We start from the raw sequence: 72,089 nt of genomic DNA, 5'->3' as shown, positions 1-72,089 counted from the left end.
AGGGATCATCTTACAGCTAAGAGGCTCATAATTACTGATGGAGAACCTACGGGGGATGTTCATGATTCTTCCTTCTTAAGAAGTTTAAAGAGCAAATGGAAGAAGTCAAATGAGATACTTGTCCCAGATATGACTTGTGAGAATATTAGAAGTTGATATATATATATATAATTTATAAAACTAGAACAGTACCAGGAACATAGTAAAAACTACAAATGATAGTGATGATATCTATTCCATTTCTATTCTTTTTTATTCTCCTTGACTAGTAATTTTGTCCTCAATGAAAATGGACTCTGCCAGTGTCTTCTTTCCCATCCAAAAATCACACTGTGAATACCCACGGATGGTTTTCACAGCCCTGGAGTAAGGGGCCATATGTATTATAAGTCCTGCTGTTTTTAGGAAGCAAAAGAAAGATATTTGACTTGATTATTGTCTTGAATTGTCTTCTTCATCATTTAGATAGCCTTAATTAACAGCTGTTTCTTGTGGGAATTGCATGTGTACATATTCTCATGTCTACAGCAGCAGTCTGATGAAAATAATTAATAAAAGAAAAAACAAGAAAAGAAAACAAAACCAAGCAAGAAAACAGAAAAACAATCTTCCCCTATCTCTGACCACAGGAGAGTTGGCTTTTTTCAGTATTTCCCTGTTCAGTGGTCAAGTCACATGTTACTAGAATGTACTTATATGTGGTTACTGTGGATTCTGTAGAATTGATTAGTTGTCATTGGACGGAACTATCCATACTGTGGATAGTTCGCCAAAATGCACGGATTGGGAATCTCTGTTTCCAATGACTTGTCTGCTTTGGAAGGTAATTCTGGAAGAAATCCTCTGAAATCCCAATATTGGTTGAGATACTCAGTAACTAAATATTATAATAACACATATTTTCCCTTGGAACTGTCCCAGAGTCACTTTTTTCTATTCCGTAATTAATCAAAAAGAAAAGAAACCATTAGGAACTGAAAGGAATCCCTAATGAACATTGTAGCAGCATGTACCATGGGCGTTGTGCCCAGAGTCCATGATGAGATGCGGGGGGTGGGGGCAGCAGGGGGGAAAAGTTGGCACACGCCAGGGACTGACTACGTGAATCAAGGCTGTCCAAAGAGCAGGTCTGTCGTCATACCACTGAGGACCACTCTTTGCACGAGAAGGTGCAGCTCATTGGAAATGAGAGTTGGAACTGGATACTGGGAGAGATGAGGACAGGAATTGATCCTGGGATAATTTTTTTCTGCATTATTCCATATCTTGCCTCCCCGACAAAATGAAAATTCTTCAGAAGTGAGAGCTATATAGTCTCACTTTTCTCCAAGCCCCTATCTCAACTGATGATGCCCAGGAAAGAACTGTCAATTTATCAACTGGGGACGGGTGGGAATTAAGGTGATACAAGCCAATATGTCATGAATAACGAGCATGTGGCAAGCGCTCTGAAAGGTACTCCTTATACTTCACCTCAATGTACCCTCCCAACCACTTTCTGAGGCCAATAGTATCAATTCCAATTTACAAAAGAAAAACCAAAGCTCAGATGGGCTAAATAATTTTTCTGTAATCAAAACCCTATTTCTATTTTAGCTCTTTCTATCACAGCATGTTTCCTGGAAGAAACCAGGTTGAAGGTGCAAACTAATGACACTTTTAGCTAGTTTACTACTTCTTTCCTAGCTAATCACTAATATTAGAATGTAGGGATCTGATTAAAATTCTCATTCTGAAAATTACATCCAAGAGCGTCGGCTTTTTTCAATGTCTTCCCCCCCTCTGTGGTCAAGTCACATGTTACTAGAAATTCTCTCCTTGATTTTAAACCTGTTGGGTCTTAAGCTCTGCATCTTTTGCATATACTTATTCACTAGGAAACAGAATCCTCGAAGATTTATAAGAAAGAAAGAAGGACTCCAAGTTGACTTGGGAGTCAAAAGGCTAGGGAAATATCCAGAGACAAAGCATACCAGATGATTTAAAGTATTTTGCCAGCAAATAGCTTAACCAAACATAAATCCTCCTTTAGACCCAGATGCTGGGCATTCTAAATTACGTTAACTCCACTGATACCAACAAATGTCCAAGCCCTTAAGTTGTTCTTTTCAAAAGGTTTCATGTCCCCCAGGAAAGTTGGCAGATGGGGAAAAACGGGAATGGGTGCTGATTAAAAGCAGTCCTAACACTCTCAGGTGGTTGAAAGCAGAGTTGTTGAGAGAAAATGAGACCATAAGAGATAAATGCCATCTCCACTCCCAACCCCCCAAAAAGGGTTTTTATAGTGCAGGCTTATACATCTAAGGGGACTCCCCTAAGGCTCCAAAGAGAGGTTCATCTTTCTGAACCTCAGTTTCACAGCCTTTAAAATAGTGTCACCAACAGCTCCCCTCCCACTTAACAAAAGTAAATGTGTGTGGCAGCCACATGTTCTGCAGTGACAGGACACTTCCGTATTGTGTTTTCCTCATCCACAGCTGTGGGCTCAGAGCACCCAGTCCTCTTCCTGTCTCCCTCCTGACCTCAGTCCCGGCCCCTGGACAAGTGGCTGTTTGCAAGGCAATGCTGAATGTTTGAGAATGTTCTCTGTCAAACAAAGCCACAGCCTGAGACCAACAGAGAAGAGCCCCATTCCCTCTTTGTACTCCATGAAAGAGAGAAACAGGCCTTTTAAAACCACAACTCATACAACTCATACAAAAGGCAGCTTTCTAAATGGACAGAGGGAGTCTCTTTGCAAGGCCCCCGGACTTCAGGTGCAGGGAAGGCCCAATGAGCCAGAACTGTTCAGTAGAGCCCCTCGGGGGAGCTGGGAAGTTGTGATGCTTCGCCTAAAGGTTAGTAAGGAAGTCTAAATATCTGACAGTCCTGTCCGGGCTATGTCATGTGCACGCCACACAGCTTTGCAGGGGGACCATTATATCACACCAGTCAGTTGTTGAGGAGGAGAAAGTCAGTGAGGCAAAGGCCATTTTCCCGGCATGGGAGGGATTCAAATGCAAAGAAAATACCAGGCCGAAAGTTCAAAGTGGTACTTGTTCACTCTTCTGGCAGAGGTAGAATCACAAGGGAGGAGGAGTTGACTTTGCAGGAACTGAAAGGAGAAAGGATTTTGAAGACATATCAGCCAGTTCCAGTCAAAAGGCAGCTGCGCTAGACCAGAGTCCTCTGACTTCAGAAGTTTCAGGCGGATGGCATGTCTTCATTCTGATGGGAGAAATAAAAGTGTTTCCCCTAGTTCTGGCAGCCCAGCAAGGAAAAGAGGCAGGAGCAGAAGTCTGAGCCTTCAGGAGTCTGGCCCACATCCCAGCCGGATCCTAAGATAATGTCAGGACTTCCAAAAATTCTCGTGGCAGTGATCACCATTTCCTGTCCTTAACAGTTAGGCCATCTGGGATGTCGATTATGGAAGCAGGAAACTTATGGAACTGTCCTCACAGGCTCCCAAAACAACTTCAAGTACTCTACAGAACAAAAGTAAGTTGAATAAAAACAAACCATGCAGATCACCCACTCCCCCAGAGGAGGGGTGTAAATGTGGCCAAGTCACATGAGGCACCGATATATAAAAAACTAAGAACTCAGAAGCGACATTTCACCGAGAGATTTCAAAGTACTGAATGGAGAGCAAATCTGGTATCCAGGACAGAAGCTAAAGCTGTGGCATTTGGGTGTGGTTTTCTCCCGGGGTCCCTGCACAGGCCCCCCAGTTACATTAATGTTCTGCAAAGGGACTGGACAGGAAGCGCGGGGAGACGAGGGCCCTGCACAGCCACCCCACAAAGTACCCACGGATGCTTTAATGGTACAGCAGATGGCGCATCATCTGTCTACAGAGAAGACAGCAGCGCTCTTCTTAGATGTCATTGTCATTTTGGGATATATATGTAAGAAAACTGACAAGTGAAAATACATAATAGAAAATCTAGTCATAATGCAAACATGCCAAAACAGAGTATGTCAGTTTTCTAATGCGCTATAATAAATAACTGCAGGCTTCGTGACTGGAACAGCACCTATTCATCACCGTACATTTGTCTAGGTCTGAAGCCCGGAAGGACGCAGCGCTCCACAGGGTATCAGGAAGCCGGAATCACATGTCAACAGAGCCGCGTCCTGACCTGGAAGGTCTAGAGAAAAATCCACTCCCAGCTTCATTCTGTTTTTTGCCAAAACTCACGTCTCTGGAGCTGTTAGGATTGAGGTCCCAGTTTCCATGGTGTCAGCTGGTCCTCTGTCAGCTTTTCAAAGCCACGCGCCTTCATGCTCACGTGACGCACCCCTCCTTCTCCAAACCCATGACGCGCATCCAGTCCTGCCCCTTGGAACCTCCCCGCTCGGACTTCCCCGCCCGTCCCCAGTCTGAGAAGGTGCTGCTCCTGAGCTCCCGGGGCGACCTTAGCCCACGCTGACAAGCTCCTTTGCCATCCATGGCAACATATTTGCAGGAGGACACGAGGGGCTCAGATCACAGAGCGCGCGCATCTTCACAGCCTGTCTCTGGACCACGGCTCACTGTGGAGACAGAAAGAGCCGCTGGGTTTCCCGCCACAGGATGATTCTCTCTGGATGACCAGAGCTGCCAAGAGGAGGCAGCCGGCCCTGAGTGAAAAGCTCAGCCCAGGGAGGGTGATCTGTGGTGGCAGCTGTGGCTGTTGCATCCCATTTGGGCTGCCACTTTATATCCTTTATCGTGGCCCCACGCATGGAGTTCCGCTTCTGCCCACACAGCCTGTCCCTTCTTGATTTCCACCTTCCCACCTTCCTCCACCACAGAAGTCTCAGCTGTGAGGGTGGGGAGGCACCTCAGTTTCCTCTAGCAGTTCCACCATTCTGAATAGTTCACCTCAGTTGCTGACAGTCTGTCCCACAGCTCTCCCGGGATCGGCCTCTCCTTCCCCAGGTCACTTGCAGCTCCTCAAGGGCAGACCCATGTCTTCCCTGTGTCTCCCATGCTACATCCTGTTTGGCACCTGACCCAGAACGGGTGCTCAGGAAAGACTGTAAGACTAAGATAAGTAGTCCATATGCAAAGCGGCAAATTGTATATCCAACAGCTTTGCATGCTGTTATGTTAGCAAAAAAGATTAAGGTTTTAAGTCCCACAATAGCCAATCAATATATATTGCAACACAGAATCCATAGACTTCTAAATGAGTTTGTACAGTTCGGTTATCCTCTTTCCACATTCAGGGAACACAGTTCCCATCGTTAATCTTCCAGCAGACACGTGAGCTCTCGGAAGCCGGAGGATCACCTGCTCCGCCCCTGCAGATGGCATCAGAATGAGTACAGTGAACGTGTCAGGGGCATTTATGCTGCAGGCAACCAGGGGAATTGGGGAATAAGCAGCTACAGCTGATGGATTAGTGCTTCTCCACTCAGATTATTCCAATCCCGAGTCATCAGCCACACAAGTGTCCCAAATTCACGGGCCATCACGTGGAAAACAAGCAGCTCAGAGGCACCAAAAACAAATGTGATCGGGAAGCCAGGTACGTGCAGGCAGACCTGCGATGAGGACCAGGAGGGGAAGGCTCCAACAGAGCCTGGCACCAGGCAGCTCTCGGGTGGAGAGACACCTGCAGCCCAGAAAATGGTGCTAAGCAGCTGCCCCGAGGGCTTAAGAAGCTCCCTCGCAGACATACGGTCAGAGTAGGAGCGGGAGCTTCGCAGAAAAGCCCTACTAGAAAATACTGACTGTTCTCGTGACATGAGCTTGCATGTCATCCTGAGGCTAACACAGCCAAGGGCTTTTCCTGAAGAGTGATGCGGCTGGGAAGCAGCCAGGTGTGAGGCAGCTGCAGGGGGAAGAGCTGTTGTGTCTCCGTTTCCTAAATGAACTGTCCACGGGGGGTGGGGGGGGGGGTGGCCCAGGCAGGCACAGCAGCCCCTAAGATGACCCACGTATTAGCACTTCTAACAGATGAAATGCTGGGCAGATGTCCTCAGGAATCGGGAACAGAGGCCAGGTGTGACCACCAAGCAAATATCAAGCCTGCTCTCGCTGACCCTACGGGTGCCTCCCCAAGGCCGTGGAGAGCAGTGTTAATAATTTCACAGGCTCGTGCCCACTGCTCCACATGGACCATCGCTCTACCCTGGCTAAGCCTTAGAGTGAGCAGGGATACACATTAAAGACACGTAGATGAGCTGTATTAAAATGATGCTGGAAAGAGAAAAACTGGAAAACAACGAGTGTAAAGATGGTGTCTTTACAGCTTGCCATCTGCTCTATGATCTCCTAACAATGGTCTCCCCTGGTTTTACGCTTCAGGAAGGATAGGCTAAATCACTGATCTTCTGGGTGCTTCAGCACAAGCCCTTTCAGATAGGCTGGAGATGTGTCTAGAATGCATTGTTGGTGCATTTTGCAGTGAATAAGTACTTCATTGAGGTGGTCCCAAACAACCAAGCTTAACAGTATTTTGGCTGTGATTTTGTTTCTAGGGTGCCCTCTTGTGGGTGATGAACACGTTACCGAAACGAATTTTCGATGACTTGGTTGGAATTGGGCTGCCCAGAATGCTCCGAATTTCGTTCATGATGAGCCTGAATATGCATGTGTTTGGTAACTTGCTTGTTTTGTGTCCTTATGTTGTGGAAAATGCATTGTTTATTTGTCTTTTGTCCCCACGTCATTTTTCTACCTTTAAACTCCCCGAATTCAATTCCACCAATCTAGACTCCCAAACTTTCTGCTGTCAAGAAAGTTCATTTGGTCTGGTGGTTTCCAAACAGACTGATTATCACTATCATCCAGGCATTGTTTCAAAAGTACACATCCCTAGGGTGGGCCACTGTGGTTCAGCAGGTAGAGTTCTCACCTGTCATGCTGGAGACCTGGGTTCGATTCCGGTGCCTGCCCATCCAAAAAAAAAAGAAAAAAGTGCCCATCCTTGGAAAATGTTGGGGATCGAATTAGGTACCTTGGGAAAAAAACATGTTCTGAATTTTCACCCATTCCTATGAGCATGAACCCATTATATATTAGGACCTTTTGAAGATGTCATTTTTAGTTAAGATGTGGCCAAATGAATCAGTTCGGGCTTTGATCTGGATTACTAGAGTTCTCTACAAACAAAATAAAATTCAGATGTATAAGAAGCCACAGGGAACAGCTAGAGTTGGAAGTCAAAGAAACCAGGAAGAGAAAGGAGTGGGTGCCATGATGTGCATTGCCAGGTGATGGAAAAGCCAAGGAATCCTAAGGATAGCTGGCCAGCCAGAAGATACCATTTCTGGGAGAAAGCAAGTTTTCTAGCCTCTGAAACCATGAGCCAAGAAATTCTTGTTTTTAAAGCAACGCATTTCATGGTATTTGTTTTAGTAGCTAAGGAAGTAACACAGAAAACAAGCCTAGAGACTCTTGAGTCAGTAATTTTGTAGTGGGATCAGAAATCACTCTTTTTTTAAACCACCTCAGGTGATTCTAATTATAAATGTGCTATAGCACTGACTTTGTCCAAATTCCCTTTTGATTATAGTTGTTGCAACCCGAAGGATACTGCTCTTTTAGGATTATTCATTCTCTCTCTAACTCAACCATGAACTACTTGGCAGTAACTGGACCTGTTGGACTTCCCATCCCCCCAGCAGTGACTGGAACAGAGAAGGAACTCAATAAATGTTTATTAGATTGATTTAGGTAATTCCAATCTACTAATCTATATTGGTAATAGTATGCAAATTACAGTCCCAATGGATTTGCATTCTGGAAAATTTGAAAGAAAGAGATTTAAGTACAAAATCTCAGAACAGTCAATCAATACAAATGAGCTTAAGAAATCCAGTAGCATGCAAACGAGACCCGCGTGTATTTGTAATTCTTATGTTGCATAGGGGGAATAAATTTGATATTAGTTTTTCCCTCACTTGCATTTAAAAAAACATACGTGCTTTTATATTTCAGTTAGAGTAAATAAAGTTTTTCAGCCCCTCTCATTACACTCACTGTAATGTACTTGGTATGAGCACAGTAATGGAAAAATACAATTTTCAGGGAATTGCACAACATGGATACTCTCATTTTATGCACAGTTTTGAATTCCCAGAAAATAAGAAGCAAGTTACCATGATTTACCTTTACAAATGCTAGGATGAGACTAGATTGCATATAAGCAATCGGATCTGACGATAATATATTCCATTTGCAATTGTTAGAGATTTATGCAAGATAGCAGGTAACACCTTCCTTTTGAATTTCAAATGCTGTATAACCTTTTGAAGATAACAAAAGATACTCATCTGAAATAATGGTGGAAATTTGTAACAGAGACCACATAATTAGTTGTTATTTTTTGCAAGTATGACATACTCTGATACGAACATTGCTAGGAAAAATATCCCTCAGTAAGAAGTCGGTTTCTTTCTTTCTTTCTTTTTTTTTTGCAGTTCAATAGCTTGGTACATAGGGTACCAACTGTTTGCTTTCTCCTGAGAAAAAGTAACATATATATTGCTCATTTTTGTCAATGGCATCTTCTGTCTACTGAAGGGACCTGATGTAAACAGTGAAGTTATTGTTTGCAATCCATAGTTTTGACAATCTTCTTTTACCTTGATTTAGCACAAATTTAGGAAGAAGAAAGCCTGGTCCCTACCTCATGGTTGCTGCTTCTTTAAAACAGATGCCAAATTGCTTTAGGTGGCATCTTATGTCTGAACATCTCGAGTACTTTCACAGAACAGAATGTTAACTGTGGTTAAGCCAGTCTTCACTGAATATCTTTGCTATACTCAGACATAGCCAAGGCTTTTTTCCCATGTGTAGGAAAAATGCCTACTATATATCCTTCATTTCCCCAACAAAATCTGACCTGGGAAAATCTCACTGGAAACATTGCAAGGTAGAGCACATAAAATTACATGCCCCACCACCTAATCCAGCCACTCTAGAAGCTGAAGGTCAAAGGAGAGGAAAATCCATGTATCCTAGCAGCCTGGGAAGGTTTTGTAGAGACAAGCACTTGAGGTGGTCCAAAGCCATTGAGTAGAAATGACTCTATGCGTTTGGAGGCGGGGAGAACTTGGTGCTTGGAACTAGTCTCTGCCCCTCAGGAACGTGCCCTGACAGTTCTGCTCATCTAGGCTGATGTTTTAGCTGATGCTTTCAGAGATTACCATTAATTTCATATGAGTTGAAATGCCCATGTTGAATAACATATTGAATTCATTCACGACGGATATAGAGAAGGTTCTCCCAGGTGAAGCAGCTGCTCCTTGGTGACACGCAGGAAGTGCTGTATTGATCTCTGCCATCTCAGCCCTGGTTTGAGGGTCCAGGCAGAGAGCCATTCTGCCTCATTTTGCCAAGCTCTTAATCTGTCCCTTTGGCTCTCTAGAAGAATCTTTCAATTCCGAGTGCCATGCCAGTAGCTTTAAACATGCTATTTTTGCACTAGACTCTTGACATGATTCTGAAGGGAAGTTGCTTGACTGTTCCTGTATCACCAGTCCCTGACCTGTATATGACCAGAGCGGGCATTTTCCCAGTCACAGTGACTGTTAGAGTAGTACATTCACCTGGGGAAATTCATATCTAGATACTGTTTCAAGCTCTCCTCCGAGAACCATTAAATGAGAGCTGTCCTCCAAGCCACCTCCTCCCAGGCCCTCCCCCCCAAGAAAAAAATCCTTCCTTCTTAGAGGAAACTAAACTAAAATGCAACATGTTGATAATCATATTATTAACTCAGCAAATAACCTCATAAAATAACAACCACATGCAGAAAATAAAGTCCCTGGAAATTCCGCATATGAAATGGTTACCACAATCCAGAATAGCTGAGGAAAGGTCTGGGAAGAAGGGGAGAAATGAGGGGGAGCCAGAGGATGAGTAGATCTTGATACTAGGAAGGTGAGGGCACTCGTTTGTCCTGCGTCTGTGAAGAGAGTGGCCATCCTGAGCAGGATTGCTGGCTGAGTGCACTCGGTCTTATGTGTCCCCTAAATTAGAACTGCACACTAGGATGACACAGTATTAGTTGAAAATGATTGAGCACACACTACTGAATGCAAATTATGTACTGTTTGTCAAACACGTGACTTGAGAGCAAACAGACACTCTCAAATTATAAGTGACAACCAGAAATAATTGCATCATGGTGCTTGTATTAGCTATAATACAAATGCTCCGTAATGAAGCGGTTTAGATGGGGATTTTGCTCCTGTTGTTTCCCAAGCCTGATTCTGTAATTCTCCTTTTATCACTTTTACAAGAATTCTTTTTGGTTTTTTTTGTTGTTGTCGTTACAGAGCACATTCTATTACAAAACTCCATATTTAAAGTGCAGACACTTCTAGTTTCCATGAGAGACTTCATTGACTATATTTCTATTGTTCTGTTCATTTCTGATATTATTGGCTCCTGGGTATGAACCAGGAAATTCAGCCTGGCCTCTCTCTTCCCGTGCAAACATTCATTTAATGCCCTTTGCAAATTGCTTGTACATGGGTTTCGACAAAATGCCTTCCTCAGCAATAGTAGAAAAGGTATTGAAAGCTTTCCTGACTTTAGGTGGAACAAAATAATATCTTTTGGATTGTGTACCCAGGGCAGATTTGTTTTTCTCCTTGTAATAATTGGTCTGCTGAAGGTTACAAGGACAAAATAATCGCAAGTCCTATTGGTAAGGGGGATACTTGCATAGATACAAAAGAATATTTACTATCACCAGACTGTGAACGTCCTCAGTCAAAAAATCATTTTGGGTACCAATAAAAAATATTCTGAGTTACCTAATATACCTTCAAAGAGAGAGAAATTTTAGATCATTTTGTCGCTAACCATCTGAAGAGAATTTTTCACTAAGACAATTTTTGCATTGATTCAAAAACCTATTATATGCCACTGTGCCAGCTTGAAAATATTATGTACCCCTGATTCTTTAATCCTGATTCAATCTTGTGGAGGCAGCTTTTTTTTTTAATCCTAATTCAGTACTATAGGGCAGAAACTTTTGGTTAGATTATCTCCATGAAGATGTGGCATGTACACTTGTGGATGTGACCTTTTGATTAGATGGAGCTGTAACTCCACACATTCATTCCAGGTGGTCTGGAGTAGCTTACTGGACTCCTTTAAAAGAGAAAACATTTGGGAGAGAGCGCGAGAAATTAAAGAGCTGAAAGAAACTTCAGAGCAGAACTAAAAACAGATGTCAACTCTTGGAGAACAGAAACACAAATGTTTGGAGATGCTTGGAGCCCAGCAGACATCGCCATGAGATGTTAAGCAATCCCAAACCTGGAGAGAGCCAAGGGAAGCCAAGAGATGAAAGCCAGCCCTAGAGAAGCAAAGTGAGGAGCCCCCATAAGAACGGAGGCTGAAAGCACAGAACCCAGGAGCAAGGGACCAGCAGATGCCAGCCATGTGACTACCAGGCTGACAAAGGTTTTTCTGACCCATCAGCCTTCCTTGAATTAAGGTACCTACTCTGGGTGCCTTAGTTTGGACATCTTTATAGGCTCAGAACTGCAAACTTGTAACTTAATAAATTTCCCTTTTTAAAAGCTGTTCCAGTTCTGGTATATCACATTCTGGCAGCTCCCAAACTAGAAAAGCCACAAACTGCCCAAGGTCTGGGGTTACATTGCTTTTTTTTTGGGGGGGGGGGTGGCATGGGCAGGCTCAGGAATTGAAGAATTGAAGGCTCTGGTCTCTGGCATGGCAGGTGAGAATTCTGCTGCTGAGCCACCATCACACTGCCCTACGTTGCTTTTTGAACAAGACCCTACCTTCTGGGAGTTTCCTTTGTTGTGGTCCTTCATTTGAGAGAGATCTGTCCCTATTCACAGCCAGGCCAAGTATGAGTGACTTTGGCTCAGGCAGTGTCGGGAATGGTTTCACTTGAACCAAGTGGAAGGGGACCTGCAATATTACACAAAAAGGAACTCCCTTATTGGAGGGAATTTTAGCTTGATGAGCTCTCTGGATATTACTCCAGGAAACACTGTACTATGGAACTATTTTCTATGTGTTTTTTCCTTCCCTCCACCTCAACTGATCCCAGAGCAGTTGAGTGCAAGTCTAGTCCTTTGCCGAAAAATAGCTGTGTGGTTTCTGATATGCTTTATGCCCATTTTTTATTTGGCCACACATATAAGGTAACCTAGAAATATGGACGAGGGAAATAAAAATAAGCAATGATATTGTGATGAAAAGCATGAACAATATGATTTTACTGAAAAGAAAGTAATTATTCTGATACACAGACATATCTTTACAATTTAGAAATTAAATTTGCATGCATTCCATTTCACCCTTTAGCAGTCCTGTGATATTGGTTCTGGGGGCATCTCTGCTCCCATTTTCCAGATGAATAAACGAAGTCATATATCTTGAACATGGTAGAGACAGAATTTAAAGTCTTATTGCTTGGCTAAAAAGCCAGTTCTATTTTCATGTTGCATTCTACCTCCCCTAAAAGTGCCAATTTGATTCAATAAATATTTATTACATGCATGACTGAATTTTATTTCTCCCAGACTTGTAACCTGATTGACTAGTGGTCATAACTGACTGGCGTAGGTGGTAAAACCTACCGCACAGCCTGTAAAAAGGAAAGGGGCATTTCTGTTCATAATTGTAAGTCAAGATATCTAAGCATCAGCAGGCTTGCTAACTTATTCAAGACCCAGAAATAAGTACCCCTTAATGATTTTACACCCTGAATTCTTTGCAAATCATTTGACTAGTAGAGACTCAATTTCAATGCCCAACATAACTGGAAGTAACATAAAGGAAACATTCCAGGAGCCTGGGATTGATGCTAACGTAGGATGGCTCTAAAACCTATAATGGCCTCCTCTCCCCTTTCCTTTCAGATCCCCGAGCTCTGTTTTGGCACCATTCAGCTCACTGGAATTTCTGCCTATCAATAGCAGACACTATAAGTCACTCATCCGGAGGCTTCATCACATTGTCTTCTCTTTGACGATGAATGCCTGTTGTAGCTTATGCCCAGCATATGGGGTGGGGTGGATTTTAGACTTCTCAAAGCTCTCCCTTAGGTTTTAGCTGGTGCCCACTGCAATTTGGGGAACAAAATTAAAACATCACCAATTAGCAGAAATGCTCATTATGGAAGTAATATTAAAATGCCAAAATCCTAGTTCTCAATTCACTTCTTTGCCACTGGAGTCTATTAATTTGGCTGATTAGATTCTAAACATGTGCACCCATGTTTCTAAGGAAAAAAAAACATGGAAAGAATTTGTAGCCCTTTTAAAGAAAACATTCTACTTATTGATTCACTAAAATGCTCCTTTTCCCAGAACGCTTTTCCCATGTTTGTTCTAAGGGAGAAATGTGGTGCAAAGTCTTCAGGCAGAAATTAAAGCACAAAATATGCTTCCGCTGGGATACATTGACTATACATTTGAATAATTCTGCAAAGGGGAAAAATGCTCATTATTATCCTAATTCTCAAGTGTCATGTGTCTTCCCTTCAGGCTTGTAAAGAAGCTGAATCTCACGGGTCAGGAAGATTCAGGAATCTGAATCTTGTATGGGTCTAGGTCTCAGGAAAAGGCTTCCATGGCTTCCAGGTTGCATATCCTCCAGGTGGAAATAGAGAAGTTTGATACTTGGCATCCAAAGAAAATCTGGAAAAGCCAGTGGGGGTGAGCATTAAAGGGACAATATCTATTTTCTACATGCCAGGCATGTTTCTAATCACTGAGTAGCAATTATTTTGTATAACCTACAAAAAACTCTTTTTTTTTTTTGTAGCTCCATTTTACAAGTAAAGGGAAAAATGATTTGATGAGTAATTGGGGCGTGGGTATGGCAGTTCATTGTAAGTTGTACTGCTGCAAACTGTCTTAATTCAAACTTGCCTGTCTGCCTGACCCAAGGGAACCAGGTTCGCACATGCCTTAATCACAGTCTACTTATGTAGACTTAAGCTTGGCTGGAGTTTTCTTGCTTTACTGTGATGAACCATAGTCAGTAATATAGTGGATCTAATTTGTGTCATTTTTTATTTGCTACAATTTCAAACTTACAGAAAAGTTGGGGGACTAGCCTTTACTGAGATTGACCAATTATTTTTACTCTAACCCATTTGTTGTTTCATTCTCCTTCCCTCTCTCCAATATATTATGTGCATATATGCATATTATTTTATCTTGTTTATTTGAGAAAAGTTTAAGATAATATGCCCTGTTGCTCCCAAATGCTTCAGTGTTGATTTACTAGAAACAAAGGGCATGTTCTTCAATGACCAAAGAAGAGTAATCAAAATAAAAAAAATAACGAACATTGGTGCAATGTTATTATCTAATGTGCAGTCCATATTCAAATATCATAAATTTTGCATTTATCTCCTTTTAACTATTTTTCCTAGTTAAGAATCTAATCCAGAGTGATTTTTTAGTTATCATACCTATTTGTTCTCCTTCAATATGGCACAGTTATTCAGCTTTTTTTTACTTTTATTTTTTCTGTTTTTTAAAAAGTAATATTAATTTACAAATATTTCATGCCCATTGAGCAAATTCTCCCCCTTCCCTCCCTTTGAGTCTCCTCTGCAGATTTCCTCTTTCTATGCATCACATCTAAGTGACATTATACAATATTTGTCCTCATGTACTTTGCTTATTTCACTCAGTGTAATGCTATCAAGGTTCATTCAGCGTGCAGCGTGTTTCAGAACTTCATTCTGTCTTAAGGCTACTATTCCATTGCACGTCTGTACTGCATTTTACTTATCTATTCATTTTTTGATAGGGATTGTTGTCACTTTAGATGATTGTGGATGATGCTCTATGAACGCTGGAGTATAAGTATCTGTTTGATTCCCTGTTTCCACTTTCTTTGGGGATGCACCAAGAAGTAGAATTGATGGATCTTTTTTGACCTGGAAATGTTGACCAGTACATGCCCAGTATCTTCTAGGATTAGTTAGTTATGATTTGTCTTATATTTACTTGTGGTTAGGTTCAGCTTATGCATTTTTGACAAAGGCATTACGTTGGAATGTCACCTCTATTTAGTGCGAGCCACATGGTGTTCATTCATCCTAATGTGGCTGGTTTTAGCTTGAATCATTTGGTTAAGTTGGTGTCCTCCAGGCTTCTCTTTAAAATTAATGTGAATTATGGAGATATACAACACAATATGTACGTGTGATGATGTAAAGACGCCATTAATCATCATGCTTTCATCTGTTCCATTTTGGCATCCTAAACTGATTTTCTAACTCCTTCAAATCTTCTTTATCTATTAGAAGATTTTCCCTTCTTCATTTTTCATGTACTGTATTTTTAATGTATTTATTTGATTATTCATTTTTATATCACTACAGACTCAATCATTTTTGTTTTATTCATTAAATTGTAACCTATTGCTATAATTTATTTTGAGGCTCATGTCACAAATTTGACTGGTATAAGGCTCTTCAAGTGGGTTCCTGTCTCCTTTTGACATGTCTCCATGATTCTTCAAGCATCCTTTACTTTCTCATTCAAGAAGTCCCTATGCACTTTTATTTTTGGTATGTCTTTACAAGAAAAGTTGTGGGTTTACGGAACAATCATGCATAAAATGCAGGATTCCTATACACCACCTACACCACCCCCACCTCACGTTTGTGTGGATCATTTGTTACAATTGATGACAGCACGTTTTTATAATTGTTCTATTAATTGAAGTCCATGGTTTAACTTAGGCTTTACTGTGTATGCCATGTAATTTCATGGATTCTATAAAATTTTTATTCTGTTTTCATATATACAATCTAACAAGTCACCTTTTAATCACATTCAGATGTATATTTCAGTGCAAAGTGCATTCAAAATGTTGTGCCACCATCACCACCATCCAATACCAGAACAGTTCTGTCATTCCAAATAGGAACCATACACATTTTAAACCTTAACTTCCCATTTCCTACCATCTCCCCTGTGCCCTATTACTGTATAATTCTAGATTCTGACTTTACAAGTTTTATTATTCTAATTCTTTTGAAAGAGTGAGATCATACAATATCTGACCATTTGTGTCTGCCTTACTACACTCAGCATGATGTCTTCAAGGTTCATTCATAGGTTGTCACAGGAATCAGGACTTCACTCATTTTTACAGTTGAATAGTTTTCTGTTGTATGTATATACCACATTTTCTTTATCCATTCATCTGCTGATGGACACTTGGGTTGCTTCCATCTTTTAGCAGTTGTGAATAATGCAAACATCAGTGTACAAATATCTGTTCAAGTCCCTGCTTATAATTCTTAGGGCTATATAGCTAGTACGGGGATTTCCAGGTCACTGGTAATTCTAGACTTAGCCTTCTGAGGAACCCCAGGCTGTCTTCCACAGCACCTGCACCATTTTACATTGCCACCAGCAGTGAATGAGTGTTCCTGTTTCTCCCTTTCCTCTCCGACACTTCATATCCACCCCACAGAGCCCCAGAGACAGACCTGTCTTTCCCAGGTATTTGATAGTGGCAGGCCTTTAGCCCAGACTATCCCCCTCTATAGATTTTTACAGGCCTTTGTTGTCTCACATTGCTTTTGCAAGGAAGGAAAATTGTGGGAGGAGGGACTATCCCAAGTCAGTATTTCCCAGGAAAAGTAGGGCCAGGGACCCATGAAGCCATGCAGATCAGCTCCAAAGTGTCCTGGGAAGGTACCCTTGAGGGGTGCCAAAAGCTTCTATGACATCTCCAGAAAGCTGAGCATTCCTGGTCTGCACGGCAAATGCAGCTTCAGCTAACTGCCCCCTGCTGCCTTGAAGAAGTGCTGCACCTTTAAATCTCCGCCGCCTCTGCCCCTGCCCTGGCAGGTTTCAAACAATGGTTGCTGCCACCCTCATACAGGCTACCCTCAGAGCAGGGGCCCAGGAATCCGAACTTGCTAACCAAAAGCCATGCCCAGTGATTGGCCATGCCCACCCCTGTTCTTTGGGGAGAAGATTTTTATGGTCCTTTCTGTCACTAGCAGCTAGCAGGGACTCGACCCCATGACAGGCTGATGAGAGTGGTGGGTTGGCACCAGTAGGCACTGGTGCCGCTCTTCCCTGGATGCTATATAATGTTCTTCTGGCCTCTGGAGTTTCAAAAGTTGTTTCAGACAGTTCCTGCCTGTCTAAGAATTGTTTTGGTGGGAGGACTGAGTCCTACAGCTCCCTGCTCATCCACCTCCCCTAGACATCCCCCTGGGCACCGTCTTTTAACTGGCTCCATGAGACTTCTTCCAGTTGCCCTAGATATATCGTCGATCTATTACCTTCTTGAATAGCTTTGTTAATGATGGACTTGTTGGTTAACCCTGTCCACCTCCTGGATGGGTCTTCCTCTCAAGTGTTTGAGGTTAAACATGTCCCTGATTCCCTGAATTTTGGAAAATGGTGGGCTGGCTCCAGATTTAGATCGTCTCCTGTGAATGTCTGATTTGGACATTTCCTTAAATGTCAGCATGGACCTTTGCCTCCATAGCATCGCCTGGTGACAGATCTGGGTTATTTGATCAAGAATTAGTTCTAATGAGTTGGTTAAAAGGTCTATAAGAAGAGAAACTGTGCCTTCACTGATCGTACCCATATCAGAGATACAGAAATACAAAGCACAAGCTGGTAAAATCACAGGTCTAAGCGGTGGGTTCAAAGACTTCTACACACCAGTAACTGGTTTAGTGGAAATGAGAAAACTGTATCCTCATACCTGACACCTGTCTCTTAATCACTATAGGACTTTAGGAAATTCATTCACCATCACTGTTTTCAACTTGTAAGTCTGCAAAAGAGGGAAAATGTGACACTTAACCTATCAAATTTGCAGAGAATGTTATGAGACTCTAACTCTAAAGTTAAAAAATGCCCTACTGAAATACATGCTCAATTTATTGAGTTTAGCTATTCACTTTATAGAATTAAATATATTACATAAACATTGTGTGGTGTCGTCTAGAATATTGTAAAACAAAATGGCAAATCCATCAAATTCAGATCCCAAAAATGCATAGATTTAGTTACCTAATGAAGGGGATTCTGCAGTGGTATGCAGGGTATGTCGTGTAGTGTGCACATGCAGTATAAATCTATGTACAGCAGTTCCTCAAACATCCAAACCCCGGAGCTTTCAAGAAGGGAGCAGGAACAGGAACTCAGTATCACTTGTGAACTGGTAGTTTCTCTGCCTCTCTTTGTTCATCTGGAATTAATGTTTCCACAAAGAGAGGATTTGATTTCAATTGTATTTTTGTCATCCAATATAAAAGACCTCATTGAGTAGAATTCGATACAAATGCTCCTGAGATTGTCGCTACCCACCTTTTCCTGGACACAAGTGGTTCCCTTCTGGCCAGGGAAGAAAGGGGAGTTTACTCACTCATTGTGGCAAGTGCCACTGGAAACTACGGGAGAGGAGCTTCCTGGCTTGGCTTTGCTCACAAGAAAATGGAGCACAAAAGGAGCAGCAGGAAGTGTGAAAAGCATGAAGGAATCACTGCATATTGGTTCATAAGCACAGAAAAATGTTTCCCAGAAGACAAACAGACAGAATCTGCTATCCTGCAAAGTCCCTTGCCTCTGAGATTTGTACTCTATTTGAATTCTCTCTTCTCTCACAGTTCTCTCCTTGAAACTGAAATAACATTTTGGGGGGATATGATACCATCACATTAGTTGATTCTGAATTGTCAATATCATTGCAATGGGAGAATCAATACAAACTACTTGTATCATGCCCAGTAAATATTTACTGTTGAGTGTAGCGAACAGCTCAGTGAATGCCATGTAGCAGATGCTCAATATATGTTGGGTGATTTTATCTTTCTGAACACATGCAGTTTCATGTATGTGCCCTGCCTAAGATGCCTCCTGAGACAGATCCTGGAGATTTCAAAGGTCATCAAATTCTGGAAAACGGGTTAGCAGCATCAATTTGATTGCGATGTAGTGTGGTTTCCCTGACTTGATTATGCAGTTTGAATTGTCAGAATTCTAAAAATTATTTTCCACAGCCATGTGGAATTGTCAAATTGATCATGTTAACAATCCCATAAAATGATTTGAAGATTCCCTAAAGCTGTGTTCAAGGCTTCGCGCTATCTGACCTCAACTGTGCCTGGCAGAGGAAAAACTCAGCTGTATTGAGTTTGCTAAATAACCCAAGCTAATGAGAATAATGAACAAAAGAAGCTATCTCGAGCAAGTATTGTGCCGATGGCCAAGTCCCTGAGCCACAATCATCCCCAGGACTGGGCTAGTCTCAAGTCAGTGAGAACGGCCCATACACTCCGTGGTCTGACAAACATCACCTATCTCTCAGTTCGCATCTGCTCCCTCTAAGAACAGAATTGTGAAGTAGATGCTTCAGTAGTAAAGCTCGTGTTTGCCTGTATAGAAGGTGTCAGAACATATTCTGATGAAAACGTAGGTAAGAAATTACGTATATATTTACAGTATGTGCGCGATATAAAATAATAGCATTCCCGTTTTTAGATGACAGACAATGTTTCCAGAAATAACCTGCTGTTTAAGGACACAATCTTCACTTTACCATTTTCTCTCATTAGTCCAAATAAATTGCATACAAGAGTCCTAAAGTCTTCAGAGGTAGTCTTCTTTGAGGGAATGTGACATTAAATATAATGAATGATTTGTCAACATAAGACTTAAATCTCTCTGCTGCTGCTGATGCAGATAGCTAAACCTTTTTTCATAATTTATAGGTCAGAGTCCATAATGGTTAAAGTCAAAATGTTACATCAAAGTAAATTTAAAGGAACTAATTCCAGTCAGGTTTATCATCAATGTGTTCAAGACAGCTAATATAAGAAGTGCAGCATCTTTGTGAAAGCAGAATCAAACCAGACTTTTGTTTTATTACTAACTGTGAAAAGATTTCTCAGCTTACAGCTAATTCATTACAACTGATTTTTATGCAAAGGATATGTGTATTTTTAGATATCCCCATCAAGCCTCATTGAGACTTCACTCAGGGAAATTGATTATTAAAATATGATATATATGTGTATGTATAATTTCTCCAAGTATATCCTAAATTTGCTAATTTTGATACAGTTGCTAATGGTAACTAATGTGTTTTGTCTGCATTTACCATCCTGCCATTTAAATGAAGAAAGCATATGCTTGCTCTCCTTAGGAGTGTTGGCATGAAAATAATTTTTATGGTCTTTCCCAAGTCTTTTTAGTTGGAAAGGGTAAATGTCTTTAGGCATTTTCTGAAACAAAATTTTTTTAAACCGCCCACAAATCAGGATCAGCAGCAGTGCAGTCTTGATGTTCCTTGGGAAAACGGGGCATTTATTCTTGGCAAAAGGGAACCAGGATCTGCTGGAATTACCCCTTTCATATGAAAATACAAACAGCGTGAGCCTAGTGCCACCAGTGTACCTTCCCGTAAGCACTGGTGTGATTTAATAATTAAGGGCTGAATACAATCAAATTGAACTTTACTTTCATTCCCTCCACAAACTATTATACTGACCAGTTAGGCATAAACTCAAAAAAAAAAAAAATGGATACGCGAAACATATAGATTGCTGGGAATAGATTAGAGGGCATAGGTAAGAAAAAATCCATTCTATTGTGGGGCCAAGCTAATTCATGAGTAATGGACATTCCAGGCTGGGAATAGGTTTGAGTCACACAGTTGATCCATTGTGACTTGGCTTCTCCCTTTCCCTTCCACACAGGACTGTTACCAACACAGATCCATGCCTGTCACTCCCCTGCTCAGAGACATGACATGAGTCCTTTCCTCTGCATGAAAGAGTCTTCTCCCAAGGTATTTATGAGGTTTCCCATCTCATGTCCTTCTGGTCTCTTCTCAGATGTCACCGCCTCAAAAGGCTGAGCCTAATCACCCTAAGAGATAAGAGAGGATGTGACTTTTGATTTGCTTCTTGTGGCTTATTACCTTATCACTTTTCAGTTCCTGATAAGGAAGTGTTATTTATTTGCTTATTTGCAGTGTAAGTAGCACATGTGGTCACCACTGTATCCCAACATCTAGAACAGGAGCTAGATTTTCTGGGTAATTGATAAATATTTGTTGAATTAATGAACGTACCAGTCTAAAAACATAAAATTCACCAAGAGGATGCATGGAATGTATATAAGGGTGAAAACTTAGGGAAAGTTGGAGGAATAGTCTACATGAATCTAAAGTTGAAATAGGCAAGTGAATTTTTGAGTTTGGGGGACAATTAGAGAACGTTATCAGATTATTATTAGAACAATCCAAATGAAGGAAATAAGAAAATTTGCAGTTTTCTTTTCCCCGGTGATCTTTTCTCATGAGATCTTTCTCCCCCTCATGGGCAGGCACTGGGTGTCAAACCCTGATCTCTGGCTTGGCAGGTGAGAATTCTGCCTGCTGAGTCATCATGGCCTGCCCATTTTTCTCATAAGATCTTAAAAGAAGAAAAAATAAATAAATATGTGAAGACCAGAAATATCTTAAAATAGTTTATTAACTTTGCAAAGATTTTTTATTTTATTTTATTTTTGTTTTGTTTTTCATGGTCTGTATCTCCCCATTTCTAAACCAATCTTCAGCTTTCTGGCAGAAGTGAATTTGTGATACATGAGTCCCTTCTCCTAAGGTTTACTTGCGCTTTAAACACACTTTCCTAATGAAGAATGGCTTTCTCTCTTGTCAAAGGATTTTGTGTCATATTTAGACAGGAATCTCCTCGAGAAAAGGGGCTCCATTCTCTTCCTGCATGCATAGCTCCTGGTTATAGAATGACCACAATTCACACAGTACCTGTACTCAAGACATAGCAGCTTTGATACCACAGAATGGGTGAGTCAAGCCTGAGGGTAAAGGTTACAGGCTAGCAGTTGCTGGGGCCACAAGGGGAGAGGGATGGAAAACCTGGAAAAAGACCTTCCCACCTTTACTTCCCAGGGCCATGTTTGCTGATTAGACCAAGACTTTAGTCTCTAGAGGTGTAGCAAGCTGGGCAAGTCACAATGTTTAAGGAATCCAGTAGCTACCTGTACTTGCTGGCCATTGATATTAATGCCTGCAAAACTGGAGATTGTTCTCTTGAGGACTAGGCTGGCTGCAGGGGACATGGCTGGCACAGTGTTCACTGAACCAAAGAGTAATTCGGAGAAGAGATATGAATCACCACCTCCAAGGAAGGGGGCCTCATCCCATGGAGGATAGCAGAGGGTGACAAGCCCGTCACCAAGGAGAGCAGGCCTAGGGTCCCCCACCCATCTCATGGTCTGTGGGCATAGGGGAACCAACAAAATATGACTCACACTGGCCCTGATGGAACAATGTTTTCTCACATAGACAAGGACAAGGTAAGGTCAGCTTCACTAGGGGACAGCTGACCCCCATGGCCAGCGTGTCTCAATCTTCCTGGCTCCTGCAGGGAGGTGGTCCAGGTGCTCAGCCCTTTCTCATGTCCTAGTGTGATGCTGCGGCCCCCAGCCTTCCAGGAACAGATATTCCAGCCATAAAATGGACGCGCTTTATGCCATGTCTCCAGTGAAGGTTTATACACGCTTGGGGCGAAGGGAGAAGGATTGCATCCACAGCCCCCCACCTGCTAGGGCATGTGTTTTACCTCGAGGCTCTCCTGAGAAGATTCCACCCGCACTTGTCATGCTCTCCTAGGACCCAGGGGGCAACACAGTTCTAAGCCCAGGTTTACTTGTGGGTCACAGGGAAAGGCAGCAGGCTGGACTCAGACCTCAACCGCAGCTATCCTGGGAAGGAAGCCAGAGCAAGCCTTCTCATGAAGAATCAAGACCCTGCCCTGGGGGGAAGGGAAGCAGAGATGGACCTAGGAAAGTTATGAATGGTGTCAGGTCCAACAGTGAGACAAGCCTGTGTTCAGCACATGAGAGGTTCTGGATAGGTGAAGACACAGTGAAACGATAGCTGGTGGAAAAATGATGAGTTTGCTATTAGTTGATACTAGGGACACGAGGGAGTGAGCCAGAATGTTTAAAAGCCTGTGCACAGGCCGCAGCCACAATTCAGAAATTAGGGCCTGTAAGACCCACAGGCTGGAAAGACCGTGGTGGAAATCTGCACAGTGGGGGGTCTCTGAACCTCAGATACAGCGGTGGCATCTGAGTCTTCTCTAAATGAGTGGCACACTGGAGAAATCTGGGAAAAGAGTGCAGACCTGGAAGGACCAGAAGGTTCCCCAACCTAGAACTGCAGGTTGGGGAAGGTTTCTTTTTAAGAAGGGAAAAAATGCAAAACCCAGTAAAACACAGAACTTTCTGGAATGACGAAATGACCTCTGACTGTACGGCCCAAAATAGCGTTAGCCACATGTGGCTATTGAACGCTTCTATTGTGACTAGTGTGACTCAAGCATTGAACTTTTTATCTTATTTTAAATTAAATTTCAGTAGCCGCATGTGGCTGCTGGCTATGGAATTGGGCAGCACAGGTATAGAGACATTGGATCTGGGGTCAGGTTGGCAGTGTGGAGATTTGGCGAGCAGTGCAAGACCACACTGGAGGGAGAAATGGAGGGAAGATCACAGGATTGCTCAGGAATGCGTTGCAGTTTTCAGCAGTGCATATGTGTTTATTCATATTTATCTTATTTGTCTCTACCATGACCTGGCAGCTTGGAAGGAGCTCAGACTTTAGGGCCACTGTTGCATGGACACCCCAGAGCTCTGGGACAGGGAGAGGAGGGGGAAGTACTAGTCTGCGAACTCCCCGAAGTCAGAAACTGTTTTTTGTTGTTGTTTGTGACTGTTTTATCTCTGGGACCCAGAAGGTAAGAATTTAACAGTTACGTGCTTAAACAGTGAGTGAAAGGACATAGTGTCTGATATTCCCTGAATCAGTGAATTGGTGGAGACTTTCTGCTGCCCGATAAAAACTTGGGCCACCAAAACAGGCACCAGTTTCCCCTTCGAGTGAACTCAGTCCTCATTATTATGAACTCTAGGGAAAAGAACAGTCATTGCTCTCGCCACCTGCCACAGGAGAGAATGGGCAGCCTTGGCCAATTCGGTGAAGGAGGAACTTCGAGCAGGGCTTGCTTTTTGAGTGAATGCTTACCTACTTTACAGAGATATTGTAAGAATGTGCAAATATTTGGCCATTAAATACTCACTTTAAGAAACAATTGCTGGCGGGCCGCGGTGGCTCAGCGGGCAAAGTGCTTGCCTGCTATGCCGGAGGACCTTGGTTCGATTCCCGGCCCCAGCCCATGTAACAAAAAACGGAGAAACAAAATACAATAAAACAAGAAAATGTTTAAAAGATGTTTCCCTTTCTTCCTCCCTTCCTTCTCTCTGTCTTTCCTTAAAAAAAAAAAAAAAAAAAAGAAACAATTGCTAATTTTCCCCAGGGTATGTCATAGAAGATGCATGTTTGAATGTTTAGAGGATGTAGTGCTGTCAGCTCATACTTTTGTTCTTTTTCTGCTTGTTTTTCTTTGTTGTTTGTTCGTTAGTGAAAACAAAGAATGCTCATAAAAAGGAAAGCATTTAAAGGCAGAAAAGTTTAATGAAGAAAGGAACAATAACTTCAAACCAATCCTATACCCCAAATCTCCATGTATTCTCACTTATCCCCATAAAATAAAATAAAAATGTTATAGCAGTTTGTGTCCCATTTTGTTATTGACAAATACCACCCAGTGGGTTGGCTTAAACAACAGGCATTTACTGGCCCACAGTTTTGAAATCTAGCAGTTCAAAATCAAGATATTGACAAGACCAGGTTTTCTCCCTGAGATATCCAGCATTTTCTTGCTGTCTTGCCACATTTGGGGGTTCCTTGGCTTGCCCCTCTGCCTTCCTTCACGTGGTGATCACTCCTGTGCCTGCTCTTCCTGCTTCCCCGGCTGCTGGCTTCTGGCTGAATGGCCTCTCTTAATAAGAGCCCCCAAGGGTTAGGCTCCACCCTCACCCAGTTTAGCCACATTCGTCATTAAAAATCAGTAAAAAGCTGAGTTTTTCTATTAGCTTACCTTTGTATTCATAACAGGCTGCTGTATATAGTGGAGAAGAACTTACTACATGGATAAAGAATTATCTTTATTACAAGGTTATCACTGTTTTTCAACATAAAACTACTCTTCATTTCCAACTTAATGTTAAGGTTAATAAACTGATGATTTTTGTCTTATTTCTGCCATGTTGTTTTATGATTTTTGTTGCATTTTTATACATATTATAAGATGTTAAATTATTTTAAAGTCTCTAATGATTTAGAGAATAAACTTGCTCTAAACAGAACTGATAGTGACCTTGATTTACAAGAAAAAAAACCTCATTCTGAATATTATAAAGTCATGAATCTAATATTACCTTTGCCTTCATCATCTTAGGTAGGTCACCTTAGTTTTTGTTCTTTCATTTTGAGGTTTTAAATATAGAATCCTATTCACCAAGTGTGTGGATATCATTTCACTTTCATGAGTAAGGTGAATATTTGAATTCTACTTTGGTTCCAAAATTTAAATAAAGATTTTTTATCCCTTTCAAGGCTCAGGACTAGGTTTTTTTATACCACTATTTTCTAATATTAATTTATTTCTTTAAAATTTTTTCTTTGCTGGCTGGGAACTTCTCTTGAGTAGAAGGCATAGACTTATAGTGCTTTGCATTGCATATCTAAAAATTAGTATTTGGCATGTATTTTTTTGAAGCCTTATAATTCTATAGACATTGTACTAAGGGTTTTTTTTGGAGCAGGGAGGGGCCATTTATATTGGGCAGTGGAAAGCTGCAATTTAGTTTTTTTCCTGTAAATGTTGTCCCTTTTGTACATCTGAATTATGTAAGCACTTTCTTTAATATGTATCTAGGTTCTATTTCATTAATTTTGTTCTGAGAAGAATGATGCCTTTTTATCTATAGACCAAAGTGATCTCTCAATTCAGGCAAAATTTTATCTCTTAAACCCCTCATTATTTCTTTTTTCATGTTTTTTTTTTTTCTCCCTGTCTGTACCTGTTTTCATAGATGGGATCTCAGCTCTTCTACCCCATAGGCAGTGTCTTCATGCTGGTCTTTTTCCTATCTGTTTTTCTTTTAAAATAGTAGAGAGCCTTTTAAAATCATCCTCTGTGTGATTCAGTTTCCTGTAGGGCCATTTCTGATGATCAGTCCCTCCGATGCCTGCTGTTCTCGTCCTTTACAGTAGGGTTTCTCAAAACCAACACCATTGACCTTTGGGCCAAATTTGTTAAATGGGAGGGCTCTTAGACATTGCAGAATATTCAGCCGTATCCCTGGCCTGTACCCACTGAAGCATCTGCCCTCCCGTGACAATCAAAAATCTCCCCTGATATGGCAGATGTTCTCAGGCAGGGGGTGGATTCCCTCCAGTTGAGAATTACTTCTCTATTATAAATATTTTTGTTCCTAGCTTTCTCTTTATAACAATCTTCAGCCATATCTTTGCTTTCTCTGCAATTCCTTTGGTTTACTTTTTACCATGTATCATTGCTGCCATGGCCTGCCTTTTTGTCGCTTTTGTTTGTTGTTTTGCTTTCTGCTTTTAGTTTGTTTCGTTTTTGCCTGTCCAATAATATTTCTGCGGTAGAATTTTGTTAGGCTTCAACGGCCACTTTCTTCCCCAATGTGTTAAGGATACTTGTGCCGCCACAAATCTTAATCCATATGTCATGTGTGGGCAAGCACAGCGCAGGCTGAAGGAGCCCAAAGCTCCCGCTTTGCACTGACATGAAGAAGGAGGAGAGGCGGCGAGCAGGGCAGCTGCCCATCGGGCCTCGACCGTCCGTCCTCCGAAGCTCAGTCCAGCTGCAGAGTTCATACTCTTCTTCCTCACTCCCATTCTCTCCCCATCCTCTTCCTCTCTCTTACTTCTCCTCCTTGCCTGTGTGTATGTGTGAAGGGGCAGCAAGAAACACAGGAATATTTGATAAATGATAAATGAGGACAGCTACTGAGCATGTGACGTATTTTGAAGATCAGATTAAGCATGTCATGTTCTGCCTCATCTAAACTTCAAAACTCATTGAAATAGGGACTGTTGTTATCCCCATTTCACAGATAAGGAAATCAATACTTGGTTTAAGCGAAGTGACTAGTAGCCCCACAGCGAGGGTTTATCCTGGCCTTGTTGTTTCCAGCCTGCTAATACACATGCCATGCAGTGGGCTGGCAGTCGATTTTGCTGCTCGCTCAGAGAAGTCCCAAATTGAAGCTTCAGCAAGGCGATGGTCTTTTCCAAAGACTGCGGTGCTCCAGGGCTGCTGCCTTGGCTCTTCCGTCACTTAACAGTTCACGTGGCAGGGTCTCCTCCTTTCTCTTGTGGCTTCTATTGTCTGCCAGTTTCTTATCCTTCCCGCGGCTTCTCACTTGTACATAGAATTTCATTCTCAGACCACAGTAATCCCGACTAAACCCAAGGCCACCCAGATGGGCTGACGTCTCCAAGCCACCCTGTTTGCAGCGGGTCCCCACGCACCCGGGGGCCGGCCACGAGCAAGCACAGGTCCCACCTGGGGCCCACATTTCAGTCCACCACACCCAGGGTCCTGGCCCAGAGACAGGCCCCTGGCCACCAGGTGACTCTGCACCACCATTTCCTTCAGTCCAGGAAACAGTCACCTTAAAGTTGGGGGTAAGGGTTGGAGACTGCTTAGTTTTCTACTTTAATGGACTTCTCTAACGTCCAGCCATACATAGGCAATGCACTGAGCCAAAAGTTTCGGTTACCATCTTCCTGGTTGGATAAACATTTTAGTTCAGGCAGCAGACCACGCACAGAACTGAATTTTTTTCAAGATAGACATATTAGTCCAATTGTTAGTGACTAGGACTCCCATATTCTGACCTGACTTCACTTTTGTCCCTAAATTCCATGGTTTATAGGGTTTTCATAGATTATACCATCTGTTATTTTTATGAGATGTTGGGAGAGGCTGTATTAGTCACAGATAGCATGCATGTTAAAATTTTAACTACAAGTCTAGTATTTAAGTGTTTAAAAATTAATCTTTTTGAGCACTAATAAAACTATTAGTGATTAATTAAATAAGTATAATTATAGTTATGTATTTAATTAATACAATTATTTTATTAAATAAAAATGTCATTCTTTAATAAAATATTACGTGGTTTCAGATAAGGGCCTAGAATAACGTGAGAGTACATTTCATAAATCTAGTTGGGAAATTCTGGCGTCTGAGACTATCGTGTTGTCATAGGGCAGTTCTTACATCCTACTGTGTCTCCAGAGTTATAAATACACATGGGAAACTGAATGAAGAGTCTCAACTTCTCATCCTCTGACAGAGTGGCATTTTTTATTTGAAAATGTCTCATCTTATTTTTAACAAGATACTCAACTTGTAAAAATAATTCTCCAACTTTGTATCTAAGCAGCAGACTTACATTTTTCCAGAGAATAAAATCTCTCACAGACTAGCCATGGAGGAATCTCCCTGAGCTATAGTGGAATGAGGAGTCTATTAAATCCAATCCCAAATGCAGTTTTTTATTCTGACACTCCCTAGGGTTGAAACTAGGGAGTATCTCTTCGTCTGAACCATGTCACGGGTTAGATGCAACATGAGACTCCCCGATGGGCCCATGTCTTGTTGTTTCCAGAAAACATGTTCAATCCCACTTAGTCTCCAGAGCACCCGATGCCCATTCCCGCTTCCCTTCATGACCAGGGAAACTCTAGGTTGTTTGGAATAGCCACGTGTCCAGCCCAGGCCATAGATTATAATCCGTGTAAGCCAGTCTGCAAAAGCGTGCTCTCCAGTATCTCAGCTACCTTGCGGCTGCCATGGCCTATGGACGACATCTGTCCCATGGGACCTATGGAGAAGTCACCAGAAGTGACTTTGCAGAAAGATGTCTTTTGTGATAGAAAAGGACAGATTCTAGGAGTGATGGAAATGTCCTAAAAGTACGTTGTAGTGATGGTTATACAGCTCTTTAAATATACAAAAAAATATTGATTTATACACTTTTAATGGTGAATTATATGTATTGTAAACCCTACCTTAAGAAAGCTGATAATAAAACAAAGCTATGCATCAGCTACTACGCTTAAGCCAACAGAGTGGGGAGAGGAATATCCTCACTGGTCAGGAATTCATGAGCACTGGGGGTTCTCTACGTGCACTTCCTTTGCTCTGGGTTACTATATTGTTCACCGGTTGCAGGAACGCTGCAGGACTCCATGGGCTGGCCTGAGCTGGAAATGTCTATTAACCTGCCGGCAAGTGAAAAGGGTAAAGAGTTTCTATCACTGCAGATGAGCTGACACAGGTGCAGTATGTCCATGTCCCCAAGACTCCTAAGGAAAATTACTCAGGATTTGTTTTTATTTTATATGAAAAGAGTTTTGCCTGCTTTTAGAAACTTTTGGAAACATAGCCTTTAAAAAATTGACTATAAAGTTAAGCTTTATTTCTCTTTATATCGCTTCATGAATGGAGCCCACTAAAACACTTGTCACTTTTGGATTAATGTACTAGTATTTTCCATATGCCACCCACCAACACAGCAAATGGTGGCTGTATTTATTACCAAGCAAAATGAGTGTGTTTGAGTGAACAGTTTTGGTTTGTCTAATTTCTTTTCAACTCCATGGAATAACACATATTTTTTTTACATGGAAACATTGGAGAATCCGGCCTTTGCCCTTTGCATTCATGCATATTTTTGTTTGTAGTTCAAGGAAAAGGAAACAAGGTGCATGGAAAGTAAAAGGAACTAGTTGTGGGGTGGTGCGACGGTGGCTTTAGCAGGTAGAATACTCGCCTGCCATGCCGGAGACCTGGATTCGATTACCAGTGCCTGCCCATGCAGAAAAAAAAAGAAAGAAAGAAAGGAACTAGATGGGTTTGTATTATACATTCTTGGAAAGAGTCTGAACCTGAGTACACGAATACATGAAAACCTGTATTTAAAGAATTTATGAAGTTTGGAGCAAGTCATAGACTTATCTACCCCTGTGGGTTCTAAATTAATTTCTTAAGACGTACCTCAAATATCATTTCTTTCATAAAACTTCTTGAGATCTCTTTAGTTGGAATCAATACTTCCTTCTCCTCCCCTCCCCTAGACCTGTGTGCCTTCGGTATGTTATACAGCATGGAGAAGGAAGACGTCGAAGGCAGAAAATTGAGAGCCAATGTAGGATTGTGATTTAAAATTGGATTCTCAAGTCACAGTGTCTGGGGACAAAGTCCGGTTGAACTGCTTACTAGCTGTGTGACCTTTGAAAGTTTCTTTCAATTTCTTGTCTACAAAATTAGAGTGATAATGATGCTTGCTTCACTTGGTTTTGTTGTGAGAGTTAAGTGAGAGAAGTCAAGTGAAATGGTTTGAATGGCGTCTAGGAGGAAATAATCGCTCCAGAAATGATGGTTGCTGGCATTTACTTATCAGAAGACATGTAGCAAATTGGGAGGAAGAAAACACAACAACCTTGAAACAGGAAAATTGAACGGAACCCTGCTAGCTGCATAAGATGTGGGCAAATCAGATAACTAAGTGTCTATTTCCTCATCCATAAATGTGGCTAATAATCATATTTAACTCACTTAGGAATGGCAAAGATAAAATGCAGTTGAATGTCTGGACATGTTTTATATATTATAAGGCATCAATTAAGCTTTAGACTTTAACTGGTGCCAATTTTGTGTTATATAATTATTATATTACTAATTATATAATTTATATTTTGTGATCCATTCAACCTGACTTTACTTTCTGGTATTATTACTCACTAACCTGAAAGGAGGACATGGAAGACCATTTTGTTGCTTCTGTAGTTCAGCTTTACCCCCCATCCCTTGCACCTGAGCTCTAGCCAGCCCCATTGGTTCTGAAATACGCCCCATGCTTTTCCATGTCTGAGCATTTGCTTATTCTGAGCCTTCCCTTAGTAAAGGTATTTTCTCTGTGCATTGGCTTCCTCAGACTTGTAAAAATAAATAATGCTAAGATCAGATTGATATTGTAAAAATTAAGTTGCATGTGGTTTTGGTATCTGATCCTATTGAGTCCGTAGCAGGAATAGAATTGCTTGGTTTCCTTCCTTTAAAGTTTCTTTTATTATCTGTACATATACCTGTCTCTGATCTCTTGGATTCAAGAACCACACAACACTCTGTTTTGCAAATTCTAATCCCCCTAGGATAAACCCATACAATACAAGGAAACTTAGGCCAATGTTTTGTGATCTTGAATTGCTGGAAATTACTGGCATTACAGCTCCTTTTCCAGGCTTCAGACAGAAACCCTATAGATTCTAGGATACGTTTGCTTGGTGGTAGTTGAGATTTTATACTGGATTGAAATGAATCAACGAATACAAAGTACTTTGACAAATTTCAAGAGCTTTAATGTAACAGTATTTTAGTGTACAATGCCAGGGCCCTCTACTCTTGCCTGTTACCTGCTTCTCATCCCCACCCTGACCGCTGCACTTTTCTTTAGCCTGGTCAACCGCTGGAGTGACGTGGAGCGTCATAGTGAGAATTCCCTGGCCCTGTGGGAGTCATGGCAGGAAGGGGCAATCGCCTTCCACCTTCAACAGGACACCTTGATGAAAGAAGCACATCCAACATCCCTATATCCCAGCTGGCCTGCTCCAGTGTGACCACTGACCCTTCAGCTTTTAGGGAGTCTGAGCTGAAGATGGTCAGTGCTACCCCTTCCTCTTGTTCCTCAGCCCCAGGACTGAAAAGGGCTAGGGTCCAAGGCCAAGCCTTGCTGGAGAGGTCCCTACATGGCCAGATAAATTCTGTCCCCATGTCTGCCTGTGGGATATGAAGAGGAAGATGTCAGGAAAAAGAAGCAAATCATATCTCCATCTGAAAAAGAAAATTAGTTTTTCTGCATAGTTGTCAAGACAATAGGCAGCAACTAAGAGGCCTTGACTGACAATGGAACCTTCCCAGGCTTAGCACAGAGGAACCACTGCTGACCTCCTAGAGGTCACAAAGCCAAAAACCACGTCCATCTGCCCCTCTGACAGCTGTCCCAAGGTGGCACACCCTGCTAAGGCTTTAAGCATGCCATATCCACCAATTACCCACAGCTCCAGCCCTTACACACAACCGAAATGGAAAACAAATGGGAGAACCATCACACAACAGCAGAAAATATTCAATGAACTTGCCTCTTTGAGCCCAAACTTTGATGCAGCCAATCTGACCACTGACACTGCCTGGAACTCAGAAGACTGAACAATGGAGTGAAAGCAAAGAAGAAAAAAAAAAAGAAGAAAGCAAAATTGCTGCATCAATGATAAGCAAGAATCATGCAATCAATTCAAACTCCACTAGTGAGTAAACCCACCACTTTCTGGAGGAAGAGGAGCATGCCGTTATCAAGGGCTCAATCATATGTGCCCACAGGAAGCAGCATTATAAATATCCCCTGATGTACCTTTCCAAGTAGCTGGCCAGGCCCAGGCAGTATAAAACATTAAACATTAATTCCCCTACCTTCTGGTTCTTTCTCTGTGTGCCCTGCTTGTTCTCACACTCCAGGCAGAAAGAGAGGCCTGAACTGCACTATGGAAGGACAAAAGAATTTCCACAGCTTGCAGCTTATTCTATCCAGGGAAGCAGCAAAGACTTTGGGTGCTGGGGGAAGCCGTCGGTAGCTGTCGAGGTGATGAGTCTGGGATTTCTGGCCGCTCTGCTTCCAGCTGGAAAAACCACTGAGGAAACCCCTCTCACAGCATTTTTTGCAATATTGCCTCCATCCATCCCATCTGGTGTTTTCCATCGATGGAGAGCTGTCTGGTATGTCCCAGAAAGTAAGGAAAGGATTGCAGGGTTCCCCTCAGAGAGACATGGGATGGAAAGGGCACAGTGGACTCATGTTTTCTGGGTGAATGATGGACTGCTTGGCCCCCCCGACCTGGCAGGTCCCTGCAGCTGCATGGGTTTTGGTGCTGGTCTCAGGCTCAGGTCTAAGCATGCTGGGTGGGGAGGGAGCTGCTGCCTCAGGTGCACCAGGGGAGAAGCAGTTGGAAGTGTGCAAGCTGCACACCAAACTCTCCTAGAGAAAATAGAAAAACAAAACTGCCACTTTTAGTTGGAACTTGGATATAGCGGGCCTGAGATGAAATAGAGACCTCAAAGGTGCACAGACTGGAAAGCCTGGTCATGCCTTAGAGAATAAGAAAAAGTAAGGCAGAAGAGCCCAGGAAAGGGGCAGGGCAGGGAGCAGGGCAGTGCAGGGGAACCACCGTTCTCCTGGGAGAAGGGGCCTCAGCTCGCTGCCCGCTGCCCATCAGTGGGAGAGCAAAGGCACAACGTGCTCATTGTGTGTGTTTCCATCATTTTTCAGTGTGTTCCGAGTGAGCCAAAGCCTCCGTGTTGCACGCCGGCGATGCCCTTTGCACCCCTTGGGTCTGCCTTGTCTTCTAGACTTGTCATTCTTTCTCGGGCTCCAGGCGCAGGCTCCCTTTCATCTCATTTCAGAAATGACTCTGCATTTGAAGATGGTGTGAAGAGCTATAGCATAGCACATAACACCCAAGCTCCTTCCTGTCAACTTCATTGAAAGATCCACTTTAGTATCCCACAGGGCCCTTCTGGATTAGTGTTTATCACGTATCATTTTCACAAGAAGTCTAAGAAAACACCACTGGAGCACCCACCTGGGAGACCACGGGGCAAGGAGGAAGGGGCGAATCAGAGAAGTGTATGGGAAATCCCCATATATTCCAGTTTATGCATTTTTAGATAATTTTATATGTATCTTCCTTAGTAAATTATTTATATATGACCTACCTCTAATAATGACCTCAGATGTCCTACCAAAAAGACCTTGTCCAGTAATGAGGACAGATAAAGAAAATCATAGAGATGGCAAAGGATGCAGACATCAATGGAGAAAGATGTGGATGTACGAAAAATCTAAAGCAACAATGCATTGCCTTTAGCTTCCTGGTAGCCAAAGCAAAACTATGGTAGGACTTTTAATAATTAATGGGCAAGAAAAAGCATAAGAGTTCATTGAGGGGACAGTATTTTTCTGGAAGTGCGATCTAAAATATACTTCAATAAATTTAGATACATTTAGGTAACTTACGTAAGCATAAGAAGTGATCAAAGTCAGGGGATTCATTTTGTGTGTAGCTTTCAGGACCGCCCTTGTCTCTTTTCAAACATATGTTTCTTATGTCCACTAATGTATGCAAAGACTCTTAGCGCACACTCCCTGGTATGGTGGTGGTGAAGCTATACCTCAAAATCAGCAAGGGAGATTTTACAAACATGCTTGCTCTCTTCCCAGCCCCAGAAAATTCTGATTCAAAGGGTACTGAAGCAAGGAACAGGTTCTCAGCAACAGTATTGAAATATACCTTCCTCCTTTATATCCTTTAGTAGAGAGCTTTTGGCTAATTTCTGGGAGAAAGGGGAGGAGAGAGCAATCACTGGAGACAGCCTCCCTGCTCCTTAAATTGGTTAGATGAGATCTATAACGAATCTTAATTTAGCTCTCCCAGGATACTATCAAATATAGCCAACATCCCGTACTCATTCTGTCCCATTAAAGTGTGGTATCTCCTTCTAGTTTCTACCTTATTGTCTCTGACTGCTTTAAAAATATTTTTCTGAGATCTACATTTCTAGTTGGACTCAAAATATTCATGTTCTAAAGAATCAAAGTGAAGAAAAATTCTCTTCATTGTTCACCGTGGATATTTTAGGTAAGTCCTCTTTTTTCAGGATTTGTGAGGAGCGTTTGATGATTCTAGGTCACTTGGTTATGATGTGTTCAATTGAGTTCTGCACATTTAAACATGGAACATGGAACCTGGGAGTAAATGATGTGCTAGCAGGCATTCAGATAAAAATCAAAAAGCAAGCTGATATTTCCTACATTGTGAGGTAGAAAATATTACTAATATAATAATGACTGTCATTTGTTGGTGTTTACTAAGTGCCAAGAATATGTAATTTCATCAACAATCCCTTTGAGGCCAGTATGAGTTTCCTCCTTGTTTTATAGGTGAGTACACTAAACCGTGAAGAGGGGAAGTGACTTTCCTATGTAGAATACATATAATAGATGTGAAATTATGCTTTGGGCATAGGTTCGTCTGCAAACTCTGTTCACAGAACCACTGCACTATCCAAGCTCCAGGTTCGCAGGAGCACTCTTGAGTCAGCCATGGATGACCCTGGCAATTACCAGATCGAATTTGGGCAACGAATGGATCCCCTTCGAGGTCTCAAACCAGATGGGATCTATTTAGGAAAGAACTTCAAAACAAAGCCAAGAGCATGAAAAGACGTGAGGCTACTTTCTAAGCATATGCACATTGATCCACAAAGAAAACCAAGGCACTATTCATGGTTTGCATCTCTAAATGGGAGAGTATCTGCAGTTAGATTGCAGTTTAGCTGCTGGAGAGGCATGGACCCTGGACTCTTACTGCCCGCGTTCAAATCCCACCAGTCATTTATTCACTGTCCTTTCCCACATTCCCTAACAAATCTCTCTGCCTCCATTTTCCTTTTTTCTAAAATGACAGTAATAACAGTGTCTACTTTGTTTTAGAGGTGGCTATGCAAGTTAAATATACTACGGGTGAAGGGATTAGAAAGTATCGAGCACAGAGTAAGCACTCAATAATCTGAAGTAATCATTATTTTCAGTATTATTTTGAAATAATTTCAGTTTTTTTCACTGAAAAAAATTTCAGTATTTCCTATTGAAAATAATCCATTTGTTACCCTCTTTGGACATCACATTCATCATGTTTTCTCTCTCAAGAACACACATTTACAGACAATACATTTAGTCAAAAGTTGGGGTGACATCAAAGACAGCTTCACTTACTGGGGTTACAAAAGGCAAACTTTACCAAGGCACAAAGGAAAACTCTACCTTTGTACTGCCCCTCCAAGCATCACTGTGCATTTTGACTCATTATTCAGAGCATCTGAATGATGGAAACTTTCTTTCTGGCTCAAACTCTCTCTCTCTGTCTCTCTCCTTCTCCTGCTACCTCCCTCCCTCCCTTTCTCAAACATGCAGAATTTCTTAGATTTTCCCCCTCTATCACCATCTCATTTTTTTTATGTTTTCCCATTTTAAATTTAAAACACTACCTATGCTTGGAATTGTTCAGTGGTGTTGATTTATGAGACTTATGCAAAAAAGGACAGTCTTACCGATGCACGGATCTATTTGGCAGGCAGCAGTGATTCATAAAAAGACAGGCTGGTGACACTCGTAGAAAGGCAGCTTTCATGCAGCGAGTGTGAAGGTAAAAAGAAAAACTGCTACCAGTTGAATGATAAACTAGTTTGCTATTTTAAGGAAAGTTTAAGCGCTACTCTAACCTCAACTGAAAGTCCATACTGTGGAGTGTGCCATCTCAGATGGGTGCCCAAGGGGGGCTGGTATTTCCCATTCTTTATTTCTGAAGCTCAGTGTCAGAGCACGTCAACCTCTACTTCTCTAATATCATCACATAGGGGTCTGCCATCCTTGAACTTCCCTAAGCTTCATTAAAGCTCTATAAAGATTTTTAGATTTTCCCATCTAAATTACTCTTTGGAGAAAATGGCATAAGATATCAGGCTTCCTTTATTTTTCCAGAAGAATTTATTAGCCATTGTTTCTAGGTGTGTTAAATAAAAATTAGACTTTGGGCAATTAATCTATACTCGTTAGATTTTCTGGACTATTATTCAATCCTCTTGGCCTCAAATATTACTTGATCTGGTTCCATATTATAGCTCTTCATTCCTTCTCTCAAGTTAGCTGTCGTCTCACAAGGAAGAAAGGAAGGCTTCCTTCCTTGAGACTTAGCGAGTGGCGTATACTCTATCCAGGACTCCAGCTATGTTCCAGTCCTCTCCTTGGCAGTGCCCGAGCTGTTAGACAGAACGGAATCAGCAGCGCATGAGCCAACACTGTGGCATTCTGACTTTGGTGAATTGCCAGGTCCTTTCCATGGCTGCAGAGCATCCCACACTTCTCCAATGGAGCTACAGTGAACATATGTTCCCACTTGTCTCTTTGAAATGAAAGATCATTTTTTGCATTCTCTCCACCTATATCAGAGATAAAATCACAATCCCAGTGACTTACATCAACAAAGGCTTAGCCCTTGTTCATGCTGCATGCCAGCTGCAGCTCTGTTCCATGTTGCCTTCCTCTGCTTTGAGTCTTGCCAGTCTTGTGACGAAAGGAAAATGAATCCTGGCAAACTATGAGGACATCTACTCAGACATGACACCTATCACTTCTGCTCACATCTATTTAGCCAAAGCAAAGAACATGGGAAAATATAACCCTCCTCTAAGGAGGGGCACCAGTGGGAAGGTAAACTGAATATTTTCCATGTCAGAGAATTCTAACATTGGAAAATGCTCCCTCGGTCTATGCTGTAAATTCAAAGAGGCAGTAGTGAGGTTTCTCCACAATATTCTAAAATTGATCCATGAGGCAAGTAGGTGTGGCTGATTGTGGAGCCCGGGGCTGATTGGGCAAAACTGTTTTTCAATGAACAGAAACACTAGACATTTCTAGAACCAAAGAAGAAACTAGCAATGTCTATTTACAACATCTGTATGTCCAGGAAAAATGATCTTGGGAGAAAGGGAAAGAGATAATGATGGGTTCAATCTGTTTTACCCTTTGGGAATTTCCCCAGTATACCTTTTGTAATGGGTAATAGGCATCAGAAAAATCAGTTGAGGCTGAGCTCGGCTTGAAATCAACCTTTCTTCAGCCTGAAGGCAGCAAACTAGAGAAAGTCGTCCCCCTTGAGAAGGAAACTGCCCACAGGTTGAATGAGGTATTTGACTGCATGGGAAAATGATTGGAGAAAAATGTTTTTCAGTGAACAGCAGTACTGGGCTTTTGCACAAAGAAAGAAGAAAGCAGTGGCTGAGAGTGAGTGGACATTACATACAGAGAGAGGTGGCAAAGCACATTAAGCAACAGGAAAGGAAAGCAGTTCTGTTGAGGGTTGAGATTGAGGTTGAGGAAGGAAGAAGGGACTCCAACAGGGTAAGCCCAACATAAAAAACAAAAGCTGGAAAAGAATTGGTGCATGGTAAGGAGCCAAGGTGAAGGAGAATGTATTTTTCACCGATAAAGTTCAGTCGTTCTTTTAGAATTGCAAATATGCATTTAAATTTAATAATACAATTATGGTATATTAAATGTCAAATGACTGTTACAGAAAAGCACTTAAAATTAATACATATGCATGAGATGAATCCTGTCTGGTTGTCAAGCTCTGAATTCAAAGTTATATAAGCCAGGCTTTTTCACAGAATTTTCTTACATCTTCAGTTTGCAAAGATCTATGAATTTAATTGGTATTTAGCAAAGAAGTATGATCAAAGCTTAGTTGCAACTGAGAGAAGAGGGGGTGGGGCAGTGTCAGGGCAGAGCAGCAAGCCTGGTGCTATGCAGATGTGAGGTGAAATTGAAGGTGGCCTCATTTCACAGCCACCCTCCTCTCCATCCTCCTCCTCCTCCTCTTCCTCCCCCTCCTCCTCCTCCTCATCACTATTGGCAAAATGCCTTTACAGTTTCCTCAGTGCAGCTCTGTTTTATTGAGGAGCCCTTCTTTCCATCCTTCCTTGCTGCACTCCTTCTTTTCCTTCCTTTCTATCTTTTAATGAATAAAAAGAAATATATTACATTTGTCTTTTAAATTATTTTAATGATTAAATATTTTATTTTTATAATTAAAATGGACTTTTGATCACTTAGATATTCATAGACATATAAGCAGAAAAGAGGGAACGTTTCCTATCACCACCAACTGATTCCGTTGCTCAAAGGACTTTCTGTCCTTTCAAGCCCTTTGTTCAAGGAAATATCTTTTACAAACTTGTAAAATTACTCTAGAGGGCCAGTCCTTTTGATAAAAGGCAGATGATGGGCAGAAAACAGACCCAATAGGAGGTGTGCTTCACACACCACATCCTGTGCAGGATGAAGTTCTAAGAGAGGAATGCGTCTCCTCTGAGCACTGGGGGAGATGTCTGGAAACACTTCTCTCCAGAAATGGTGAAATCAAGTTTGCAGTTAACATGGTGATGTTAAGAGATAAAATGCATTTATCTTATCTCTGTCCTTAAATGCCAAAAGTTACATTGTTAAATGGATTTATTTAAAGGCATAAAGCAAGAAAGACAGAGGGTACAAAATAACTGCAACACAATTCTGGAAGTTTGGGAAGGGTGAGACAAGGGACAAGTGATTTTCAGAAGAGAGACATCTCAAAGTTAAGCCAGCAGTAGGGAAAACCCATATATTGGGGATTTAAATAGCAGGACTGGTTGAAAGTTTTGAGTGATTTATTTTCGACATAGAAAATTGATTTAAAAGAGTTGGGAGATCCTCCTAAATTTGGCCCACCGGATCACTCTATTGTGAAGTCCTCCTTAGGCAAAGTCTACCCTGACATTTCAAGTTTCCATCAGCATTTTAATGCTTTACTCAACCAAATATCATCAGGTATTTGAGGGAAACTTCTTTGGAGAGTTAGGTGACTGGAAACCTCATATCATCTGGCCTAATCTTCTCTGTAGAAGACATCTAATCAAGTAAGATGCCTGCATTTTGACCCTACCTCTTATTCCTCTCCCACATAACTAGCTAATTTAGCTGGAGGTGTTATCCACTGGTCCTGATAGGTTGAGAGAACCCTAAGGTTCTGTTGGGGAAGGATGAGCAAGGTCAGCAAGTCCTCTTGGCTGAAGACATAAAGCCATGATCACAGTTTGTCTTAGCATTAGAAGTATCACTTTAATTTCCATTTATCTGTCTCCTATGTCTTATTTCTTAATTACTGAATTTACAAGAGAAGAAAATGATAATAGGTACCCTTTCTAAACTTCAGGCATTTCTAAAGTTAAACACAAAAGAATGTAATACAAAAGAAGAACAATGAAAATAACTATATATATAATAACTCAGAGGGTAAAGGTAAGATATGTTATCTATAAAATCAAAGAGGAACTTATAAAAATATTCAAAGACGGAGAAGATGGCAGCTTAGTAAGACGCGCGGGTCTTAGTTCCTCCTCCAGAAAAGCAACTAAAGAAATAGAAACAATACGAAACAGCTCCCAGAGTCACGACAGAGACCAAAAAGACAGCGAACCCCATTCTGGAACAGCTGAACGGGCAGGGGGAATCCGCTGCGGTGAGATACCCGAGGGGCACGCGTTTTCTCGGCCGGGGCGGCTGGCGACTGGGGTCCCCTCCATGCACGTGGCTCCCCGGTCTGACTGGGACCGTTGGATAGCGGGGCCCTCCCGGCACGCTTGGAGTCTCGGGCCAGCCGGGCAATTTGGACCGGCACTCCCCCAAGCCGTGGCAGCCAGCAACCTCCACCTCCACGCCCGGCGGGCCGACTGCGAGATTCGGATTGGCGAGTTAAAGGAGCCACAGCATCTTTTACTGGTGGGCCCCGCAGACAGACAAGCACCACGAGCGCCACCTACTGGGCAGGAAAAGAAAAACAGAGCCCAGAGATTTCACAGAAAAACCTTTCAACCAGCCGGGTCCCACACCCAGGGAAATCTGATCAAATGCCCAGACACCAGCAGAAAATAATGGATGATGCGCGGAAAATTGAAGATATGGCCCAGTCAAAGGAACAAACCAATAGTTCAAATGAGATACAGGAGCTGAGACAACTAATGTTGAATATACAAACAGAAATGGAAAAACTCTTCAAAAACCAAATCAATAAATTGAGGGAGGACATGAAGAAGACATGGGCTGAACAAAAAGAAGAAATAGAAAATCTGAAAAAACAAATCACAGAACTTATGGGAGTGAAGGACAAAGAAGAAAAAATGGAAAAAACAATGGATACCTACAATGGTAGATCTAAAGAGACAGAAGCTACAGTTAGTGAACTGGAGGATGGAACATCTGAATCCCAAAAAGAAACAGAAACTATAGGGAAAAGAATGGAAAAACTTGAGCAGGGGATCAGGGAACTGAATGACAATATGAAGCGCACAAATATACGTGTTGTGGGTGTCCCAGAAGGAGAAGAGAAGGGAAAAGGAGGAGAAAAACTAATGGAAGAAATTATCACTGAAAATTTCCCAACTCTTATGAAAGACCTAAATATACAGATCCAAGAAGTGCAGCGCACCCCAAACAGAATAGACCCAAATAGGCGTTCTCCAAGACACTTACTAGTTAGAATGTCAGAGGTCAAAGAGAAAGAGAGGATCTTGAAAGCAGCAAGAGAAAAACAATCTGTCACATACAAGGGAAACCCAATAAGACTATGTGTAGATTTCTCAGCAGAAACCATGGAAGCTAGAAGACAGTGGGATGATATATTTAAATTACTAAAAGAGAAAAACTGCCAACCAAGACTCTTATATCCAGCAAAATTGTCCTTCAAAAATGAGGGAGAAATTAAAACATTCTCAGACAAAAAGTCACTGAGAGAATTTGTGACCAAGAGACCAGCTCTGCAAGAAATACTAAAGGGAGCACTAGAGTCAGATACGAAAAGACAGAAGAGAGAGGTATGGAGTAAAGTGTAGAAAGAAGGAAAATCAGATATGATATATATAATACAAAAGGCAAAATGTTAGAGGAAAATATTATCCAAACAGTAATAACACTAAAAGTTAATGGACTGAATTTCCCAATCAAAAGACATAGAATGGCAGAATGGATTACGACCCAGCAATACCACTGCTAGGTATCTACTCAAAGGACTTAAGGGCAAAGACACAGACGGACATTTGCACAGCAGTGTTTATAGCAGCATTATCTACAATTGCAAAGAGATGGAAACAGCCAAAATCTCCATCAACAGACGAGTGGCTAAACAAACTGTGGCATATACCTACGATGGAATATTATGCAGCTTTAAGACAGACTAAACTTATGAAGCACGTAATAACATGGATGGACCTAGAGAACATTATGCTGAGTGAGTCTAGCTCAAAACTAAAGGACAAATACTGTATGGTCCCACTGATGTGAACCGATATTTGAGAATCAGCTTGGAATATATCATTGGTAACAGAGACCAGCAGGAGTTAGAAACAGGGTAAGATAATGGGTAATTGGAGCTGAAGGGATACAGACTGTGCAACAGGACTAGATACAAAAACTGAAAAATGGACAGCATAATAATACCTAAGTGTAATGTAACTAGGTTGGAACACTGAATGAAGCTGCACCTGAAATATGGTTTTTTGTTTGTTTGTTTGTGTGATTGTATCTTTTGTTTTTGTTTTTTTTTCTTTTTCCTTTATATATATATATTTTTTATTAGTATTATTATTTTAATTCTCTTCTCTATATTAACATTCTATATCTTTTTCTGCTGTTTTGCTAGTTCTTTTCCTAAATCGATGCAAATGTACTAAGAAATGATGATCATACATCTATGTGATGATACTTAGAATTACTGAGTGCATGTGTAGAATGGAATGATTTCTAAATGTTGTGTTAATTTCTTTTTTTTAATTAAAAAAAAATAGTAAAAAAATATTCAAAGAAAAGTTTGTATTCTTAGAAATTAAAAATATGAAAATAGAAAGTGAAGACTAAATAACAGTGTTAGAAGATAAAAATGAAAATATATAACAAAAAGTAAAGTGGCAGGTAAAAAATAAAAGAGACCAGAATTAGAGGATTGGTACAGAAAGAGAGAACAAAGAACATGGAAGAGAGGAAATTACCAATGAAGTAATTCAAGGAAATTTCCAGAACTGAGGAACATTAAGAAAACCTGTTTGTCCATGTATTAATTTTCTATTGCTATGTAGCAAATAACCACACACAGAGCAGCTTAAAATAAACCCACCTATTAGCTCACAGTTCTGTAGGTCAGAGGTCTAGCATAGGATAACGATTCTTGGTCAGGCTAAAGCTGAAATCACGGCATCTGTCAGGCTGAATTCTCACATGAAAGCCCTGGCAAAAAAAAAAAAGACTCCTAAGCTCATTCTTTTGTTGACAGAATTCAGTTCCTTACAGTTTTGAGACTGAGATCACAGTTTCCTTGCTGGCTGCAGATAAGGAGTTACTTCTAATTCTCTAGGGGCCAGCTGCATACCTTGACACATGATCTCCTTCCATCTTCAAACAGGCAATGGCACATCAAGTCTTTCTCATCTTCAAATCTCTGCTTTCCTCTTCTGTGATCAGCCAGAGAAAACGCCTTGCTTTTAAAGGACGCATGATTAAGTCAGGTCCACATGGATAATATCCCCATCTTCAGGTGCCATGTGCCATGTAACATAACTAATCATGAAAGCACCATTCATCATATTTACAGTTCTGTGGATTATGCTGAGTAGGTACACTGCAGTAGTTGGGAAATCTTTGGGGTCATCTTAGAATTCATCCTTTCACTGTCCCTCTCCTGACTCTGGAAGCAATGACCAAATAAAACACAAGAGATGGCTATCAAAACGCCAGTCCTATGGCTGATGAAGTTGATTAGAGAATGTAGTCTCCATGCTGTAGCTAAATGGACTTATGAATACACCATCACCAAATGAGAGCACTTTACTCACCCTGACATTGTGTACCATGACAGGCCTTCCCAGAAGAGAAAAATCTTGACTTAATAAATGTAACTTATGGCAGGAGAGTAAATGAGAATGTCCTTTCTCTGCAGCCAGGCAGATATTAAAGCAGGAGACAGAAAAAAAAATGAGAGAGCTGAACTAAACCATTCAGACTAAATTATTTTTTCTCAGACTCATCGCATATATCCCCTGTCCTGAGAAGGAAACTGTAAGAGAGGAGAGAGTGTTTACTCCATGAGAAGTGTCCTCAAGTTGAATTATATGCTCAAGAAAATGTAATTCCCTGCCCTTCTTCCAACATTTGTGCTTTTGGTCCAATTAGCACTACTGTAGTCCTGTAGTCCCACTCAATTTTTTTTTTCCCATTTGGGTCTCTACAGGAAAATTCTTGACAAAATAAAGTAAATTCAGAGAAATAACCATTCATTGTATTTTTTCAGGACACCTAGGAAGATATTGCAGAAAATACATAATTAAACTAAACAATAGTTTCGTCCTTTAAAAAAGTAATTTATAAACTGAACAATCTACTATGAAATCAGCCAAGCACATAAATAGCTAGAATGCAAGGGAAAATCATGTGTATACAATGAAGATGACAACAGCAAAGAACTATAGGAGTGGAGAGGAGATAGACTGCGTATTCACTCAGGATGGGACAAGGGATGAAATGTGGGAAAGATGGCAGGTGGGAATGGTTGGTGAGGAGCATGGAAGACAGGAAAAAGGCAATTCATGGAGCAGGATCATCACAAACAAATGGAGTGGGGAGTAAAGGTGCCACCATCTACTCCTAGATGATGAGAGGCGAGGTTGCAAAGGCAGGTTAAGGCCTTATATGGTCACGTCACAGTTGATTTTAATCCCTGCCCATCTTATCTTCACCCTACAAAGGGGCAATGAGCTACAGGTAAAGTCTAAAATTCAGAATTTCTCTTTCCTAACTATATGCCTTAATATTTGAGGATGCTTTTCATACTGGAGTGGATGAAATGTATGAGAGGCCATCAAAGGTATAACTTCTCTTTCGTTTTCAAAGACACACACATACTTCATTACATGTAGATCACAGCAAACACAGTGCGTTACTATGCAGGACACCTCAATTTCAGCATGTCTCAAACTGCACACATTGTTCTATCTTCCCACTCAAACCCAAACATCTTCCTGTGTTCTTCTATGTCAATGGCATCAGATGCAGCTAGTTTTACTAACTAGAAATCTGAGAGCCATTTCTCATTCTGCATAAACAATCAATGAAGAATTTCTATTTTTTTCAAACTTTAGAAACTGTTGAATCTAACATCACACTTTCATTTCCACAGTTTTTAAATTAAGACCATAAAATATTTAATTGAGTTTATGAAAAATCATGTCCTAGTTGATCTTCTTTTCTCCAATTTTGCCAACTTCCTTATCAGTCCTTCCTCAAACCTGAGATTAGAGGGAAAGTTTTAAAACAGATTCAATTGTATCAGGTTTAATATGTTAAGGCATTTTACAAACATTTATTGAAGACTTTATATGTACAAAACACTGTACTATTTATTGGTGATATAAAAATTAGAGATCCTAGCCTTTGAGACTTGAGAGGGAGAGTTAGATATGGACGAAGTACTTATAAAGTATCAAGCATTTTAATTTGCAAAATTGTAAAGCACTATGAAAACTCAGGAAATCATGATGGTATTCTGCTGAAGTGTTCATAAATTGTATTATTCAGGAAATAATTTGCCAACAAAAGGCATTAGGTATTGCAGTAAATGTAATTTAAATTCATTGCATCCAGATCTCGCATTTCAGATCTCTCTTTTACTTTCACATCCTTTTCCCTTAATCATCAACTGAAAAATACTCAGCCAGCGAAAACTGGAATATTGCTTCTCCCTATTATCCTTATTCTCTATTTTTGAATCTATAAATATGAATCAGAATATTATACCACCCCATATCCCAACATTTTTTAATAACTAGGCAAAAGGACTCCAAAATTAATTTGGAGGAATAAAAAATAAAATAGTATCATGGGGAAAAAATCAGGAAAATAAGGCCAAAGAAAGAAAATTAATGATTTTAGTTATTAAAAAGTATCATAAATCTATAGTAATAAAAAACATTGGAAAAATTCCTGTAAAAGCAGATAAATAAAAAATAGAGTCCCAAAGCACATCTAAGTACCCCTCAGACTTTACTGTATGATAATAATAAAGACGATTTAAAATTAATGAATAAAAAAATAAAGTTAGCATATGTTTGGATAACTATTTAACCACTTGGGTGGTGGGGGGAATCTGAATCACAATCACAATCATTATCCTAAATATTTAAATAAAAAAATTAAAAATATAACTACTAGGAATACATACAAGTGTTTGCCTTTTTAATCTTATCGTGGAGAAGACTTTTCTAAGCATAATCCTAACATAAAAGGTGGAGAGATAATAAATCACAAGGAATTCATTGGATCATAAATCACTGGGGAAAGATGAAGAGTCTAGTAGCAAAATAAGCAAGAGACAAGAAGAGGCTTGTCTACTAGACATATCTAGTAAAAATGTCCAGGAAAACGTGAAAATATTCTCTGCATTTGATCAGAATTTAAACTTTAGGTGACAGAACATTTTGTCTAATCTGTTCATCAAGATACTCAATGACATATTTATTTGATAAGTGAAAGGCTGAAGAATAAATCTGGTCAATAAATATATAAATACATAACACTCTGCTATCTTCTCTTTTTGGTCATTAGGTGAGCATAACTAGAGGATTTGTTGATTATATAATCCCAACTTGGTTAAACTTTCTCAATAAAAATTTTCAATGTATATTTAAATGTAAAACAATTCGCTTTGGACCCCAAAATTCCAAAATAGGAATGAACCTAGAGAGTAAATATTTAACAACATTACAATATAGTAATGTTGGGTAAGTAGGAAAAAATCTTGGTTTTAATGTCATCAGGAGTGTGGAAGAAATAAAAAATAGGTGAAATAAAATTCCAGAGTACAAAGAACTCTTTCAAAATGAACTGGTGATGACTGCATTCATCTTGTTCCCCAGGGCAGTACACTATTTCTGGGCAGGTACTGAGGACTGAGTCAGTGAAAAGGGACCCTCCTATGGGAAAGTGTAACTAGCAAAGCATTTAGTGGTGACATAGATCTAGACAACTATATTGGAAATTCAAGAGGCTTCAAAATGTATGGTTTATTTTCTTCACAAAATATTTTCTGAATTCTAAGTCTTCCTGGAGGCTAGGGAGATAAGTTTGACACTTTAAAAAGGCAGAATGAAATTATCCACATCTCATTTTACTTATGAACAAAGAAAGATCTTTCAAAGGAAAAATTCTACCTCAAGCACTGTTATTCTGCTTCTAAAGATACTTTGGGGGACTTCCTGGAAGATGGCGGCTTAGTAAGACGCGCGGATCTTAGTTTCTTCTCCAGGACACCTACTAGGGGAGTAGAAACGATACAGAAAGCGCCCAAAGCCACAGCAGAGATAAAAAAGACAGCGTACCCCATCCTGGAACGGCTGGCTGGCTGAGAGAAGCAGCTCGGGTGAGATCGCCGAGGCGCGCGGGCCTTACCGGGCGGGGTGGCAAGCGGCCGGAGTTACTCCCTTCCCCCTTCCCGGGCCGGCTGGGAGAATTGGAGAGGTGGTCCCCTGAAACCAAGGCGACTGGCGCCCACACCACGCGCAGCCCCCGGACCAACTGAGAGAATTGGATCGGAAACCCCCAGGCCGCGGAGAACGGTGACGGGTGGGGGAGGCCCCTTCCAAACCCATGACTCCCGGGGAACGTGCACTCTCTCGGGCGGGCCGCTGCCGCTGGTGCCCTCCCGCCACGCGTGTTGCCCAGGGCCGACTAGGAAATTCGGACGGGCTCTTTCCCTGGCTGCGGCGACCAGCAACCCTCCCTGCGTTCGGACCGAGGGCCGGCTCAAGCCGCTTCGGCTAGCGAACCCCCAGGACGGCGAGAGTTTTCCAAAGTTTAAGGTCCCACAGCACCTTTTACTGGTGGGACCCGCAGGCAAACGGGTGCCACGAGCGCCACCTACTGGGCAGGATAAGAAAAACAGAACCCAGAGATTTCACAGAAAAATATTACAACCTTGCTGGGTCCAACACCAAGAGAAATCTGAATAAATGCCCAGACGCCAGCAGCAGAAGATAACTGTCCACGCTCAAAAGATTGAGAATATGGCTCAGTCAAAGGAACAAACCAATAGCTCAAATGAGACACAAGAGCTGAGACAACTAATGCTGAATATACGAACAGAAATGGAAAACCTCTTCAAAAATGAAATCGATAAATTGAGGGAGGACATGAAGAGGACATGGGCTGAACATAAAGAAGAAATAGAAAAACTGAAAAAACAAATCGCAGAACTTATGGAAGTGAAGGATAAAGTAGCAAACATAGAAAAAATAATGGATAGCTACAATGATAGATTTAAAGAGACAGAAGATAGAATTAGTGATTTGGAGGATGGAACATCTGAATTCCAAAAAGAAACAGAAACTATAGGGAAAAGAATGGAAAAATTTGAACAGGGTATCAGGGAACTCAAGGACAATATGAACCGCACAAATATACGTGTTGTGGGTGTCCCAGAAGGAGAAGAGAAGGGAAAAGGAGGAGAAAAACTAATGGAAGAAATTATCACTGAAAATTTCCCAACTCTTATGAAAGACCTAAAATTACAGATCCAAGAAGTGCAGCGCACCCCAAAGAGATTAGACCCAAATAGGCGTTCTCCAAGACACTTACTAGTTAGAATGTCAGAGGTCAAAGAGAAAGAGAAGATCTTGAAAGCAGCCAGAGAAAAACAATCCATTACATACAAGGGAAACCCAATAAGACTTTGTGTAGATTTCTCAGCAGAAACCATGGAAGCTAGAAGACAGTGGGATGATATATTTAAAATACTAAAAGAGAAAAACTGCCAACCAAGACTCCTATATCCAGCAAAATTATCCTTCAAAAATGAGGGAGAAATTAAAACATTCTCAGACAAAAAGTCACTGAAAGAATTTGTGACCAAGAGACCAGCTCTACAAGAAATACTAAAGGGAGCACTAGAGTCAGAACCGAAAAGACAGAAGAGAGAGATATGGAAAAGAGTGTAGAAAGAAGGAAAATCAGATATGATATATATAATACAAAAGGCAGAATGTTAGAGGAAAATATTATCCAAACAGTAATAACACTAAATGTCAATGGACTGAATTCCCCAATCAAAAGACATAGATTGGCAGAATGGATTAAAAAACAGGATCCTTCTATATGCTGTCTACAGGAAACACATCTTAGACCCAAAGATAAACATAGGTTGAAAGTGAAAGGTTGGGAAAAGATATTTCATGCAAATAACAACCAGAAAAGAGCAGGAGTGGCTATACTAATATCCAACAAATTAGACTTCAAATGTAAAACAGTTAAAAGAGACAAAGAAGGACACTATATACTAATAAAAGGAACAATTAAACAAGAAGACATAACAATCATAAATATTTACGCACCGAATCAGAATGCCCCAAAATACGTGAGGAATATACTGCAAACATTGAAAAGGGAAATAGACTCATATACCATAATAGTTGGAGACTTCAACTCACCACTCTCATCAAGGGACAGAACATCTAGACAGAGGATCAACAAAGGAATAGAGAATCTGAATATTACTATAAATGAACTAGACTTAATAGACATTTATAGGACATTACATCCCACAACAGCAGGATACACCTTTTTCTCAAGTGCTCATGGATCATTCTCAAAGATAGACCATATGCTGGGTCACAAAGCAAGTCTTAACAAATTTAAAAAGATTGAAATCTTACACAACACTTTCTCGGACCATAAAGGAATGATGTTGGAAATCAATAATAGGCAGAGTGCCAGAAAATTCACAAATACGTGGAGGCTCAACAACACACTCCTAAACAACGACTGGGTCAAAGAAGAAATTGCAAGGGAAATTAGCAAATACCTCGAGGCGAATGAAAATGAAAACACAACATATCAAACTTATGGGACGCAGCAAAGGCAGTGCTAAGAGGGAAATTTATTGCTCTAAATGCCTATATCAGAAAAGAAGAAAAGGCAAAAATTCAGGAATTAACTATCCATTTGGAAGAACTGGAGAAAGAACAGCAAGCTAACCCCAAAGCAAGCAAAAGGAAAGAAATAACAAAGATTAGAGCACAAATAAATGAAATTGAAAACATGAAAACAATAGAGAAAATCAATAAGGCCAGAAGTTGGTTCTATGAGAAAATCAATAAGATTGATGGGCCCTTAGCAAGATTGACAAACAGAAGAAGAGAGAGGATGCAAATAAATAAGATCAGAAATGGAAGAGGAGACATAACTACTGACCTCACAGAAATAAAGGAGGTAATAACAGGATACTATGAACAACTTTACGCTAATAAATACAACAATTTAGAGGAAATGGACGGGTTCCTGGAAAGACATGAACAACCAACTTTGACTCAAGAAGACATAGATGACCTCAACAAACCAATCACAAGTAAAGAAATTGAATTAGTCATTCAAAAGCTTCCTAAAAAGAAAAGTCCAGGACCAGATGGCTTCACATGTGAATTCTACCAAACGTTCCAGAAAGAATTAGTACCAATTCTCTTCAAACTCTTCAAAAAAATCGAAGTGGAGGGAAAACTACCTAATTCATTCTATGAAGCCAACATCACCCTCATACCAAAACCAGGCAAAGATATTACAAAAAAGAAAACTACAGACCAATCTCTCTAATGAATACAGATGCAAAAATCCTCAATAAAATTCTAGCAAATCGTATCCAACAGCACATTAAAAGAATTATACATCATGACCAAGTAGGATTCATCCCAGGTATGCAAGGATGGTTCAACATAAGAAAATCAATTAATGTAATACACCATATCAACAAATCAAAGCAGAAAAATCACATGATCATCTCAATTGATGCAGAGAAGGCATTCGACAAGATTCAACATCCTTTCCTGTTGAAAACACTTCAAAAGATAGGAATACAAGGGAACTTCCTTAAAATGATAGAGGGAATATATGAAAAACCCACAGCTAATATCATCCTCAATGGGGAAAAATTGAAAACTTTCCCCCTAAGATCAGGAACAAGACAAGGATGTCCACTATCACCACTATTATTCAACATTGTGTTGGAGGTTCTAGCCAGAGCAATTAGACAAGAAAAAGCAATACAAGGCATCAAAATTGGAAAGGAAGAAGTAAAACTATCACTGTTTGCAGACGATATGATACTATACGTCGAAAACCCGGAAAAATCCACAACAAAACTACTAGAGCTAATAAATGAGTACAGCAAAGTAGCAGGTTACAAGATCAACATTCAAAAATCTGTAGCATTTCTATACACTAGTAATGAACAAGCTGAGGGGGAAATCAAGAAACGAATCCCATTTACAATTGCAACTAAAAAAATAAAATACCTAGGAATAAATTTAACTAAAGAGACAAAAAACCTATATAAAGAAAACTACAAAAAACTGCTAAAAGAAATCATAGAAGACCTAAATAGCTGGAAGGGCATACCGTGTTCATGGATTGGAAGACTAAATATAGTTAAGATGTCAATCCTACCTAAATTGATTTACAGATTCAATGCAATACCAATCAAAATCCCAACAACTTATTTTTCAGAAATAGAAAAACCAATAAGCAAATTTATCTGGAAGGGCAGGGTGCCCCGAATTGCTAAAAACATCTTGAGGAAAAAAAACGAAGCTGGAGGTCTCGCGGTATCTGACTTTAAGGCATATTATGAAGCCACAGTGGTCAAAACAGCATGGTATTGGCATAAAGATAGATATATCGACCAATGGAATCGAATAGAGTGCTCAGATATAGACCCTCTCATCTATGGACATTTGATCTTTGATAAGGCAGTCAAGCCAACTCACCTGGGACAGAGCAGTCTCTTCAATAAATGGTGCCTAGAGAACTGGATATCCATATGCAAAAGAATGAAAGAAGACCCATCTCTCACACCCTATACAAAAGTTAACTCAAAATGGATCAAAGATCTAAACATCAGGTCTAAGACCATAAAACAGTTAGAGGAAAATGTTGGGAGATATCTTATGGATCTTACAACTGGAGGCGGTTTTATGGACCTTAAACCTAAAGCAAGAGCACTGAAGAAGGAAATAAATAAATGGGAACTCCTCAAAATTAAACACTTTTGTGCATCAAAGAACTTCATCAAGAAAGTAGAAAGACAGCCTTCACAATGGGAGACAATATTTGGAAATGATATATCAGATAAAGGTCTAGTATCCAGAATTTATAAAGAGATTGTTCATCTCAACAGCAAAAAGACAGCCAACCCAATTACAAAATGGGAAAAAGACTTGAACAGACACCTCTCAGAAGAGGAAATACGGATGGCCAAGAGGTACATGAAGAGATGCTCAATGTCCCTGGCCATTAGAGAAATGCAAATCAAAACCACAATGAGATATCATCTCACACCCACCAGAATGGCCATTATCAACAAAACAGAAAATGACAAGTGCTGGAGAGGATGCGGAGAAAGAGGCACACTTATCCACTGTTGGTGGGAATGTCAAAGGGTGCAACCACTGTCGAAGGCAGTTTGGCGGTTCCTCAAAAAGCTGAATATAGAATTGCCATACGACCCAGCAATACCATTGCTAGGTATCTACTCAAAGGACTTAAGGGCAAAGACACAAACGGACATTTGCACACCAATGTTTATAGCAGCATTATTTACAATTGCAAAGAGATGGAAACAGCCAAAATCTCCATCAACAGAAGAGTGGCTAAACAAACTGTGGTATATACATACGATGGAATATTATGCAGCTTTAAGACAAGATAAACTTGTGAACCATGTAATAACATGGATGGACCTAGAGAATATTATGCTGAGTGAATCCAGCCAAAAACTAAAGGACAAATACTGTATGGTCCCACTGTTGTGAACGGACATTCGAGAATAAACTTGAAATATGTCATTGGTAACAGAGTTCAGCAGGAGTTAGAAACAGGGTAAGACAATGGGGAATTGAAGCTGAAGGGATACAGACTGTGCAACAGGACTAGATACAAAAACTCAAAAATGGACAGCACAATAATACCTAATTGTAAAGTAATCATGTTAAAACACTGAATGAAGCTGCATCTGAGCTATAGGTTTTTGTTTTGTTTTGTGTTGTTTTGTTTTGATTTTACTATTATTACTTTTATTTTTTTCTCTATATTAACATTCTATATCTTTTTCGGTTATGTTGCTAGTTCTTCTAAACCAATGCAAATGTACTAAGAAATGATGATCATGCATCTGTGTGATGATGTTAAGAATTAATGATTGCATGTGTAGAATGGTATGATCTCTAAGTGTTGGGTTAATTTCTTTTTTTCCGTTAATTAAAAAAAAAAAAAAAGAGAAGGGATAATTGGAGATGAAGGGATACAGACTGTACAACGGGACTGGATATAAAAACTCAGAAATGGACAGCACAATACTACCCAATTGTAATGCAATTATGTTAAAACACTGAATGAAGCTGCATGTGAGGTATAGGTTTTTTGTTTTTGTTTTTTTTGTTTTTTTTTCTTTCTATTATTGTTTTAATTCTTATTCTGTTGTCTTTTTATTTCTTTTTCTAAATCGATGCAAATGTACTAAGAAATGATGAATATGCAACTATGTGATGTTATTAAGAATTACTGATTGTACATGTAGATTGGAATGATTTCTAATTGTTTTGTTAATTCTTTTTTTAATTAATAAAAAAAAAATAAAAAATAAAAAAAAAATAAAATAAAGATACTTTGAAGCATTTTAGGGATGGTGGCTAATGAGAAAAGCTGAAAGTCAATAAAGCTGAGAAATAAATCTCTGAACTTCTCAGGGTCAAATAGACAATTATCCACAAGGGTTTCAATAAAAAACTCTGGGAAGATAACTCCATAGGAACAAGGGTAGATCAGAATTAGACTGAGTTTTAAAAAACTACAATAATATCCAGTATATTTCAACCCTTGGTTGGGTTGAGTAATCATACCCACACTCTATCTGCACACAAAACAGCAAAAAAAAAAAAATCTGATTAAACATATCATTGTAGAAAGATTTTACAGTTCTTTTAAAAATGATGTCTGACATACTACCAAAAATTACTAGACATGTAAAGAGACAGGCCTACATGATTGATCCAGGCAAATATAAGATTATAGAAACCAATACAAAGATGATAAGGATCAGAGATTGGTGCTATGGCCTGCAGACCAAATATGGCTCAAGGCCTCCTTGTGTAAGTAAAGTCTCCTTAGAACCCAACCATATTAACTTATTTACTGATTGTCCAGGGCTTCTTTTATGCTGCAATGGTAGGTTGAAAAATTATGCTAGAGAACATATACCCCATACAGCCAAAAATATTTATCTGATTCTTTATAGGACAAATTTGCCAAACTATGAAGTAGAGTTAACAGATGGGAATTGTAAATTGAGTATCAATAATATTGTAATAAATTAGAGAACAAGAAGGAATGGATAATTTTATAAGACAATTAGAATTTTTTTAAACTGAGCTAAGTATTCATTGTATGACTTTGAAATACAATATCAGAACTTAAGGATGGATGGATTTAGCAGGTGATTGGAGCATAAAAATACAGGATTAGTGAAATAAATAACAGCTCTATAGCAAAAATACAAATTGAAGTACAAGACGAATTAAGAATGGAAATATCAGATGAAAGCATAATAGACGTGTCAAAAGATGTACTACAAGTGTAAATGAAGTCCCATTATAGAGACGAGATGGAGAAAAATCAATATCTGAAGGGGCAATGTTTGAGAATTTCCAAAATTCCTAAAAGACCCACAGATTCAATAAGCTCATAGAACCCTCAGAAGAATAAATACAAAGAAAATCATACATTGGCGTATCATAGTAAAACTTCTGGAAACCAAAGACAACATAAAAATCTTAAAGGCTGTCATAGAAAAAAACACATTGGCTGACAAAAATATCAGGTTCTGGACAGAAACAATGGAATACAGAGCACAATGGATAAACCTCTTGCAAGTGATGAAAGGAAATAATTGTCAACATAAAATTCTTACCTAGCAAAATACAACCATCAAAAATAAAGGGGAAAAAATATTTTCACACAAACAAAAACTGAGGGGATTTGACATCAGCAAGTACACAGTAAAAGACATACTAAAGGGAAATTTTCAGAAGGAAAACATTCATAGATGAAAACAAAGAAATGCAAAAAGAAATAAAGAACACCAGAAACAATAAATATGTGGCTAAATTTAAATGAATATTGACTGTGCCAAACAATAATATAAATGTCTTGTACATATTAAATATATATAAAACTAGTATGCATAGAAATAATGCTGAAATTGTAATGGATAAAATGTGACATTTTCAGGATTTTGACTATATCAAGAAATGATAAAAGTAATAATTCATATCATACTATGATGTATATTGTCACCTCCAGGGTAATTAAAACAATATAATCTTACAAAGTAATAAAAGGATAAGTGGGAACAATAAAAATTATATTTAATTAATCTAAAAGAAGGAGAAGAAATGAGGAATATAAAATAGATTATGCAAATAGGAAATAGTAATAAGATAAAAACCCAATTAAGTCAACAATTACTATTAAATGTAAATGATCTAATACTTCACTGAAAGATTAAAATTGTCACATTGGATTAAAAATGAAAACTCAATTATAAGGTGCTTACAAACACACACTCTAAGTAGCAAAACAACAACAACAACAAAACAAATAGAAATGGATATGTTAAGACAAGACACGTTAGTAGGAATAAAGTTTGTCATATCATAATGTCACTGGGATTAATCCCACATGAACATAGCACAATTCTAATTCTATACATATACCAAATACAGATTTATTATAATCAAATCTAGAATAAGTAGAACTTAAATGAGAAATAAGCCAGTTATTAGTCATGAAAGAGCTTAGCACACCTCTTTCAATAGTGATAAAGGAAGCTCCTGAACAAAACAGTTAATGAACAGGATATTTGGAACATTTATTAAAATCAACTGTATCTTGGGCCATAAAGAGAGCCTCTACATTTCAAAATATTAAATCAATCAAAGTAGATTTTCTGACTATATTATGATGAGATGGAAAACAGTAACAGATACTTACAAATACTAATGAAAACCACAGTGGTTTACCACCACTTAGAAAGAAAAAAAAAAGGAAATACCAAGAGTTAGTCAGGGCAGAGAGCAAATAGAGACTCTCAGTAATGATTGAAGTATGAATTAGTCTAGCCACTTTAACAATCCCACTTCTAGGTATACTCAAGAGAATATATATTCAGCAAAAGACAAGTACTGGAATGCTTATACCAACACTATTTAAAATGGATCCCAAGTGAAAACTAATCAAATGCCATTCATGAATAGAAGGCACACGAAGATTTTGATGCATTCACATAGTGGAGAATTCTAAGGCAATGAGACTGAACTATATGCAACAATATTGATAAACCCACAAACATAATATTCAACAAAAGGAGCTAGTCACAAAATAATATATATTGTATGACTTTATTAATAAAAATTATAAAACTGTGCTAAACTACTCATAGTTAGAAGTCAGGCTTGTAATTAATCTTGGGGATTTATTGAATGGAAGTTCATCTAAGGTGCTGGCTATTTTCTTGATCTTTTACTGATTACATAGTCGGATTTCGTTTGAGACAATTCATCAAACTATACATTTATGACATGTACACATTTCTTTATGTACCTTATATGACCAGAGAATGTTGGGAAAAGTTGTGAATTCTGGAAAATGAATCTTTTGACCATAGGAGTAAATAGCTGAATGAGAATGGAGGTGAAGTTCATTGGAATTGAGAATTTCAAGCATACGAGAAGCCAAATTGTTGAATATATCATCCAAACAGACATAAAGGCAGATCTTAAGAAAGACTGTGAGCCACATGATAAAATGAGTAAATGAAATGGAGCAGTTGATAGATCATGTCCCTTAGGGAGTTTATAGGGGGACATGAGGCAAGGAGCAAGCTTGGACAGGACAGTGAAAAAATAATGACTTGAATGTAAAAATGTGGGAAAAAAATAGAAAAAAAAGCTAATGTCCTGAAATATGACAAAGGGATTGTGAGAAAAACGATCTTCCATTTTGGAAGAATGCACAGCAAGCAAAGCCCAGGATGGTACAGCTGCTAGACCCAAAAATCCACCAGGGACAGAAGTAGACATGGGTTTATTGGGACTTACAAACAGGAGATATTTTCTGGTGACGGCCAGCCGACGTTAGTGCTCTGTAAAGGAAACAAATGCACAAGGCAATATATGATTTCAGAACTAAGGCATTCTATATAGTAGCAGGATATCAGGTCTCTGGCGTAATCGTTAAAGGGTCCTAAGACCTGATGTTTCACTAAGATACAATCAATGCCATTTTAGCATCTGTCATTACATTTTTCCCCTTCAGAGGAGATTGTTTATTTTCTTGACCTTTGTGCTTGGCTGAAGCAGATTTGTTACAGACTTTTAGCAAGGGGCCTGGGCATTGGACCACCCTAGCCTCTCAGCTGATTATCTGTTTCATAGGCCACACTTTTCAAAGCACTTGAAAATAGCAACTTGCTGGCAGTGGTATACAAGAGAAATACGGGAGAGAGATGGGGAAAAGTGATGGCCTCCCTGCCTAAATATCTCCAAACTTACATAGACACTAGAAGACCCCCGTTAGTTGATTAGGAAGATGGCTTAGATATCATCTACTCCAAGAACAAACACAGTATCAGAACTGCTGTAGGGCACCCTTGGAGAGAAATCTTAACTGTCTTCTGTTTAACACCCCTGAGCAATGGGGAACTGACTACATTGTGCAAATGAACTCTTCAATTTCAATCAATTCAAAGTGTTAGAAAGTTCTCCTTAGCTTTCAGTACACATCTGCCTCTCTATAATTCCTGTACATTTATCCTAGTTCTGCCTTCTGGACCCAAACAGAGCAAACCTGCTTCCTGTTCCATATGACAGCACATCAAATGTTTATTGACAGTTCACATGTCACCAATGTTTTCTCCATGCCAAGCTCCCTTAGGTCCTGGCTGTCTCAGAATCATTGGAGTATGGCAACACAGATGATGAATCGTTCATTTCCAAAGTCACAAACACCTGTTTCAGACACTAAGATGGTAACAAAATAAAGAAAAGCCTGGTCAGCATTTACACCTGGGATTCCGCTGGCATATAATAAGACAGGTTTGCATATGCAGCAGAAATGGTTCACTGTCAAAGTGATACCATAGTCCTTAGAGACGTGTGCTCCATCTCTACTACTCAAACAGTAAATACATTTTACACTCCATGTGTATATTGGTTTTCAAAGAACCACAATTCCAGCTTCATGGTTGGTAACTACTTGTTATAAAGTACTGCCTTTATGAGAATTGTAGGTCAAATGAACTGACCCGTGAAATAGCAAATGTGTCTAAATATCATATTTTGTCACAAAGTTAAGTTACACTTATACTCAAAAATTCTACCTTAGAAAGCTGGGGAATAAATAATTGCTTTAGGAGACCTAGAGAATAGCAAGTTTCCCCAATTATTTTCTGTTTGTTTCTGAGGTGGTCTCTAGACTCATTCGAAGTAGGAAAGGGCAAGGGAAAGGAATTCCTCCTCTGCAGAGAGATGAAACATCCAAGTGGGTTGAACACTGTGGCAAGGTACTGGCCGTTGCTCTCTGCTTGCATTGTCAGCCTGGCTCATCACTGGATAAGGCAACTGTTGCCCAAACAGCTAACAAACTCTTAGCACCATCTCTGAGGACAGTGCTGTGCTGGATGCGAAGGTGTGTTCAGCAGCTGTGCCCGGCATGGTCCTTTCTTCAAGGAACAGCTGATGTGGTTGAAGAGGTAAAGCTAGAGCTTCGGTGTGATTAGCATAGGGTGATCAATCAAAACACGTGACAGAATGAAAAAAGAATGAATATAGATATATGCATTCACACACCTACACATACAAATATACTTACCTATAAACAGAGCAGCATTTTAGTCCAGGATTTACCATATATTAGCAGCATGGGGCTTGACCACTCATCAAACCTCTATAAGCCTATAGAAGAGAGATAATAGTTGTGTTGTGGTATTAAATGACCACCTCCCCAGTCTTCTAACTTAACCTTAAAGGGGCACGGAAAAGTTTTGGTAATGAGCAGTGGTGATGGTAGCACAACACTGCAAATGAAATTAACAGCACCGAGCTGTATACTTGAAAGTGATTGAAATGGGAAATTTTAGGTTAAATGTATATTTTCCCAGAATAAAAATGTAAGAAAAAAACTATAGAACTGGACAGCATAAACAGTGCATCCTAATATAAACTATGGACTACACATAATAGTTTAATTATCGTACTTTTTCATCAACTGTAACAAAGGCACTACACTGATGCAAAGTGTTAATAAGGAAAACTGTATGTGAGGGGTGGTGATGGTGGTACATGTGAACTCATTATTTTATGCATGACATTTCTCTAAACCTACAATTTTTAATAGTAATAATAGTAATAATAAAATGGCATGGAATAGCACTGATTTTTCCCTCTTATTTGAAATAGGGTTTTTTCCAGGTTTCCTACTGCAATTTTCTGCTTCTTCTATGTCATTGACTGCCCCCTTGCATTCTCCTTGTTATTTCTTCCATCTCGTCTGTATTTTTCAAAGTTGCACTACTCAAGGATTTAGTCCTACGACATCTTCTCTTCTCTATTTACCTTTCTCCTGTACATAATCTTGTCTGCTACCATAACTTTAAATATCGTCTGTATGTCAATGACCCCAAAATTATATCTCCGGATCTCATTTCCTCCTTAAATTCCAAACACCTAGTCTAATTACCTTCTTAACATTTTTAACTTGAATGTTTAATAAGGATCTCATTTTAACATGTCCAACTCAGAAAAATTGACTTCCCCTCTCTTAAAACCTGATCTTCATTCACTCTTTCATTTGAAGTGAAAAAACAATCATATCAACAAAGTTTCTAAAGCCAGAGGGATAGGCATAATCCTTGAAACCTGTTTTTATCCTGCCTACATCCAAGTCACCAGAAAAGCTTTTGGACCAGACTAACAAACATATCCCAGATGGGTTAAATTCCTCCTACCCCTGCTTTACCATCCCTCCAGGCACTGGCCTCTTCTCACCTGGACCAGATCTTCTAACAGGAATTCCTCCTTGCCCACAACAATCCAATTTTCACATAGTAAACACTAATCTATCAAAACTACTAGTTCTGATAAAGCTGCTGTCTTGCTAAACAATCTCTAACTCCCCACCCCTAAGGCCCCCCCTTAATGCCCCCTGCCTAGTGCTCTGATTTCATGTCCAACAGCTCTCCCCTCCCTTACTGTCACTCTAGCCATACATACGAAACACCTTGAACATGGTGAAGCTTACTGTAGACTCAGGACCTTCAGAGTGTCTGCTCCCCCTGCCTGGAACCGTGCACCAAAGCTCTTCATGCTGGTCCTTCTTTCGTCCAGGTGTCTTCTTCTGAGAAGCCTTTCTAGGAGCATAAGTTATGTTTGGTAGCCATCAGAACGTGCACCTCCAACCACAGGGAGCAGAACTGACTTAGCAGTTGTGCTTTGATTTCTACTGCTGTGTTTACAGCCTAGCCATGCTTCTCTCTGCCAGTGACCCAGGGTAGAAGCAATACTAAGGCCAACCCATTCCTGGGAAATATGGGACTCTCCTGACAGCCATCTTTGTCTTGAAGACTCAGGGTTTTGCCAAAACTTAGACTGTAAGACGCATTCACCCAACCTTCTTACTCTTCTCTTTCACTTGCAGCCACATGGGCATCAGGATTAGTCCGCTTTCCCAGCTTCTCCACTCCCTCCCTAATTTCCCTCACCCAGGCACTTCCCCTAATATAATCCTTGCACATTTAACTTTCCTTCAAGTCTGCTTCTCAAAGCACTCAGGCTAAAATGGCATGGATATTTAATCCTGTGACATTAACACTTTTTAAAATGTGCATCATTTGAGAAAGTTTTAGATTGTTACATCATTCAGTCTCCGTAGCAACACTGTCCCCAATTTACGCCTTAGGAGCTAAGGTTCAGGAAGAATAGAGGACTTACTCTAAAGCTCACAATAGGCAAGTGTGAATCTTAGATCTGCCTACTAACTCCAAACTCTTTCTACCATATTAGATTCCCTCCTTATATGAAAGAGGTCTGCTGGAATGCCTAAAAAGACTGAAATGTACCAATATCTATGTCCAAATAATGCTCTGAGGGTTTGCACATTGGATGAGACTGACCCTAGGGTTATGCATTTAGTTTGTTGGAACGAAATGCTTAGCACTTTTATTATACATGACATTCCTCCCGCAGTTACACATACCCTCTTTACATTATGCAAATACATTTCTTCTGGCCTCTCATTATTTTAGTGAATCAAGTCTACCAAAGGTCAGTGTCTGTCAGCAACAGGGCGGATGCTGGCAGTGTGACATGACAAAAGCTATAGGCTGTTAGCAGCCATTGTCAGCAGTAGACGGTGATTCTACCTCTCTAGCCCTGGCAGGGCAATTTCTCTCTTCCTTTAGACTAGCTTAGAAGAAATAATTTATTATCTCTTTCATGTTTGAAAGCTGGTTCCTCTTGTTTCTCTGAATGCCCAGCAGAACTGCTGGCTATTTTGGAAGGGTTACTTTATCTAAACTTTACTGCAAAGATTTTCTGCTTCTCTCAGCTATCTTTTTTACCCCAACATTCCTTCTTCTCAATGAGTCTTAACAAACCCGGCAAAGGTCAGAGAATACAAAGTAACAGAAGTTTTCAACAGTATCCTTTGCTGAGTCTTAGTTTTCCTCTATATGATTTGGACCCACATGCCATCGCTTCCTTTGGAAAAACCCACATCTGCCAACATAACACCCACGCAAACTTTGCACCATATTCACCACTAAAAGTTTTATTGTAAGTGTTATATTAAGGTGAATTTTCATCTGATATGAAGGCATAGCAGGAAAACATTTGTTGGAAATTACTTTTTTAAGGAGAGAAAAATATGTTTGCTGTCAAAATAATAGAAAAAGTGCCATATTTTTAAAGGATGAGTACATGGCGTGGTTCTAAAATAATAAGTCTGGTTTTCAACTATAGTTTAGACTTACCTCCTTTTGAATCTTATTCATTTTTAATGTGCATTAACTAATAACTTTATTATACTTAACAAGGTCAGTGGACAGACTGTGATTCTTTTATATAAAATCTGGTTAATAATATGAAATGGCACTGTTCTAAATTTATAACAAATGCAGTTTTCTGATACCAGCTTTATATGGAAGCAAATATATAGCAGTCTCTTTGGCAGAAAAAGAAAACTGAAATGCAAAGCCAAGAATTAAGTTTCCCAAGATTATACAATTGATTACTGTTTTTCAATGGTTGTGCTATGTATCCCAGATGCCAACGCTTTGATATTCCTAGAGCTGTCCAAAGAATAACTGGGTGTGTCTTGTCATGAGGTTTAGAGATTTCTACTATGAATTGAGTTGTACTTTGAAAAATGGGTAAAATTTGGACAGACCAAGAGAAGAAAGGGGGTTTAAATAATGAACTCAGAGGGGAAATAAATGCTCTTGACCACAACAGCAGGAGAAGACTGGTGGGTCAAGATGTGTAGCCCCCTAGAAGCTTCCTCAGGAAGAAATGCTGGTTGAATATAATGCATTCAAGTGGGAGCTGGTCTGGATGAAAGGTCAAGGCCCAAAAATGACTGGTGTCATGGTCAGGTTCATGTGTCAACTTCGCCAAGTGGTAGTACCTGTTTGTCTGGTTGGGCAAGCGCTGGCCTGTCTGTTGCAATAAGGACATTTCATAGAATTAGACCATGATCACATCAGCTGCATCCACAGCTGATTCCATTTGTAATCAGCAAGGGGAGAGTCTTCTGCAATGAGTGATGCTTAATCTAATCACAGGAATCCTTTTAAGGAGGATTCAAAAGAGACAGGCTCTCTTCCTGCTTTGGCTGGCTAGTCTCTCCTGTGGAGTTCATCCAGACCCTCCGTCTGAGTTGTCGGCTTCACAGCCTGCCCTGCGGATTTTGGACTCTGCATTCCCGCAGTCACGTGAGACACTTTAATAAATTTTGTATTTGCGAGTATTCCCTCTTGATTCTGTTTCACTAGAGAACCGTAACTAGTACAAATGGCAAGGAGAGAAACTTTAGCATTTTTCAAGAATCTGAATTTCTGCCCAGGCTGAAATCTGACAGGTACTTGCAGTTAAGATTTATATATTCTTGCTGTACTCACAGGTGGATTCTGTAGTCATACATGCGAAGGTGGTTTGGGGGGGGTCATGTGTACTATCTGAGCAGTAGTGCAGTGCAGACCCAGGAATCTAGAACAAGACCTAGCAGAGTGCTTCTGGAATGTGGCTGCGAGTAAAAATACAAGTAGCATAACACGGATGGACACAGGAAGGAAGCTGTGGGCCCTGGAAATGAGCCCGGCAACTCTGACGAAGGGAAAGAAACAGATATGTTCAGAGAGAGGGAACATGGGGGCTCCGATACTAGAAGTGAGTACAAGGAGACCATACAAAAGCTCATCTCCTCTTTCTTCTCCCTCTGCTCTACTTCCCACTTCTGCATAAAAGGCACCAGTCAGTGCTCAGCCACCATCATGAATTACAAAGGCCGAGAGTAGGCATGGACCCAGCTGAAAGAGATGTGGGACAGAAGCAGATGCAGCTTCACAGAGAATGAAGAGCCCATGAGTGACACTGTAAGCTGTCAGTTGACAGCATGAAGCATCAAAGCTCAGGGGAGAAACCTAAGTCCCAGATCCAGTAGAAAGCAGTCTGTTAACTTAGGGATTTAAGTCTGTGCTTGAGGCCCACAGGGCAGGAAGAAATCCGATGTACTCAAGAGCCAAATCACAAGGTAGGAAAGTTGAAGGCACATAAATGCCTGGATTAGCTGATCTGAGAACTGGGTTCAGTTGTCACTTTTGGGAAAATCAAACTGTCCTACTGATGACAAGAGCATTAAGGTGGTCCTGCCATTCAAATGCTCATCACCATAAGGGCCTTTTAGGTGGTATCAAACAAAATGAAGCATTTCTCCAATATAAAGATTCTACAAACTTCATAATTCCTCCCAATCCTTATTAGAAGGGTTCACACATTTTAATAACATTAAACTTGGCCTAATAGATTCTGCAGGTGTCTCTCCATGGGAGCTGGGATTCCCCCAGAGTCGCAACTCATACTCAAGGGATATCACAGCATTCATTCCATATCCCATCAAAGATATGGAATTCAGATTATCCATGCTGCAAAACCAGCAATTTAAGACTTAGGGGCCATACCTACACTCTTAGCACGTAGTCAATTTGGCTGTGAACCTGTGCCAAAGAGTACAGGTACTTAAGACAAACAAACAAAAACCTCCTAGAATAGAGCCTCATTTTCTCAAGGCTATTGGCCTTTTTACTTATGCAAAATTATAAATTCTGAATTATAAATTTAAAATAAGACACCCCAGATTTTTCTGGAAGTTTGGAAATAAGTGACAACCTCATTTGACAGAGAAGGTTAGAGCCCACTTCTCTCAGGACTCACATCAGCAATGCCAAAGACTCAGGATCAGATCATGAGCTCCTTAAAGATTTGGTTCAACATTCTAGCCTCAGGTGAGCATCTTGTGGGTGTTCAGCAAAGTCCTATGGATTTATTCTCACCACTGTATAAAGCCTATTAGTTGGGATAGTTAAGATCAACTGCTGAAATGACCAAACCCCAAATATCTGTGGCTTAGCACCATAGACGCTTATTCCCACTGACATCACATTCCAGTTGGCTTTGAAGCATGCATAACCCTCTGTGTTTTCCATCTTATGTTGCCATGATATCAGTGACTTCCACTCGTTGTCTACGTTCACTCAGCTGGCCAGGGATGAGAAGGAGTATAGAGGATAACATGAGACAAGAGCAAATAGGATTGGTGAGCCAGTCTCAGCCACATGAAGTGACGGCCTTGTGTTTAATTTAAAAGAGAGATGGATTGTTTTAGTTTCCTCTTTGCTAAAGCAAATACTGTGTAATGGGTCAGCTCAACCAATGGGAATCCTGAGGCTCATGGAGTTGAGGCCAGGAGAAGTCCAAATCAAGGTGTCATCCAGGCTCTGCTTCCTTCCTGGAGACCAGTGTTGTGGGCAGGCTGCTGGTGGTCCTGGTCCTTGGCTCCGAAGTCATGTGGGGATGCACATGGCACTCCTCCCGACACTTCCTGACCTCTCCTTTCTCTTCTGGGTTCCCCTGGCTTTCAGCTTCTGACTCCTCTCTCTGGCTTTTCTTTTTTCTGTTTGTGACCTTCCCTTTAAGGTCTCTGGCAATAAGAATAAGATCCGTCCTGATTCAGCTGGGATAGAGCTCAACTAAAGCGACCTCCTCATCGACGTCTCATTACTAGAGTTCACACCCACAGGCATTGATTAAGTTGAATGGCATTTTTTGGGGGGTACATATAACATTTTTGGGAGGGGCCAACAGAATCATGGTAGACTGTGTGACAGGAGCTCAGAAGAAAATTATGGTTACAACAAGAAAAATCCTATAGAATCATTTGGTGTCCCAACCATCCGTTCCTCTAATTATTTTTACTGTTCTTTTATCAGACCCTACCTGTGCAGTTGGAGTTTGAATCCTTGTAACCCATAACCCCCACTAGCATCCCCCCCCGCCACTCCCCAATGCCAAGAGCACTTAGGTTACTGGAAGTAGGGGGGAGAAGACAGTAAATAGAGGGGAAAAGTACGGTTGGATTGGCAACAGAAATGCATTGCAAAGGTCCTGCCTCTTCTGTTCTCTTTTCTGCTTCTTCTTTAGCCTCCGGAATTCTTTATAATATCAACACAATTACCCTGAGATTGTTGCCTCTTGATCTCCCCCAAAAGATGTAAGGTCCATGGAATGTCTTTCCTAGAGAAAATGTAAAATGAAAAACACTTAGCAAAATAAATTGCTTTTATTCACTTTATGATGAAAATTAAACATCATAAAGTGAATAGTCCGGAGAAAAACCCATAAAAGTATTCATTCCCTCTAACCTAATCATACTTTTCAGGAGAACTTATCCTAAGGAAATCACTCAACAGAAGCAGAATGTTATATAAATAAACATATTCATGGCATCATCAGCTACCGTAGTTTTTAAATAAAAAAAATACCCCAAACCCCCAATATTAAATATTATTACATGCACTTGATAAGGTGAAAGAGCCCCATTAAATTGTTACTAAGTTGCGATGTGAAATGTTTACATCTTTATTTTAATAAAAGTTGAGATTGAAATGTTTATTTCACATAGATTATATATAATAAATTCAAAAAGCAAAAATAATTGCTTTATTGGTATGATGAAATTACAGGTGATTTCTTCATTAAAAAAATTGCCTTTAATGTTCTACATCAACTTCTAAGTAATTAAAACATTTATGTCATCTATATGTGGGAGGCAAACATTTATTATTCATTCTTAAACATTATCATTTCACAAACTCATAGGATTGGAATAAGGATTAAATGAGATAATGCATGTACCTGCTTAGAACATTACTTAGCATATTGCAAGTACTCAAATACGTTAACTCTTCTCTAAGTAATGGTTATGATAATGAAAATAAAGTATGTTTTCATTTATATATAGGTGAGTTATGCAGAACCGATCAAGTATAAACTTCCTCAATTTTCTTCTCTCTTCTCTAAAACCTTATCTGCATCTCATGTGATGAAGTATCCTTTTTCTTTTCCACTCCTCCATGTTCTTGTCCCCTTCCGATCATTTTTCTTTTCTTTATCTGCAAATAATTCCACTTTGGTTATCTTTCCCCCCAAGCTTATAAATATATTCAAATATTTGATGCTCTTTGAAAAAAAAAATCCCTGGAATGATTTTAAACCTCAGACCATTATTTCTTCTCCCTTTATTGTCAACCAAATTTCTAGCTGAATCCATTTCCACTACTGCATTCCTTTCTTAATCTGCTTCAAATACACTCTGGTTTAGACCATTCTATTAAAACTGCCTAACTAAAGACATCAGTGAGTTTCATACCATCAGATAATAGTTCTCATTACTTGGGTTATTAGACTCTGTTAAATTTGATAGAATTTTATGATGTATATTTGTTCTTTATATATATGTATTTTCCTCATGCTCTCATTCATAAATGCATGTATCCTTGGCTTCCATATTTGTACTCTCTCATCTTTCTATCTGAACCTCACCATCTTATTCCCTTGTCCATCTAAGGCTCCCCTTCTCCAACCACTAAAACATTAAACAGCTCCAGGTTTCTGTCCTTTAAATGCAGCTCTTCTTTCAAGAAACAGTCTTTATCCAAACTCATGATACTCATAATTTTACCTATAATCTTTAAATGTATAACTCCACAATGTGTATATCCCCTGACTAACATAGCACAGAGATATGGCAGATACTGACACAATAACCACCTGTAGAAAAAGTAAATAAGCAGTGCGCACTGGTCATAGCGCTTCCATCTACCAGACCATCTCAGAGGCTAAAACTAACCTGAGCGGAAGCTCCAGAGGAGCCAGAGCTTCTCCTCTGCAATCCTTGTCTCTCTCCAGCAACCACCTATAGCTGTTTACCCAAACCAGGAATTTGGAAGGCAAACAAACTCCATCTGTTCCCCTTTCTATCTCATCATCATCATTCAATCCACAGTAAACACTGTTTATTTTACCTCCTGGTATTTCCCATATTCATTCTCTCTTTTCTATTTTACCTGTGCTGCTCTGGTTTAGATTTCATCCTTTCTTGTCTGAAATATAGCACTAAAGAGCCACCTAATCCATCTTGCCCGCGGCTCCTCCCTGTCTTAAATCCGCTCTACACACTATCACCAGGAAAATTTATCCAAAACACAAATAATGATTGTGCCATTCATTTTTCTGTTCTTTTTCTGAGTGGCATTCAATTACTTACATGATAATGAACCAGATTTCTCACAGCCTTTGACCCCTTCTACTCCACTTGCTTTTGGCCCAACTTGCCATGAATTTTACTGTTTCCAAGACAAAACAATATTTTAATTTTCAGTAATACACCATACCAGCTGATAAAAGAATCTAGGTAGATAACACCCCAAGCCCTTAGAACCTTTCTTCAGCTCAAATGAACTCAAAGAATTAAAAAAGAGTTCCCAGATTATCATATCAGGATCGCAGATGATAAAATGCCCACAGGAAATGAAGCTTCCAGAACAAGAACTCCAGAAACAACAGGTCATAGAACCACATGTATAAAAAGTTTAGCTGTTGGAATTGTGAGATACTGAATATAAAGAGGTATGTTTAATATACCAAAAAATTAATTTTAAATATGACTATATATAAGGTCCGGCCTATTTTTCAACTAACCAAATATATCCTACAAAAATAAACATATGCACTCACATACTATTAGATATTTTGATTTTTTTACCAACGGAAGGATTAAAGCCAGCGAGACATGATTAAAGAAGCATTGGATGAAATTATCCATAATGTAGCACAAAGATCGGAAATATGAAGAAGAGGTTAATGTCAGAGTGACATCTATTTTTTGAGTTCCAGAATGAGAAGAGATGAGGAATGGAGTGATGCTTTCTAGTAGGAGATGATGGCTGAGGATTCCAGAACCATGGACCATTGCCAACCAATAATTTCAGGAAAATCACAAATCCGTTCCCACTGTAGTGAACTGTTAACCAAGGAGGCAACCCTAGAAGCAGCTATCATGAAAAGACAGATGATCTAGAGAGGTAGAATTATGGAAATGAAAGCTGATTCTCAATAGCAGCAATGAAAGCCAGAAAGTGGACAGTAATCAGTGTTCTGAGAGGCATCAGCTGCCAAGGTGGCATTGTGTCCACAACAAAAGTATCGTTCAAGAACGAAGTATAAATAATACATTTTCTGACATGCAAAAGACATGAGTTTGCCACCCACAGACCATCTCATATGCTGCTGGTGGCAGTGGAAATTGGTGTGACCAATTTAGGAAACAGGTCTTTGCTGCCTGGTCTAGTAGAGTTGGCCATGTATGCATCCGTGATTCCAGAATCCACTCCCACACACGACCCATAGGGAAAACCTGTATTTGTCCACTGAGAAGCATGTGCTGGAATGTGGGGCCCTGCAGTGGAAACACTGTAAGCAAGCATCATACTAAAATGGGCAATATTGTGACATACAATGCAACAATATGGGTAAATCATAAACCGAAGCAACAGATCAAGTCACAGAATATTAAATATAGTGTGATTCCATTTATGTAATTTTCAAACACAAGGCAACTGAACATATGTTATGTAGGGGTATAAACATATGAGGGAAAAAATGACAAAGAAAATAATGAGAATGATGCACGCTGACATCGTGACAGCGTTTCCCGAGTGCAGCGGGAAGGAGCCAGAACTGGCAGAGGCGCTGACCAGCCTCCAAGCTCAGTCACGCTGTTTCACTAGGATGCAGGCAGCCACATATCTGAGGCTTTCAAAAAGGATGGCAACCTTTATTTTTTAAATTCTAAACCTTCTTGCTTAGAAGGCGTATTCAAGTATTTAACAGGTTTTACTTTTTTTCATTATTATTATTATTATTCTTTGCATGGGCGAGCACCAGGACTCAAACCTGGGTCTCCAGCCTGGCACGCAAGAATTCTGCCACTGAGCCACCATCGCACCGCCCCAAACAACAATCTTTTGAATGAGGTAGAAAACACATGGGTGTTGACGGTCTTATCCTTCATGCTTCACCTGTATTATATAAATAATTGTGTGTCTCTACCCAATTATTTAATTTAAAAGTCTAAAGAGGAAGAGAGATATCCATTTCCCACTCTGTTTTATTCCCAACTATCTGTAACAAGCTTCTCCTGCCTAGAATGCAATTCTCCAATTTTGCCAGGGTAATAATTGCATTCATATTTATTCTCCAAAACTCTTTCCCCAAATCCCATATTGGGGGCTAAATATGCCCCTCTGCAGCCCTCCTCGCAAACACTCGTATTGCACCTCTTTTGTTCTCTGCAAATACATAGTCATCGTTATGGTGTTTGTTCCTAACATGCTGAAGATATCTTACTTCTATCTCTATCATGGGATTGTGAGCTCCTATAAAGTAGATATTTTCCCTATTTATTTTGTATTTCCATGCCTGGCTCAAAGTTGGTGCTCAATAAAAGTTAAATTGAAAGTCACCTAAAAGTAAAGCTGAATCTCTGACTCCATCCCAATCACTCATAGAGGAAAGAGGCAAGAAAGGGTTGAAGGATGTCTGACTAAGGAGAAAGATGAGCAAGAGAAAACTAAACCTGAAGTGCCTATGAATTCTACTAGGGTTTTAAATAATGCTGGTCTTTCTCCCACAGTTCTGGCTAGAAATTCTGCTTGCTCTGACAGTAGACCCTGTGCCTCTCTACTTCCAAGTCTTGACTTCAATCCTCCTTTCTCTTGCCATATGGAATACCTGCCTTTTTCCTCCTGCCCATTCCCACCAAACTCAGGTATTAAAGCATGGCTTAGACTTAGCAAGACAATTTACTCATTCACTTCCAATCCTTAGGAATCGTTCAATTAAATTAACCAATCATTGATTAAGCTGGTGAGTTAAGTACTCATTTTACATTTTTACAATTTCCATTGCCCTTTAATAGGCCTTGAAATAGGAGCCATTTAGGACTTGTTTCTGCATTCACTGGGGATGTTACTATTTCCAAGGAAAATATTTGTTATATAAAATAGAAAAAACACATCAAGAATAACTTTGGGGATGGATAGTGATAAACAAAGGCCCATTATTCATAGGATGTAGTTCTCTTGGAAGCGAAAATCATGCCCTTGTCCGTACCCCCACTGAGAAAGAACCAGAAATACACCACTGCAGCATGCTCTCCAGAGGATATATTCCCTCAGGGCTGAAAAAAACAGTCTTCTATGAGCATCTAATATGTATTCAACTCTAAGGAACTAGAGATAGAGTGATAAACATAATGCTTTTTCTTGGCCTTCTACACTATGAAAATTATTTGGGGAGAATAACTAACAGACCCATTAAAGCAGTAAATAATCTAAGGGTGCCATTCCATTCCACTGCAAATGGTACTGAGCGTGCGTGATTTATAAAACATCCTGCTAGACACTGGACATACTCAAGACTGAATTACGTGGAGCAGCCAATTCGCACAGGTAATTTGAATGCCTGCCAAGCCTGCTCTACTTTCACTGCCTCCCCTAGAACCTAGCATAGTACTTTGAACAGGTTCAGAGCTCAAACTGGCTGTATGCAGAAGCTTGTGGACAGTTTCTGATGCCCAAATATCCTGATGACTTTGGAAGTACATAGGGCAAAGACATGGTTTCATGTATATTTTATGTATATTTATTTATTTTTATTTTTTAACATTTTTACTGTATAGTATAACATATATACAAAGCAAAGAAATAAATAAAGCAATAATTTTCTCAAAGCACTCTTCAAAAAGTGGTTACAGGACAGATCCCAGAGTTTGTCATGGGCTATTATACAATCCTCTCTCATTTTTCCTTCTAGCTACTCCAGAATATAGGAGGCCAGATGGCTTAAATACTTTTTTATCATCACAGCCGACTTTTTTTTCCTTCTTTTTTTGTGAATAATAACATATATACAAAAAAGCTATAGATTTCAAAGCACAGTACCACAATTTGTTGTAGAACATATTTCACACTTTGACATGGGTTACAAGTTCACAATTTTAGGTTTTTACTTCCAGCTGCTCTAAAATATTGGAGACTAAAAGAGATATCAATTTAGTGATTCACCACTCATATTCATTTGTTAAGTCCTATCTTCTATGCATAATTCCATCATCACCTTTGATCTTTCCATAGTTCTCGCTGAGGTTGTATGGGTTATAGCAATTTTAAATTTTTTATATTGGAAGTGTCTGTCACTAATATGGAGTAGGGAGATGGAATCATCTGATGTTCTGGAGAGGCTGGGCTAGGTTTCAGGACTCATCTGGACCAGGGATCCATTTGGAGGTTGTAGGTTTCTGGAAAATTACTCTAGTGCCTGGAATCCTTGTGGAATCTTATATATTGCCCTAGGTGTTCTTCAGGATTGGCTGGAAAGTTCCTGGTTGGGGGTTGGAAGGTTATGATAGGTAGCAAGGTCTACCTGAAGCTTGTGTAAGAGCAACCTCTAGAGTAGGCTCTCGACTCTATTTGAACTCTCTCTGCCACTTTATTACTTACACTTCTTTTCCCCCTTTTGGTCAGGATGGAATTGTCTGGATTCATCCCTGAGGGTCCTCTCCCACATTGCCAGGAAGACTTTCTTCCTTAGACGTCATGTCCCACCTAGGGTGGAGGGCAATGATTTCACTTGCAGAGTTGGGCTTTGCGAGACTGAGGTCACATCTGAGCAACAACAGAGGTCCTC

General features: G+C 40.0%; 2 long non-coding RNA genes across 3 annotated transcripts; both read right to left on the bottom strand.

The window, feature by feature from the left end:
* Positions 1-36,542: 36,542 nt before the first annotated feature.
* Positions 36,543-43,165, bottom strand: LOC143675933 (uncharacterized). The gene is made up of 3 exons (XR_013171696.1): positions 43,016-43,165; positions 42,764-42,873; positions 36,543-37,001 (listed from the first exon to the last, which is right to left on the bottom strand). It is a non-coding gene; the product is annotated as an uncharacterized LOC143675933 (long non-coding RNA).
* Positions 43,166-56,802: 13,637 nt separating this feature from the next.
* Positions 56,803-60,618, bottom strand: LOC143675932 (uncharacterized). Of its 2 annotated transcripts, XR_013171695.1 has the most exons (4): positions 60,031-60,618; positions 58,603-58,685; positions 57,580-57,752; positions 56,803-56,875 (listed from the first exon to the last, which is right to left on the bottom strand). It is a non-coding gene; the product is annotated as an uncharacterized LOC143675932 (long non-coding RNA). The 2 variants fall into 2 exon arrangements; XR_013171694.1 differs by lacking the exon at positions 57,580-57,752.
* Between the last annotated feature and the right edge of the window lie 11,471 nt (positions 60,619-72,089).

Source organism: Tamandua tetradactyla, chromosome 3 (genome assembly GCF_023851605.1).
Source record: "Tamandua tetradactyla isolate mTamTet1 chromosome 3, mTamTet1.pri, whole genome shotgun sequence".
NCBI classification, from domain to species: Eukaryota; Metazoa; Chordata; class Mammalia; order Pilosa; family Myrmecophagidae; genus Tamandua; species Tamandua tetradactyla.
Note: the sequence above shows the minus strand (reverse complement) of the source record. Positions and strands in the feature narration are given on the sequence as shown.